The sequence below is a fragment of the Mizuhopecten yessoensis genome, unplaced genomic scaffold (assembly GCF_002113885.1).
Source record: "Mizuhopecten yessoensis strain PY_sf001 unplaced genomic scaffold, ASM211388v2 scaffold905, whole genome shotgun sequence".
Classification (NCBI taxonomy): Eukaryota; Metazoa; Mollusca; class Bivalvia; order Pectinida; family Pectinidae; genus Mizuhopecten; species Mizuhopecten yessoensis.
Window position 1 is genome coordinate 12,595 of NW_018403780.1, and position 61,769 is coordinate 74,363.

The window sequence follows — 61,769 nt, forward strand, 5'->3', positions numbered from 1 at the left end:
CACACTTTCCATGGCTCCTTTGTAAGAAAGCTAACACGCTGTCCATTGCTCCTTTGTAAGAAAGCTAACACGCTTTCCATGGCTCCTTTGTAAGAAAGCTAACACGCTTTCCATTGTTACTTTTCAATACTCCTTTTGCCTTTAGGAAAATTAACGGAGGTTCATACCATAGAATTGAAAGTTTACGGTCATTTGTCAGCCACAGGTCATTAAGGTACTTTAACATGAGACAGTATTACAAACACCACTTTTACTTTTAGGACGTACTTATATAATTACTCTTTACACACATCATATCACTTACCGGACGTCGTGCTTCGGTGTCGTGATTTCCTTTATTAATCGTAACCATTACTTCGAATAAGAATTTTGCATTTACCAAGCTAATATTGTACGTATCATCACATTATAAAAACAAACCGAAAACTTAATATTGAGTGTTATATGCTACATGTAAATAGATTTATAGACAACTCGGACACATTTTGAATATCAAAATACTGTTTTCCAGCCTTCTAACATATTGCTGTATTGCTAACATCTGAGCCAACAAGAGGGATGGATATACGTTGAAATCACCTGTTTCATAACTGTTGTAACATAAATGAATTTTATATTATATTGATGTTATTATATTGATGTTATTATATTTTATTATATTGATGTTATTATATTGATGTTATGATATTGGTGTTATTATATTGATGTTATTATATTGATGTAATTATATTGATGTTAGTTATTATATTGATGTTATTATATTGATGTTAGTTATTATATTGATGCTATTATATTGATGTTATAATATTGATGTTATAATATTGATGTTATTATATTGATGTTATAATATTGATGTTATTATATTGATTTTATCATATTGATGTTATTATATTTTATTATATTGATGTTATTATATTGATGTTATAATATTGATGTTATTATATTGATGTTATAATATTGATGTTATAATATTGATGTTATGATATTGATGTTATTATATTGATGTTATGATAGTGATGTTATTATATTGATGTTATTATATTTAACCATGTATAGTGTTTACTGTTCGTGTGTGATATCCTGTTACACACCTACAGGTGTATAAGCAAAATGAAAACTTCGAAACACATTTATTTTCTCTTCTAAAGTAAAACGTTAGTGTGTGCAAATAAACAAAAATAATATGCTGCTTACGCAATTTGATGATCATTAAAAGTAATAAATAAACATGAAATTTTCAAACCTTTTAATATGCACGATGACAATCTAATAATCGATAAAACAGGTAGGTAATGAAAAGGTATGTACAACATAAAGAATATCAAATATAACCGTCATTTCCAAGGCTCTCCGGAACAAAGTATCTTCGATTTCAATTATCGTACGACGCGATGGCTACTTGGTGAAGAATACTCCTATGTTAGCTTATAGGGAAGCGGATACACGTGCGATTTAATAGTTATCTGTTATAGAGCGATTTGTGTATTAAATATAACATCACAAGTATACGTCTGACTGGACGTTTATAATCCCTGTCGCGCCCTCCTTATCAGCTGTAGCGTGAAGTTAGGTTTAGTTATCTTCTATATCCATACAGAAACCTAACCATGCTTGTTTTGCTGAGACCGGAGATATAAATATTTGGTTGTTGCTAGCATACCGTTTTCCCCGAGACCGAATAGAGCGTAAAATAGCAAAAGTGCATTGTGACTAGGAAGGGAGCTAACTCCTCGATATCAATAATCAATTTGAACTTCCAGGTCAGCGCATATAGCTTTGGTAGGGCTAGTGGGCTGTTGGCAATTTAAAACCCGAGGATTAACCAGGGTGTTTATCCGGGATTAAGGATTAATATCCGGACTGCTTGTAGGTAAGTACAGTATGTATCTGTTTATAAAACTTTTTTTCTACATTTAATGTAGGGAACGAGCGACTCGCTAGTTTTATAATTATAAATAATCTGTGTTTGTAAGCATGTGTACCTGGGTAACTTACCTCTATATAACGAGAGGTAAGTTGTTCAATCCAGAATGAAAATGAACATTTCTGCCATCAAGGTTACACTTTAATGTCTAAAGTCGTATCTGACCCGTATGACCATCTGAATATATCATGTCAGATGCGACCTTAAGATGTTTCTCCAATTTTATTAACTTGTGTCAAAAATAAACATATGGCGCTATGGTAAGCGAAGTTATTTCTCTTGCAAAATCTCTTATGACTTTTGTAAAACATTTTTCCTGCGTATATGCTTGGCTAGGGCAGACTTAGAAGAAGTTATGCTATTTGAATAGCAAAGCTGATACAAAGCTCATGAAACGAAATGTCTTATAAACAACCTCGCGTTATTAAGTTATACACAAATTCAGTTCGGATCCTCAATCGTTACAATGCCTTAACGGCATCATACCAATAGAAACTTCATCATATGGAGTTATGTAAATCTATTGAAAAAACAAAATCTGAAACAACAACATGTGTTATGAAGTAACGCATGACAAGAAAAGGTGAAACGCAATAAAAGAACACACAGTGTAACACAGTGTAACATCATTATGGAATATCAAGATTAAAAGGAAGTTTGAAAGAGAAGAGTTTTCAAAGACGTCCTTTAAAATGCTTAGTATCCCGAACACAATGCCGGAGGGGTTGTAGCTATTCCATCGGTTTACGTGAGTCAATGTGCGTGTCCAGAATATAAAAAAAGCCCATTGACAGTGATCCGAGAGGCCTTGTTGAAATGAAAGGGAGATCAAGTATCTTGGGGTACTCTGGACAATATCCATGTATAGCATTGACTAATCTGTTCTGGGGACGTAAGGAAAAGAACCTGTATTTTGCACTCCCTTTTGCCGCATAAATAAGGTAATAGCAATTAAATACAGTTATGTATTTCCCTTGTGTAATTTATCCAAATGTCGCCAATACAGTGATCATTGTCTTGTCGGGTATGTTGGCGGAACCGAGCAATGCAACCAATATGTATTACCTGGAAGTGTAATGGTTTATTACCAGATGTCATTTGGCTCATTTTGGCAGACAGGAAACTGTATCAGAAGATTCCTATATTCCTCATAAATGGCACGGCCTTCACGCAACCGGTACTACTGTTCAGCTGATAGCAGCTTAAACGTTTATAATCTAAACATGGTCACTTCCTCACCTTCACTTCTCAGTAACCTTATATAAAGTATCCGTTTGTCATTCACATTCCATTCTGATACTATGGCGATAAATAATTTTAATCCTAAACCAAATAAGATATCGTTTTTAAAATATATAATGTTGAATATATTCATATGGCAACATTTCATTAACTTGTATTGATAGTTCATTTATAACACAACATTAAATTGATAAAGATATCTGCTGTGTAATTATCTAATGCACACAACTTCATGCTTTATATTAAACAACAGAAATACAAAAACCCAGTAAATTTGAAAACAACATTAAAAAATGTATCAATGAACAATCGAATCGCTAAATTGCAATACAATTTTGTATATATATATTATCGTGATGCTACATTGACGATAGGATAAACATTGTTTCCCAAGTAACGTTATATTCAGCAGCATGAGCCCATTAATATCTAAAACCTCATTAACTTGACATAATCTCGGGATCGGGTTGTTCAAATTCTGATTAGCTTATGGTATCGTTAACGCAAACTTTCGAAATATGATTTAAGGGTGCAATCTAAAGCATTTCCAATATAGTTATTGTTTTCGCCATTAAATGGCGATTTTGCGTCTTAACACATACAATTTTATTTTGAAATGTTTGTCTTATTCAAAATATGATGGTTTAAAAATTACGTGAAATTGTCGTTAAGCTTAACAGACCTTTTGTTCAACAAACAATGATAAGGCCGCACTAAACCGGTCATCTTTTAAAGATCCAATGCTCAACCTGAAGTTTCCCATTAAAGGCATAGTATCCATACATCGACAGACGCTAGAGGTTTACGGTGATTTAAACTACAGCGAAAGATACGGTCACTGAGACAGCGAAAGATTATTCATGTTCAATGTAATACAACCTTCTATTTATTACCGTATAAGCACACTGCAAAATGGAGGGGTTTCGTGTGTGTCCCTCGCAGAGGACCATTTGGAAAGTTTTGAAATCATTACCGAGTTCTTTCGCGTTATTATGTTACAAAGGCTAGAAATCATAAACAATCATACCATGACAGGCCTGATCTATTGATAACGATATAAATTACTCTGCTGGACGGTCGATTAATTAAACATATACTTTGCCTGTTAGTTGTTATATCGATATTATCGTGCTATTTATTTTGCAAAGTAAAGAACGTGAAGCCGACTTGATAAATGGACTAATATAATACAATGTCTCTGTGTCCAAATTTCTGGTACAACACAGTTATTTTATGTCTTCAAGTGTTTAAGTATATATATAATCGATTGATTGCTGATAAAGTTTGTTAACATTACGGACAAAGAGTTTGACAAACTTTAAAATTCCGCAAAGGTCTTGAAATGTTATGGGTCATTTTCAGCCTCATAAAATCTCAACATGAATTTATTGACCATTTTCTTTGATAAACATCTTAAGCAACGTTTAAGCATGCCAAATACTGATGGGTGACGCACGCGGAAGCTTTAAAAAAAATAAGGTGTTTAGTTGATTTGCTTCAAAATGGCAAATTTCGTAAACAAGAGTATAATTCATACCACAGCCATGCGCGTGCCAATTAACGTCTCTAATGGGTTATATATTCCATTAACGGTTGATCATGCACGTTGTACCTGGATCTGTTGATGTCAATTTACACTTATATCTTGTTTATCATCTATTCACACATGTATCATGGTAATCATTTATTATGTATATCAGTTAAGTCCCTGAAGAGATTCGTGACGTATATTGGATACTACGAACTATGGCTAAATTCAATCATGCATAGCGTGTACCATAAATTCTAACCGATTGAATATAGGTATCTGTGAATAAGAACAAGTGTTGGTTTTGATTTTCACTTCAATAAGTAACAGTTTAATGGAATTGGTGGTGTGTATTGGTGACATGTCTATCTAAACGTCTAGATTGTTAGTACCGAGTTGTCTTCCTTCATTACACGTGTGTTAACATGTGAATCTGAGATCTGTTCCTAAACAGGAATTATTATGTGCCGGAGTGTGTAACCAGATTCTCTCTTCAAGGGTGAATATTGTTATCATTTGTTACCTGTTGTCGTAATATACAGTAATCGATTTTGACCTCGCATTACAGTTTTGTTTACAACTCGGTTTTTTTGTTTCCTTTTCATTACAGCTTTAAGATTAAGGTAGAAGGCCCAAACACTTTTTACTGTATACCTTAGAAGGTTATTTAACTGCTAAATGTGTGATATTTCCTCTATATTAACATCATGGCATTGCATCAGTGTACAAATGTACAACTTTAACATATGCACATTATAGAGAGTAATGGGGAAATGTTATTACAGAACCCTATATAACGTTACAACCTTAACATATGTACGTTATAGAGAGTAAGGGGGAAATGTTATTACAGAACCCTATATAACGTTACAACTTTAACATATGTACATTATCGAGAGTAAGGGGAAATGTTATTACAGAACCCTATATAACGTTACAACCTTAACTTATGTACATTATAGAGAGTAACGGGAAATATTATTACAGAACCCTATATAACGTTACAACCTTAACATATGTACATTATAGAGAGTAAGGGGAAATGTTTTTTACAGAACCCTATATAACGTTACAACCTTAACATATGTACATTATAGAGAGTAAGGGGAAAATGTTATTACAGAACCCTGTATAACGTTACAACCTTAACTTATGTACATTATAGAGAGTAAGGGGAAATGTTATTACAGAACCCTGTATAACGTTACAACCTTAACATATGTACATTATAGAGAGTAAGGGGAAATGTTATTACAGAACCCTATATAACGTTACAACTTTAACATATGTACATTATCGAGAGTAAGGGGAAATGTTATTACAGAACCCTATATAACGTTACAACCTTAACATTTGTACATTATAGAGAGTAAGGGGAAATGTTATTTCAGAACCCTATATAACGTTACAACCTTAACATGTGATTAATGAACAATTCAAATTGTTGTCAGTAAAAACAAAGACTTCTAAAGCAAAACATGATAATCAAAACACATCAATGTTATCTATCGAAACCTATCTATAGTACTGAAATGATATCAGATGTTCGTGATTTTGTTGTATTCGTATTTTCAAATATCCCATATCCAACATTTGAGCGACCGGGGCCTGGATGATATAAGTAATATTAACGTATAGCGTGCCAGAACAAATTCCAGATACAAGGCTACGGCCAACCTTGGTGACGGCTAGTCTACATGTAGACTCAAGTACTTTGTATGATGTAAAGTTTTGATGTTTTTGTTCTAAAATCGAATTTCAACGTTATAATCCAGAATGCATTATTCCCGAAGTAGGTAGATAAGTGCAATATACTGTTGGTCACCTTTGTGATGTCAAGATTACGAATTTCATATTACGGCAAACATATGTAATCCTTTATCAGTGATTTACATGAATTTATTGATGTATGTTGATGTATGTTCAGCTTAATCGTAATCTAATATGACATTTGTCGACATTAAGAAGTGTGTTCCGACAACAATATGTTTAGTTAACTTGTCGTTTACAATACTTTATTATCTGCTAAACACCAAGTTATCACCAATAGTTGTTTTGCGCTCTGGTTAAGCATAGTGCATACTATTTTTTCAAACCTCTATCTACTTCCTAGGCTTTCACGTCAAAAACACTTTGTTCCGTAAGTATGTCTGAAAGTCGATACGAATGTTTGAAATAAGGGTGAATAAGTTACAGCAAAAACAATGTAATACCGAAGTATCAACAGGACTTTAATTCGAACTTAATGCCAGGTTGTCGAAGTGAGAACCGGTGTAATGCCAATGAAATAACAAGCCATTTTGTATTCATATCACGTAAGGAAGTGTTATTTTCCCCGATGATTATCAGTATGTCGATCATAAAGCTTTTAAAAAGTGTGTATAATGGCGAATAAATTAACATTGGCTGCTTCAGATATATTGCAAAGAACAAAAGCAATTATCAACAGCGCATAACATCAACATGTTTATTTCTTTGTGAAACTAAGGCACACTTTTCCCAATGAGAAACAGGGACTGCAGATTACTCATCCTTTGTTCTTCTGTCCAACTGAGCTATAGACAAAATCCTTATAGCACGTACAGTAACAAGTGAGTATTCACCGCTGTGACCTACCCATTCTGTGAAAAGTATTCACCACTGTGACCTGCCCACTCTGTGGAAAGTATTCACCACTGTAACCTGCCCACTCTGTGGAAAGTATTCCCCACTGTGACCTGCCCACTCTGTGGAAAGTATTCCCCACTGTGACCTGCCCACTCTGTGGAAAGTATTCCCCACTGTGACCTGCCCACTCTGTGGAAAGTATACACCACTGTGACCTGCCCACTCTGTGGTAAGTATTCACCACTGTGAATAGACAAAATCCTTATAGCACGTACAGTAACAAGTGAGTATTCACCGCTGTGACCTACCCATTCTGTGAAAAGTATTCACCACTGTGCCCTGCCCACTCTGTGGAAAGTATTCACCACTGTGACCTCCCCACTCTGTGGAAAGTATTCACCACTGTGAACTGCCCACTCTGTGGAAAGTATTCACCACTGTGAACTGCCCACTCTGTGGAAAGTATTCACCACTGTGACCTCCCCACTCTGTGGAAAGTATTCACCACTGTGACCTCCCCACTCTGTGGAAAGTATTCACCACTGTGACCTCCCCACTCTGTGGAAAGTATTCACCACTGTGACCTCCCCACTCTGTGGAAAGTATTCACCACTGTGACCTCCCCACTCTGTGGAAAGTATTCACCACTGTGACATGCCCACTCTGTGGTAAGTATTCACCACTGTGGCCTGCCCACTCTGTGGTAAGTATTCACCACTGTGAATAGACAAAATCCTTATAGCACGTACAGTAACAAGTGAGTATTCACCGCTGTGACCTACCCATTCTGTGAAAAGTATTCACCACTGTGCCCTGCCCACTCTGTGGAAAGTATTCACCACCGTGACCTGCCCCCTCTGTGGAAAGTATTCACCACCGTGACCTGCCCGCTCTGTTGAAAGTATTCACCACTGTAACCTGCCCACTCTGTGGAAAGTATTCACCACCGTGACCTGCCCGCTCTGTTGAAAGTAGTCACCACTGTAACCTGCCCTCTCTGTGGAAAGTATTCACCACCGTGACCTGCCCATTCTGTGGAAAGTATTCACCACTGTAACCTGCCCACTCTGTGGAAAGTATTCACCACCGTGACCTGCCCGCTCTGTTGAAAGTAGTCACCACTGTAACCTGCCCTCTCTGTGGAAAGTATTCACCACCGTGACCTGCCCCCTCTGTGGAAAGTATTCACCACTGTGACCTGCTCATTCTGTGGAAAGTATTCACCACTGTGACCTGCCCCCTCTGTGGAAAGTATTCACCACTGTGACCTGCTCATTCTGTGGAAAGTATTCACCACTGTGACCTGCTCATTCTGTGGAAAGTATTCACCACTGTGACCTGCCCATTCTGTGGAAAGTATTCACCAGTGTGACCTGCCCACTCTGTGGAAAGTATTCACCCCTGTGACCTGCCCAGTTTGTGGAAAGTATTCACCACTGTGTCCTGCCCACTCTGTGGAAAGTATTCACCACTGAGACCTGCCCACTCTGTGGTAAGTATTCACCACTGTGGCCTGCCCACTCTGTGGTAAGTATTCACCACTGTGGCCTGCCCACTCTGTGGTAAGTATTCACCACTTTGACCTGCCCACTCTGTGGAAAGTATTCACCCCTGTGACCTGCCCAGTTTGTGGAAAGTATTCACCACTGTGTCCTGCCCACTCTGTGGAAAGTATTCACCACTTCTGTGAAAAGTATTCACCACTGTGACCTGCCCACTCTGTGGAAAGGCCGCGTGTTCGTGTCCTCCGGATTACATTTATGTCTGTGAAAACATAGTAAAGGAGATTATTGTACAAACCGTCCTGCTCGTGCGTGTGCGTCATTTTAACCGAGGTCAATTGCAAACGACTACATGTACATTACTCCTCGCTGTGTCGTAACGAACGTTGAATAACGTGGGGTTTTATTGATGACACATACTACTGTTATTGAGATTCAAATATTCAACAACTTGTTTGATCATTGATTTGTATTTCCAATGTTTGCTTTGATTCTGCTCATCAAAACATTCTGTTGAAAATAATAGATATTATATGCAATACTGTAGTGGTGTGTGCAATTGTCAGGCCAATGTAATAGTGAAAATTACATTCGAAAAAAACAATCAATTTTACAACGACCTCTGAACACTGGAAGATGGAATTTATTCTGGAATGATTTGCATGCAATACTAGTTAAATTTGTATTTCTGTTGAAGCCAAAACTTGTTAAGGATGGCCGTTAAGTGTTTTACTGATACCTTCCTAATTTTACTGTTTTTCTACCTGTTCGTTGACGTTTATTGCCACTAAGTAATCCTAAACGGACTAGATGGCAGTAATTTATTCTTTGGTTGGCTCTTTGTATTGCCTTAAGTATTTTTTTATATTTTTGCATCTCTACTTCGTATTGGTAGTGACAATTTCGTTATATCATTATTTCCTCTATCTGGCCAATCCGGTTTACTAAAAGTAATATGGCAAAGAGTGGTCTGGTGGTGAAGCACTCACCTTTCACCAAGCTGGCAGAGGCTCGATTCCTTGATTGGACGTGAATGGTATGTGATCTCTTGCCCAATCACGTGGGATTGTTATCGGTGGTCCGCCGTCCGCTCAAATAATAGACCTATATAAACGCTATTTTCCGGGTCAACAAGAATTAAAATATAAGTTAAACTTGAATTAACTATTTCAAATAGATAAATATCATCAACATTGTATACTTTGATGTTTATCTCTACAAGGGAGCAAGGAAACTTGAAAACTGAAAATGAAATGATGATGAGAGTGCTTTGTGGTATTGATGAGAACATGTGGATGATGGTTTAAAAGGTCTATCTATCGAACACGCCAAAATAGTCATTTAACTAATTCTTATTTTGTCACATATGATATGAGCATATTTCATATATTCTCTAACTGATTTTATTAGTAATACTTCAATTTTACTGTCGATACATAAGAAAAAGCTACAATTTTCTAACTTAACATCCCTGCGGTTATAAAGAATAAAGGAGCTAGAGTCAGTGGGTCTGTAGAGTACACTACGTATACACAACGATCCTATTGTAGGGTTTACATGGTGTTTAATCACCCACATTTATAATACAAAGGGAATAACACCACGCACTCGTGTAAATATATTTAGTGTTGAAGGTGACTTGGTTCTTTGGATCAATATTTACATACCTTGGATTAAAGACCTACTTGTGAAGTTAACAGTGGTATTTAGTGGATTTTCGACGTGCTTCAAAGATGTTATTTTTATTTTATTTATACCAAACAAACTATGGACTTAGCAGGTTGTTGTGTGGTTGTATTTATCTAACTATTCAAGATGTAGTTTTCATTGTACTCGTTATATTCCTACTTACGTGTCTTCATGAGAAACAAAAAAGAATCATGATGTTTTTTCCTTTATGTAAATGTATTTAAATGTCAAAACTCTAGCCCATAAAGCGCAACAAAATGGTATTCTGCTTTTATCGACATCAACATAATTCCTTCATCTTTTGTAGTTTACATTACAAAGCCTCAAATACATAATAACTAGGTGTGATATTTAGGGTATGTTATTAACAAATGGCTGTGAAAAGGACGTAAATCCTTCACCTTAAGACTCGCGGTTCATATCTGATGCAATGCCATGTTATATGGCGACGGTTTCCCCATCGAATTACTGTATAAAAGTTGCATAAACTATTTGAAGCATCTCCAGGTTTCTCCATAGAAACAATTTAGAGTAAAATGAAACCAATTACACAACAGCATCGAAATAGGAATGCAACAAGTTAAACGAACATGTAAATTAAAGGAAATGCTTTATATTATTGAGAAATATGTCACCGCACATAACAAATATAATGCTTAATTCATCACAACATGTTATAAGATATGTAATTTAAAATACTAGATACGTCATCAAAATATCAAATAAAAATATAAGCAATGAATTTTATTTCCAGTTTTCCGAAATCAATATCGATGTTTTACGATACAACGAGTTAGACTCTGCTTGTCGATTTCTAACTCCAAAATCTTTACCACCACCCTCATAGCCACTGTGATCTCTTTTGAGGAGCGGCACGTTTCATAATATGTTCGCTTTACTCGTTAATAATTTTTAATAAACCAGTACCCCTTTGATTTTTAAAACTCATAAAATTAAATCCATCTCCCCTTTTGTTTTAAGAGTTGGTAAGACCAGTTCGGAATCCTATGTTGTTGGCCCCAAGTATCACCGCTGACTCATAGAAGGACGAAACAGCTGTATGATGCAGTGTTATTCCTTTTAGCATACTGTATCTAACAATCACTCGTGTGTGACCTACGCTCATTATCTATATTTCTCATCATATATGATGGGAAATAATGTTATAAATACCTTAACTATCTTTATAGACAGAGGGTAAAATCAAGACTTTACGATACGAGAAAATAGGGAATCTAAATATTAGGTCTGCGGTATTTAGAAATATAAAAATAAAATAAAATTGACGATGGTACTTGATTACATGAACAGGGTTGTCACGACTATTAACCTGTGCTCTATAAACGGACGTTTAACAGTGACATAACGTCCTTTGTCCTGTTTATAATGCACTCAGCACGTGGGCGTTAAGAACGACTGTCCATTTCACTTTGTGTGTATTACACTCAGCATTAGACGATGTTAAACAGGGACACTAACTGTCTTGCACTCTACATGTAATGAAATATTGATAGGACGTCAAATTGGAAATACTTAGGCACAATATATGTAAAGCATTTATTTTTGTAAGTAGTAGAGAAAGATAATTAATCGCTATAATTCGAGGTTCTTATATACCGCTTCATCACAACATAGTTCGTAGGTCGTCTCAAAACGGTTCACAAATTATTATCCGTGGCCTTTGCAACCAGCCAATATCTTTCTCAACTACCTGTGGAGCATAAACCCGGGGCGGCTGCTATTTCGGCGCACACAGCTAGCATTCAACCATTCTAGCACTGCCCAACAAAGTACCTCATTTACAGCTGAGTAGACTGGAACAAGCTGAGTAAAGTATCTTGCTCAAAGATATAACACAGTGCTGTGACGTGACTCGAACCCGCAACACTTCGGTGATGAGCCCTGCCTCTTACCACTAGACTACCGTTCCTCCTAATGCAGCCAGAGAAACGTTAGTCGTTAAGCAACATTTCTAGCTGATCTGAATTTGTATTTTCTTAATGCTGTATTCATACATTGACTGTTAGAAAATGGGGAACAGACATTTTCTAACGTGTGAATGACATAATATGCCTCAAAACGACACGTATGAAAATGGCGTCCTAATCAAAACATACGTTTTATTCATAGTACATTATATGACACACACAAAATAAAATGTGGTTGTAGATTCTGATGCGTATTACCTCTATTCAAATTCTCTGAGGAAATTATTCAAGAGGGTAACGTTTTATTTTTAAGAATTTAGCGTAAATGTATGCAAGCATAGATCTGGAATTCACGAAGCACGTGAATGATTATCTATATATAGCGTAATTAGAACCGTCTGAGTGCAACGCGAATCTAGTCCACACGAACCAGGTCGGAATGCATGTTTCCTAAGTTATGGGTACTTGAAATATACATTATCTACGGGAGTGTCAAACATACGACAGTTCTGTGGCTGTACTACTGGATGTAAACGCGTTATGAACTTCGATGTTTATTTATTTAGGAAACAAAACAATAAGAGGATACCGAGGTGTCAACAAATGTATACTTAGAAATCAAAATCGGAAAAAGGGCAAAATTTTAAGAAAGGAACAATTTATATAGGGACCCTTGAAAATAAGAAATCAGACCATTCGTTCCGGAAAGAAAAACGTCTGCTGGTTCATAGACGAGACTCGCTATGTAAATCAAAGTTACATTTAAGTATCTCAAAGCGAGGACGATGATTGTGAAAACTAAACAACACGACACCATGATGAAAGTAACCACAAATATCGACCATCATATCACACAACGAAAGCACAATAATTCAATTCGAATGTATATGGTCTAATTCGACGGAATAAAAGTTGATTTTCTAAACACTAAACAAAAACATGAAAGCAATAATGGAGGTAATGTATTACAGCATTGATTTATTAATTACTTAATTACGTCATTTAAACCGTTCTTAAAAGCCTACTTTGGAATATAATACTCCATATTGATCTATAAATTTTACCTGGACATTTAATATTTTGCATATAATAAACATAATAGACGTTTCTGTTCTATAATTGTATTCCATCGACTGATATGAGCTATACTAATCTTGTACAACGTAGGTATTGAATACCTGTGTTTTGTCAACAGTAAATGTCGGCTACCCATCTATAGGGAATGCTGCCAGCACACGAAGTGTTATTGTTGATGTGGTCGCCTTCGTGATAAATGGATTGTTTATGAAGGTGCTTATTTCAAATAGAATTTAGAAGATCTACATTGATTATAATGGTTGTGTTTACATCGTTTGAGTAGGGCATGTTCAAAAAGCATTTAAATTACTTGATCGTGTCGGCGGTCGTTTTATCGAACATGATTAGAAATAGGAGTGATTCTAGCATACGTCATCTACGGCAGAAAGTAGCCTCAGCTCCGTCTAGTTATGCAACTTTACCAATACCAATATATACTAACTTTACTTACAGGGAGTCAGTTTGACCTTACGTCGCTCTCTTTGGCCCTGTAACAACCATACCACAACACTGAGTGTTCACATGTTAAGGATAGAACAACAATTATGAGAGGTTCTTTTTACACAACCAATAAGCTTTTCTATGTGACGTTTCGATGACTAGTACGATACGTACACTGTCACCTACATCAGACAAAAAAATATCAGTTTTATTTAAAATCAGCTGTTGTATATAGTTAGACACAGTTAGACACAACTGTATACACAATTGTGTATATGTCTAACATTTCATAGTTGCAATTACTTTACAACAGTGTGGTTTGACTTATTATAGCATTTTTCTTACTTTAATAAAAACGAAAATTAAATATATAGAGACCGTTCATAGGATTTTCATACAAGAATCTCGAACGAATTCCATAAAAAGGGAGGAAATAGGAAAGGCTATGAAAATCCTTTTTTAATCTGTATAAGGACATTTATCTTGTGTTGCACATGTCATTTAATAAGAACATTATTACTAAATTATTACACTCTTACAACATTTCACGATTAATACAAAATGTTACATAATGGCGTTACATAATTACATATGAAACTGCTTTTGTTAACATAAATTGTATTGTAATGTCACGTTATACTTCAGTAGGTGATAATTACCAACTCTGGTTATCGGTGATACTTAATGGAACACACACTCACGTGAGCGGTTCACCGACTTAAACTATTGTTCGATTCCTGTGACCTTCGTACAGAACCGTCTCGTGCTTTTTAAGCTATCTACTGCTACCAAGAATACAAATATTGAGATGTGCGTATTTATATACGATCAAAAGGCTTGGAACTATTCAGATGTGGACCCACACTAGAGTCCCATGTTTGACTATGATGATATCTTGTTCACAGAAAACGTTTACTCAAATGACACCCGACCTTCCTATAGCTTGTCTACAGAGCGAGGAAGGTTCACTCATACCATCTGAAAGGGAGAGAAATCTTTAACGTTACGGATTTTAAAGATTCAATGGTATATGGGTTTTTATTAATAATAATTATAATCATGATACGGTTTGAACAAATAATTTCGAGATATCTTTGAGATATCTTCGAGATATGTTTCTCGTTTTTGTTTTGCAAAAATGTTGATTTTGGAAAATTTCGGCAAAAGAATGCCAAAAGGAAATGGGAAATCTTGTTTCCTCAAGATCCCCAGGTCAAAGGCCAAGACCACAGTATCGATAAATAGGCAGTATTATAGGGAAATGATGGTTTTCATATGCAATCATTAGATCTAAACCAAAGTTTATAAAAAATTGTATCCAATTTTTGGAAAATGAAAATAGTTATTGATATTGGGATTTCTATGTCACAGATTGTGCTCACGTCGGCTATAAAAGGCATTGTTGTTTTAAGAATATATTCGTTTGTGAAATCTAAGCAGGTGTTTCCAGCACTTTTATTAGTCGTATGCCCCCAAACGGGTAGTAAATGTCAGTTAGACATTAGTTCCCTTTTTTTGGTGTCAAAGAAGACTTTGTTATCACTTCCTGGTTGAATAAGCTACTTGAAGTAAAATGCCCTGTGGAGACATACAAAATAATCCACAGATAGTAGAGATAACCTTGCGGATTTGTCTAAGCAAGTTTTCTACAACTAGGTTAAGCTTATAACACCGACGCTATCTTTACTTTGATTTTTAAATTTTCAAAATTGATTCTTCTAAATAGTCAATAAGATTATACATAAAGATGATTGATTTATGTGTGACCATGTCTATAAGATTTTCCAAGGAATTTTACCACAGAGGTGTACCTCTACGCATGACGTATGTAACAGTCGTCAATGTTAACAAGAAATCATAGATTGGGACTTTATAACCTGTTTACCCAGGTTGTAAATCTGTTATGTTACGAGGAATTTTCTAAACAACTTTCGCCTTTAACTGTATATCAACATATGTTTTGAAATACACTCGCAATTTCATCTTTTTGTTTTACCTTCAGTACCTTACTTGGTACTTCTAGTATTTACTTTTGCCATGATTAAAGCCAAGTTTATACCAATGATGCCCGATACAGCTTGATAAACTTGACATTAATTACTGCAGTGGGTGCCACAAGCGGTATACAGGAAACGATTTAATCGCGGATGTCCGGAGTTAACTATTCAAATATCTATGTTTGTGTGTGGTTCGTGATTACGTTTCTGTCATCTTAGTTCCCTCTGTTGCGTTTCGTAAATATTTTGAATGCCAATTCTTATTGAAGTTGTGGTGCATTGCATATTTTTGTACTTTTTACTTTGTATACTGCCTTAAATGCATAAATAACCCTTCAAATTTTGAAATATCTTTCATTAAATGACTGAATATTGTCCTCTGCGATGAAATTAGGCTTGCTATGTATACCACTTGCACTTGGTGTGTTCTTTGAAGGAGTAACACAGTAAATACATTATAAATATTATGATTAGATATCATAACATAAATATCATAGGAATATCCAATAAACTGTAAACAGAATAAACATTAAAATGCCGTAATAAACATATATTTTAGTACACACGATTACAGACAATACTGTAAAATTAATATCAGGTGTTTGTCAGTTGCATATACATTAAATAATACATCAATCAATACAATTTTGAGGAATTTGCAGGAGCTGCCTTATTAGGCGCTTACTACTAGTCCTATGCCACCTGGCTAAAATCTGCCTATGTGTGTATGCTTGCGAATGTGCTGGAGATGTATTTTGTTCTGTTTGTAGTGGGACAGTCATTCCAACGGCATCTTTTATAGTGTCACCTCACTTAAATGCTACAGCACATATATCGCAATACTCACACCAAACCTTTCTATATTTCACCTGGGTTGTTGGAGAGTTTGAAACACGCAGTCAATAAGGTAAACCAATAAAATCTTTAAAATACACCTGATAATCAGATAAGCATTTAAAAGGTTAACAAACACGTTTTATTGGTGAGAATCTAGTTCCTTGAGGTCGATGTTGGGCAGGATGTGTCTGTGTGGATATATGTTTGTGTTGGATACAGTATTGGCACGACTGTATACCGGGGATTACAGATCAATACCTGGCACCACTAATGAGCTTTACAGTACCTGTAAACAGTGTATGAGAGGTATGTGACGTGTATGACGTACCCGTGTCCGTGATGTTTACCTGATAAGAAATCTTACGTGATGCGTGTCAGCAAATGATGGAAAGTTTTCTTTAGTACTCCTGTGTTTTTACTTAAATGTTATATTCTTCCTCAAATTTAATTTTACTTTTGATTCCAACATTGATTTTATTAACTTTCAACGATCTCTGAATTCTCTCATGTCATGTGGCATACTGGGTGTTAAATATTATCCTGACCTATTTCAAAACGTTAACTGCAAAATGTTTATTTCAATGCGGGCAAAAACTGAAGATTCCATTGCATATGGCATTAGACCATTGTTGAGTTTAATTAAAGTTTGAGCTGGAATGCGCCAGTTCGTGACGGTTCGTGATGTTTTTACTCAGTGAAGGTTTATTGGCACCTACTTCCCATCACTGTGGTACACATTCAGCTAAATATGAATGTATTTCATGCAATAGTATCAATTCCATAAATATTTTTCTTAAATAAGCATTATTCACTGTAATGTTCTATTACAAGTTGATATTTTTAACACGTGGTTCTATGAATAGATCGTAAAATACTATAAGGATCACATATACATTTGAACAGATGAAGCTCAATCCTGAAAAGAATACTTTGGTATTTTGACTAATATTGTCGAATGCACGATCAATAGAAGTAGAGCAATATGATATTACCATCTGATGATCATATGCATATTGATATGTTATTCATTCCTGGTTTCCACTGCATACCAATCCATTACCCCCTCCCCTATTGCCGTAATTGTTCTGTTGTACATATTACTTCATTCTTGTAGCTAGTGTTGAAAAGCTGATTACTAAGCAGGTAACAAATTTACATAAGTGTCACGACACTTGTTTTTGTTTCCTTTTCTGTTTTATAAAACATGTATTTCGATGTATTGTCTAACACAAATTTGAATAAAACAATGTGTAAACCAATAGAAGTAGAAAAGTACACATAATTCAAATATTTTAGACTCAAAGGAGAAATTTCTTTTCCAAACTAACGTTACTTTTTTTTAAAAAGTTGCTGAATGCACGTAAATTAAGAAAGTTATTTCTAACTTTAAACTTTAAAAAGTTATTTCTAACTTTAAACTGTCTGTGTGACCGTAATCAACAGTCTATAAAGCTGATTTACAATTAAACTTACATTAAAATATCATATAGTGAAAATTCAATGCATAAAACACTTCATTGATTTACATATTAGTTCCCTGGTCCGTCTTTCCGTGCAAATCCCGTTTTGGTTACAGTACCGATTCGAGTATACTGACGTTAAACACAGTATACAATTGAATACCGTACATCGTTGTATCACTCGCTATTTAACTTAATCCGTTGCTGTTGTTTAAGCCGATTCCGAGGTGACAAGCACGGTTCTTTATATAATTCATAAATGTGCTCATTCGTCCTGTTCCCTTTCTCTACGATTAAATGATTACAAGATTACCGGATCGCGTGATTACATGGTGTGTTCACAATCACGTGAATTCCTGCCTTATTACATAGTTCTGATTAGGATTACACATGTACTTCAGATTTGAATGGTAGTTAAGGGGAAATCTTTACTTCAACAAAACTATATAATATTTACTTTGAAAATGTTTTCGGACTCCTACATTAATTGAGCCAAATCGGAAAAAAAATGTCTGGATTGTTAAATAATGTTCGTTGATAATGACTGCATTACACGTTCATTTTTATGCAGTTATTCAAAATGGACATTACATACAAGTATATACTCTATGGAATCTCTTTACTGTATGATTGTACACATATTTAAATCATTATTTACAACTGGCGGCCAGGAACCAGATGTATCGACACTTTTATTAATGTTACAAGCTTGTACACAGTGTAAGGGTTACCCCTGGGGGAAGTTAAAGCCAGCAACTGCTATTCATATCCTATTTACCATACCAACATGTTAAGTTTGAAATTATCGTCAGCTTCATAAAAATGTTTGTAATAATAGGGCCGACCAAGATTATAAATGACCCTGACTGATAGTCCTACTCCTGAGGCTGGTTATTTACATTCATGTCAAACTCGTTCGGATTGTTCCATTTGTTTTCAGTTTAACGATAATTGACGGGTTTCACATGCAGTACATGAACCTCAACGTTTAGAGTTAGGGTATCGTGTCACTCATACATTAATGTTGAATGTATTATTTATTTGATATCTAATCGGTTCCCGTTGCAGCCTTTAGTATTACTTAAAATATGTTCAAAATTATAAAAATGTATATTTAACGCAGTGTGTAACGAGTCATAATGATTACAGTGTTAATGGAAACACAACGAGTTAGAGATTTGTTAAGTTGACAATACTTAAAGCAGTCTATGTGTGAACTATTAAATTAGTATGAATGAAAGTGTAGATGTATGTGTCAGTATACCTGTCTAATTCTACCTTGTTGTCAATACAGTAGACATGGCAAGATTTGTTAGCTTAAAACACATAATCGTATACTTTTGTGCAATTATAGGAACTTAAACTGATATAGACTACTTGGGTTAGAAATATATGATCAATTTTCGACCAAAAAAAGAAGAAAAAGTCGTGATATTTTTTGAAAGTTGGCCTTGATATGTTGAGAACCTATTGCCGCTTGATAAAGCTGCGATATTGTTCTTAGCCTGGTTAGCTTTACGAGTCAATAAACCCAAATTTTAAGATTTTTTCAATATATTCAATTTCAGAAATATTTTCCAAATTATAGTTAACAGTTGAAGATATATAATTGTATTGGTTATTGATCGTTAATGATGAATTTAATTATTTTTGAAAGAACATATCGTAGACATTTAAGCTAACTTGTTTTTAAGTGAAACACGCCCTTCACAATCCTATACAAATTAATATGAATAAATGATAACACTGCACATGATAATACACCCAGTTCAAAACATATTGAAATATATTATGAAATAGTTCTACGAAAACTTGGATTGCTTTCAAATATACAATGTGCATACAATTCATCTATAATAAGGTACCCTCTGAAATACGTCTATACTTACCAACAAAGATTAAACCACCTGTGGTCATAGCTATAATACTTCCATGCGCCTGTCGACAAGGACAGACCAAACCTACGGATTAGCCATGGAAGGGATCAACTTAATAATATGCCAGTTCAAAGGGATTAATCTCTAACTGTGTTTCCAATGCTTATATATAACGGCTGAAATTCAAAATGGTGGCAAAGTTTATATGACAATATTTGATCTCTATAACAATCGATTTAAGTGATATGAAGATGTAATTTCTGAACTAAGATATATGATTGTCGTACTCTAAGGAAATATTTACCAAACTGAAATAACAAGTTGTTGTGTGGAGTCGACTCTAACGATCAGCCATGGTTAAGATCAAGCATGTAAGTATTTATGTTGATTGTTACAATGTTTATAGAAACCATTACAAGTACAATGGAGACGTGCAATATAAATAGTTCGCTAAATCAAACAAGGACATTTTGACGGATTGTAATAATTTTACATTAAGCTACTTTGCTGTAAACTTGTTTCTCTTTATATTCCACGACATTTAACGAGGAAATTGTCTTCATTTAAAGTATTGTATGACCTCCATATATAATAGGTTTGTGTGGAAACCTATGGTGATGCTCCTGTTGAAACCAATTAGTATTTATTTGATTAATTGTATGGATGTTATGCTGTAATATTTGCACCGAGATGGGGACTTACATTTAAGTCCAAACTCAACAATATAAATCAAGTAAATTGCCTTTATATGATGTTCATCTGTCTTTCTTACAATATATGATTTCATATATCACATATTGACAACGTGTAAAAATATTTAACGTTCATAAGCCAGTATAAATTAAACACTAAATTAGCAATTTACTGTGTTTTATTAAATACATGTGTACCTATTCAAAGTTTCGCAGCAGCATTCTTCGTTTAAGTATATTTACTTACTTGATTCTGCATCCAAGCACATGTTCCGTCTTTGCGTATTGCAGAGTTATCTTCTCTTGGGAGCAGGTATTGATTGTTACGTCACTTGTTTGTGAGAGTAAAGTCATCAACTTTTGAGAAAACGACGTAATTTTCTCACCCAAACCAATGACGTAACAATCAATACCTGCTCCAAAGAGAAGATAACTCTGCAATACGCAAAGACGGAATTAGGCGACTATAGTGCAATACCTGTAGAACATTTTGGTACGTCATCTGTGTAATGGACACCTAGAAACTATAATTCCATTTGAATAATTTCCATTTTCTTTCCTTTATCTCCCTTTTTCGACACCAACGCTTAATTAAAACGTGTTTTGTTAAACAAAAAATATAACATTTAAGATAAGACAAGAAGCTTGAGGTCTTTTTTTGAATAGATGATATAGCGACCAGTGGAACTCTTCAAATAGGAAGGGGTTAAACTGTACTCGCTGGGGCAACGGACAACATGGCAGCGCCAAAACATTCAGATACGAATTTCCACGAACTTCCATGTAATGAATTGGGTGATATTTTAAAGTCAAAAGGTATCACCTACTCCAAATAAGACAATTGGGGAGCTAGTACACCTATGGTAGCAAGCAGACATGTTAAATTGGCCAGATATTGAAAAACGGGCCAAAGCTAAAGCGTCACAGCTGTGACGGACCGTCAGCGGCGTACAGAGTATCGTGTGTTACCTTTGAGTAAATGAAACGTCAGAAGGCTTGTTTTGGACAAACAATTTGATTGGAATGTCATCACTAAATGCATTTGATATGACCTCTATTCTTGTGAATTATTTTTATTGGTTCAATACAGTGAGGTGGGGCATATTGTTTACACATGGCAGGGGTCTCACTAATTTGCGCCATAGGAGATTTAGCGCCATAGGTGCGCCATAGGAGTTTTTGCACGCCATAGCAAAATTTAAGTGTTTTATCCACGAAATATTTCGATTTTTCCATTGGTATACTCATTAAACATGTTTTGGTAAAGTATCATTTAACAAAAAATGTGTACTTTGTTAGAAAATCGATCTTGATTACGAAGCACTTTACACTAATTTGCGCCATACGTGTTTTTTAACGCCATAGCTAAATATAAGAATTATTTTCAGCAAATAACTGTGTTTTTCCTTTGGTGTATGCAATGAACAGGTTGTGGTAAAGTTTCATTCTTAAAAAATGTTTATTTTGTTAGGAAATCGACAAAATATTTCATCGCGATTCAGAAGTCAATTTCAAGGGAAGTAACTCGTACATTTGCAAAATACGCCATATGTCTAGTGAATAAGACATGACTAGTACTTGAGAGGAAAAAAGAGAATTTATTTATGCATGTAAACATGGAATAAATTACAATTTAAAATAGTTAGACATGAACAAATTTTATATTAATTTTAGAATTTATTTAGAAAAGTTTATTTATTACATCTACTTAAATATCAATCACAGAAACATTAAAGAGAATAACACATTTTTAAATATTATTAATATACATTAATGTTATTTAATGAACAGATTGATTAATAACATATGTACAACACAATTATAATCTTTATTGAATTCACCAATTATACATCTAAATCTACACAGAACATTGGAATACAGAACACATCCACAGTCTATCTAATAGTCACACACTTAAAGTACACAGGTTTGAAAACATTGTCTCTATTACCACTGGCTGCAATGTTCCCATCGTCAAGGCGGTACAGTTTCATCCCAGCTCGTAGGTACTTCGGTACATCTAGGGTAATGATGTCCTAGTACTTGTCTCTAAATACTATTTGGGTTAGGCACTCTCTTCGTTTGTGGGTTTTTAACTCTACTGTATTTTTAAATCTTAAATCTATATCTCCATTTTCTTCAATATAGAATCTCAAATAAAAAAAAACTCCAATTGATAGCTGCAATTCCTTCATTATAATCTTTTCATACATTTCATAACTTTCTTATTTATAATTGATTAATGATGACCAACTGATGATGTTTTACCCCCGTATCCTCGCATTCTCTCGCGAGACTTGTGCATTTTCCAGCAAGAACTCTTCGAAGGGGAGTAACTCGTGGATGGTCGCGATAACACCTATTCTCTTCCATTATTGACACCAATCGCCAAAATTAGATTTTAGCGTGTTAAAACCCCGCCATACAGACCCAAAAATTGTGTTTGTGGGGCTACCGTGTTTTGCTTATATACTACGATATTAAATAAACAAACAGCGCTTGTTGCCCTACTTCCTACCGAACAGTTGATGCTGTTAAACATTTTGCTATGAGGAAGTGAAATCACTTTACTTTGACCTAGATTTAACAGACATGTGTCGTCGATGACGCCGAAGACGCTTAATCCATATTTTGCGTTAGTTGCTTGACGCTGATGTCGAATAGGGCTTTGCTAATACATCAGTATCCTTCGGGATACTTTCATGAATGCAGTACACTGTAACAGAAACAACCTCGTTATATCGATATGATAAACACACCTCGTGTATACGACACCAGGTAAAGCCATCAGCACCTCACAATGGTAAGGATCGGTAAATATAGGTTTTAAGTGATTGAGTTTGTGTCGGACACGCAATGTATTAAATCATCATTGGGTCTCAAAGGTGATGCAGATGTCTAAATCAATGAATGACATCATTGCTAGCTTGATGAAATAATTGCATAGTTTCGTTATAAAATCCTACTTTGTATGGTGACTTGCTGTTAATATATTTCCTCCATGCTCAACGAAATCGAACAAGGAAATTGTCTTAATTTGATACATTGTATGGCCTCCGTATACTATTTTTTGTGTGAAATCGTGTTCTAAACATATTTAACTTCATTTTCAATGTAAATTGAGGAAAGTATCTTGCATACGACACCAGGTAAATGCCATCCACCAACAGATCCCAGTGATTAGGAGCGTTACACGTATACGGTCCTTAATTGATTGCTTCTGTGTCGGGCATTCAGTGTAATCAAACAGCATTGGGTGGAAACGGTGCTGCGTATGTATACAACCAACTACCTACATCATTGCTAGCTAGATCAAACAAAATAGAAAAAGTCCATTGCACAGTTTCGTAATAGAACAAATTGGTAACCTGTCATTACGCAATTTTCTATATTTTTATTTTAAATATCTCTGATGCTTTATCTTTGGTATATTGATAACGATAGGTTAGAAATGATACTGGCTATTTATGTATTTAAATAAAGAGTTCATTATCGGTGAGCTTGATACGAGCCTTTTTTTTATATTTTTGTCAAAAACGACAAGTCATAAGAAATCTTTAAGCGATATTTTGAAACAACACAACTTAAAGTGTATTTTTTAATTGCCTGAATAGATATTCGGAAGAACCGAATATTAAAGTCTACATGCGATCATTATCATGGGGCCAGGTTCGCCCTGTGCTAACTCAGGAAGCCACGTCCTCTTGGCGAGACCTATATCTCCGCATGACTTCCAATACGCTATAAAACTAAAGCAGATACAGAAAAGAAAGGAAATGAAAAGAAACTAGAGGCGTGTCGAAGCTGTATGAAGGCAATGTAGTAAGTTGGTCGTAAACGATATAGCGCCCTTATACCTGTGGTTAAATGTTTTCTGACCAGCGATAACCACCAAACATTCTCGTTGAGGGTTGACTGTTAAACATTCTCGTACGGATTTCATACCTTCTCTTTTATGGGGGCGATAATAAGTATCCGCATCGTATAAAGCTAGCGAATACACAATTGCTAAGTACGATCTAACCTGAATCCAATTTACATGCAAATGTTATAATCAATCTCCTTCGTATAGATTCTGTTTGTTACCTTACAGCCATATATCAGATTGTGTATACTAACTATACTATATTCATCATATGGGTGATATTCCCACACGCTGAGTATCATAAATATTTCTGAAATAAGCTACAAATGCCTACATCCTTAATCGACTCTAGTCTTTCCAAAGAAATAAGCAGTAAAATACAAATTTTTTTCATAGAAAGAAAATATAATATGTCAATCAAACCGAATTTCAATACATGTTTTTTCTATCGTATTATTATTATAAACCATTACGAAAACAAAATATTTTCATTTATTGTAGTTCCTAAGCAACATCATGCCGACTAACTACAGAGGTCAAAAGTATTCGTCGATCCGGAGCGAGCACGTTAAAGCCGGAACGCTGTTTGAGGACCCGGAATTCAAAATCAACAACAAATCACTATTCTTTAGTAAGATTGATCAAGATATCGAGTGGAAAAGACCCAGGGTAAGTCACGTGAAATTGTGTCATAAAAACAAGAGATAGCGTTCTAAAAACAACACGGATTATTGTGTGATATAACTAGAATAAAACCTCAAAAATGTCGAAGTTTTCGGGACAAATAAAACTATTCGACTTATCCGACGGTTCGACTCTACCGGGTTGTAAAGTGTAGCGCACTCGTAAGACCCGAGATGTATTCCGTTAACTGTTATAGTACTGAATACTTTCAGTAAATAAACGTGTAATCGTCAGGTTTCCTGCAGTAAAATAAAACCAAAGATTTTATAGCAGTTTAATGAATTACAATATTCTCTACTTGCAAATACCGCACAAAATATAAATGCAAAGTTCATGTCTCAGTAGATAGATTGAATTATTTCAAATGCTACAAACTGACAACAGCTAATGGGAATTGATCAAATACCAAATTATCAGGAGAGGGTAGAGAACAGACCTGCAGTATACAACTGCATAATCGTAAGAGCGACCTATAAGGGATCATCTTCTGTGTTGACTGAGTTAGGGTCATTGTACACCACATATTGTATCTGCTGCACTACTGCAACACTGTGTGTCTTTTTTCTATGTCGTCTCTACTCTTCATCCAAATGTGTCTCATTCGGCATCCGTCTTCATTTGACCCGGGTTGTTTGAGGGCGTTAGGTCCCTAAAACTATATACATGATAAGAAAACAATAATACATAATGACACTCTCAGATTTATTTTTGCTGTTCCAGGAGCTGTGTAAGGTACCTAAGCTGGTGGTCGAGGGGGTCAGTTGTGATGACCTCAACCAAGGGGAGTTGGGGAACTCCTGGTTTGTCACCGCATGCGCCAGCCTCACTCTGGAAAAGAAACTGTTTGAACGGGTAACTGCTTAATTCGTGTTCGTTTGCTTTGTGCAATAATGAATCTCTTCTATTTTCGTTATTGCTGTCATTATATTTTCAGATATAACTTTAATTTGATTACCATGTTTACAATTATATTATAATTACTTTTATATCTTATGCACTTTCCTGATCATCAAAATAACCAGTAGCAATACTTATAAATTTTATGTAAGGGGAATATGTTAATTTCATTAGTATCGCAAAGTATTTTTGTACATTATGTTACTTAGAAACTATTTGTTACGACTAGATCATAGACTATTATACTATATAGTATGAAATTAACTCATTTTAAGTAACATGTTGTCCATGAGCTACTACTATTAAAACAAATGCTTTAAGCTTCCTATGCTTCCTCGAAAACAACGATTAAAATTATACTCTTTATATGTGAAAGGTATGTAATAGTCAAATAACGTTATTACATAATACCATATCAGAAGGAAGGATAAACAATATCAGAGTTATCCTTAATGTACCTAAGTGTACACATTTCGCTGCTTAATTAGGAATTATTGATATTCCGAGTACAATGGTATGAATAATCAAAACCCTGACCTTACTTCTGTACATCTATCAAACAATACGTTTCTCCTTTATACAAAATAATGTATACGTAACACACACAGTCGTTATTTTGGATATCTAATATATATTTTTTCTCAAGACATCATGTCTAATATAAGAATTAAGGACTTTTGTAACGGTTAAAACGGTGTTATATGGACCTGATGGAGTAATATTGACCTCGCACTGCCTTCTCGGTCGATATCGCTCCATCAGGTCTATATAACAACGTATTGACCTCGACAAAAGTCCATAATTTAGAAGTATTATACAGCTTGTATACCGTCTATACCTCTATGAAATTGATTGCTCTAGTGACAAATAGATAGTCCCTATGGATTGAATGAGTCTGATTCAAAGTCATTAATCATAAATTAATTCACTGGATTTATATATTTGTATGGAAAATATATAGTTTAACTCATCAGCATTTCCATATCCAGTTCCTTAAATACTTTTTTCAAAGTGCTGGTTTAATAAAAATAAGCTTTCGTTGTATAGCTGCTTCTAAAGAACAATTACAAAACTGTCACTGTTGATCTGCAATTACTATATTTTTGCAATGGGCCCTCATAAACATCAGCAAAGCACTTAAGTGTCATTACAGGGTGGTTTCTGTCATCTGTTAGGTTTATTCACCAGACTTCCTGTAGTCTAACTTGGTCAAAATTAATTGAGGCTGTTAATGTTCCTGATTACAGCAACAGAGACAAATTACACTCCATCTCTCCCTATAAACCTAGTAACAAAGCTAACATTAAGACTCTGGCTACACCATCTTTACCTAATATAAAAATTGTTTATAACACAAGCTATATAAAACTTTATACACTGGAACATGGCTTTACTCTCAAATTTGACATGTCCTCACAAATATTTTGTTAGAGAAAAATAATGATTTAGCATGGCATGGTTATTTGGCGAGTGGTGTATGTAGGTCACTTAATAAACAGGCACACGAAGGTATGGGACATCAATGAGAGAGCTGCAGATCACGGGACATATTAAACAGCAGCTTATTCCCAGCACGTCTGCTATATCATATAATATCATATAATATAAAACAAATCTTTTATTTATTATAGTATATAATATGAAGGCAGGGGCTGTCCCAAGCGCCTGCTCTCAGGATTGGAACCTGTGATAGTTTGTTTTAATTTATTGATATATTACGTATTATAACTGTCTTAACAAACTTATGATATAATGTCTGTATATTTTTACAGTTAGATGATCGATCCCTGCTTTTAACTATATGTTTTATAGTGTGTAACTACATACGTGTACGATGTAATTGTGATATAATTATGACACTTTTATAAACAAAATTGACTTGACTTAACTATATATCATCTTATATGCATTTAATCTTCATTATTTCTACATAATATTTAGATTTTTTTTTTTTTTTTTATTTCATTTTTTATTCGAAGTAAGAACGTTGACATTGTATCAAAGATTTATTAACATGATAGCGTGTTAATATTAAGTTAGATGAAGCGATTAGGTACGGGATATCATTATTCAGATATCGTAGAATGCGCAAAAACGTACAGGCTACATTAATATATGCAATACTATTAAATACATCCCAGATGACCTGACATTATATGCTATGAGATGCCACACTGATACACTGACGTGTGGGCTCCCGTAGATATATCCTTCCTATCACACGTTTGTTATAAAGGTTCAAACCCTGAATGACTTTTATTTAAAGGTCTCCATGCCGGATTAGTCGGCCGTGTATTGCTTACAATCGATAACAGTACCTGTGGTATGGACATTGTGTATTTGACAGGTTGTATATTGAACAGGTGAAAACTCATTAACGTGTCCGCGTTAACATTCCTGTATTGGACCTTTCCGTATGGTTTAAATGTTTACCGATTTACCTGTGTCATTGGTGAAGTATTGCTTACTATAATGTTAGTCCATTCTATATAGATTGTATACGATCAGATAACACCAACGATTTATTTACACGTCAATAAATCTTACATTTAAAAATATGTAAACATTTTGAGGAAAATAATGTTAAATGTTAATACTGAAAAGGTCAGATATAAAGTGCCAGCTTTATAATATAGTAAGAGTTACATGTGTTGAATGGAATATCTTATTTTTATTAGCACTTACATCCAACCCTGTTATCTATTCAGATATGCGATATAGGCTGAGAACATACTGAGGTATTTATTTCAACGATTATATTATGAATAAACGTAAGACTAGAATAAAGGTAAATATTCCTGTACCTGTGTGTAATTTAGTACAAAGAAAAAATAACTGCAAATGGATATAATATATACGATATGTACTTTAAAATGTCTCACTTGGGTTCTGGGGTTGGTTTTGCGGGCAGGTTTTCTTGTTTTTTATACATATCTAGCTGGATGACTAAGCCAAGCAGCTGATGCTACCGTGAATGGGGAAAAGGCTTGTGTACAAGATAACTGATAGAAAAGAGCTTGATCTGGATTTGTAAATCTTTTCACATGGGGTTCACGAATTTTGAGGGTTTAGACTGTTGATCTTCAATTAATACATTTTTGCAATGAGCCCACATAAACATCAGCAAAGCACTTAAGTGTCATTACAAGGTGGTTTCTGTCATCTGTTAGGTATATTCACCAGACTTCCTGTAGCATAACCTGGTCCTGTTAATGTTCCTGATTACACCAACAAATACAAATTCCACTCCATCTCTCCCTATAAACCTAGTGACAAAGTTAGCAGTGAGACTCTGGCTACACCTTCTGTTAGCCCACAGGTATGTGACCGTTGGCCTCTTGTTTATATTGTTTTAAAGTTACAAGAAGGAGAAATGATAAAGGAGAGCAAAATTTTACATAATTGGTTTTTTCTGTTTAATCACGTGTTTTCGGTGTTCGCCGCCAGGTGGTGCCTAATACGAAGGAGCAGGACTGGAATGAGCGGGAGGAGAAGAACACGTATGGTGGTGTGTTCCACTTCGTGTTATGGCGGTACGGGGAGTGGATTGACGTCGTAGTGGACGATAGGCTGCCAACCAAGAACGGCAAGCTGGTGTTCTGTCACTCCAAGTCCCGCAACGAGTTCTGGTCCGCTCTACTGGAAAAGGCGTACGCCAAGTGAGTAGCAAAAACTGTCAAAAGAAATACATCCGTTTTAATAATGACTTAGTGCTTCTTATATATACAATCATAAATTATGCACCAGTTTTTGATAGAATTTTTCTCACCAAATTTTTAGTGTATATTCTTTATCTGATAATCCAGCGTTACGTAAACGCTATCACTACAGTGACATTTCAAGTACATAGATACTTATTGACAAAATACAATATAGCTACTGTTAACACAAAATTGTGACATGTTGCTTTTTTGATGATGTAAAGAAAATACATTTTAATACCAAAAACAATATTTGAAGATGAAATATATACAAAAATCAACTCTCTGTATAAATATATCAGAACTCAGGTGACCGTGACTGTAATATCTGTTATTTTGCTTCACATAATGAGACAAATTTAATACACGTAACCTTTAATCTAGACGATGTGCAATGTAAACAATCAGATGACATATTTTTAAAATCAAATAAATGCTGATCGTTTAGTCTGGTGCAACAGTATACAACAATGAAATGAAAAAATCCAAGAAAACCCCAATTATATTTTTAAACAATAAAATTACAGAGAAAGATCAACCGGTGTTAGTTTAAAATTAACCCCTTGTATTTTATATGTATCTTCCATTACGATTCCAGGTTATATGGGGATTACGAGTCCCTCAACACCGGACGGACGGCTGACGCACTGGTAGACTTTACCGGTGGGGTGGCGGAGAAGCTTGCAATGGCGAGAATTAACATTGACGACAAGAACATAAAAAAGCAGTTGTTTCTCAAGCTGAAGGACGCAAGCGACAACAGAGCACTCATGAACTGCAATATAGATGTAATTATCTATCATGTTCGTTCATTGTGACCATTATAAAAGTTCGTTAGTGATTTCATTTTCATCTCTTTCAAAGTTTTACATTTCATATTGTACAACATAGCTTTACACATTCATGAAAACATTGAAAAGACCAAACTTACACTCATTCATATCTACACGCATACACAGGTGCATACCTATAATACTAGTACAAGAACAGTTCCACATTGACGTACATGAATAATAACCATACACATAACATTACAAATAAAAACTTAAAGCCAATGAGAAACACATAACTATAGACAGGAAGTGTATTGTCAGTGAGGGTTTTAGTGTATATATTATTAAAATATTTACATTAGTCAAAAACATGAAGTGATCAAAATCTATGGTATCCATGATTTATAAAGAGATGTAAGGTAGAGAGAACGTTTCATCATAATCTGCATTGTAATAGGTTTAATAAGCGTGACAGACAATCAGTATTTTCCATGATACAGGTAAAAATCAAGTATTATCAATTTTGCACAATTGCACAATGTATGGCTTAGTATGTAACTAAACATGTTATTATCAGTGTTGGCAGTGATATATTGAAGGGGATATGTTTGGCTGAATTGCCAAGTATCATATATCGTGAGAGTTTTGCCGCGTAAGGATCTGTGTCGCAATAATATCTCGTGAGTTAATATTTGTGCGAAGCTAAAAAAACTTTCTTGTAGCATTATCACATTTTCATTCACGATAATTTAAGGGAATAGATAGAGATAAGGATCATGAGAGTTTATAAAAGGTTGTTTGGGTGCGTGCGGCACTCTATTGACCTGTATGACCTACATTTCTTTCCTCAGTGTCAGAGGACGGAGGTTGGCAAGGAGACCCCCCAGGGTTTGGTTCTGGGTCACGGTTACAACATCACAAAGGTGGCTGAGATTGTTATAGATAAGAAACTGCAGGGCGCGGTGGGGAGTCCTGTTCTCAATATGGTCCGAATGGCCAACCCCTGGGGAACCATGGAGTGGACAGGCGCCTGGTCTGACGAGTAAGTCACAATAGTGTCTTTGATTTGGTCAACAAATTAGAGAATACCAAAGCGTCAGCAAACTTGTAATTCGAACTGAATATTAATAATAGTAGGACAAAAGTTAACAAAGGAAAGATTAATATGGAGAGTCATGACTTTTTTCGAAAAAGTACAAGAAATATAAGACCAGGTGTTTCGGAAGAGTAGGTGTTTCCATACATTCAAAATCACTTTTTTAAAGCTACCTCATGCATATATATCTACCATGTGTGTGTTTATATAGATGTTGACAACTCGAATCACATTTCCAACACACATGCTTAACGTTTTATTGTATATACTTGTCTAGAATAAATATGGACATTCACTGTAGTTCCAGGCTTTCTATCATAACCCTTTACCAGAGAGATATCGGTTAACAGTTATCGCTCTTATGTCACGTCCATATTTATTGTAGGAACATAGCAGATAGACATTTTATAGGATATGTTCAACTATAGCAATACAAGTCATTATGACAATTCCTATCTCATCCCTTAAGGGAGGTAATCTTTACATACATATTCTAACATATTGTCATGGTGTTATGAACATGTTAATTATTTTTTGCAGCGCTCCAGAATGGAACAAAATCAACCGATCTGAATGGCACAAACTTGGTTTGAAGTTTGAACAGGAAGGCGAATTTTGGTAAGGATTATGATTAATGTTATGATTATGATATATATTTTTTTTCAAAAAAATATGGAAAGGCAAAGTCTTAAAAGAGCGTAGCTTTTGTTGATCTCTGATATTTACTGATTCAGAATACTGCTTTAAGAATGAGATAAGATAAACTTTATTTAAAGTCGGCTAGTCGAGGAAGAACAATAAAACACAAGCTCTAATGAGATTAAGACCGACATAACAATAGAGGAGATAGGGGCAAGTCCGTTCTGGGAAGTATGGCAGCACGTCCGTTTTTTAACCGAACGAGCCCCGCCATGGGTAAGTTTAGACAGGCATTCGGGTAAGTTCGACCCCCATTGGAATCATCTTAATTATGACGTCATAAAGCATGCAACGTCAGATTTAACCGCCAATTTTACGACTGTTTATGTGTTGCATGGGCCGAACTTGCCACGGTATCATTGGCCAAACCTGTCCGGGCCCAAATTGATATTTCGATAAATTCTTATCGTACAGCAATATGGAAGTGAGTGCTTGGCTTGGCTTTCCTGTATAGCATTTGAAGCTGTCAGTGTGTTACACGTTTGACCGTAAAAAAAGTAGAAATTCCGAATATAGAAAGTTCGCATAACTAGAAGCGAGATTATGATTTTCTTTTTAACCCCTCAAATGTAATTTTCTTATGTTTAGTAATTTTACATTAGAGTTTTTCTCGCCATTTTTTCGTGTAAATGTCCAGCCAACTAAGCTGCTAAGATCCTTAAAGTTAGAAATATAAGCTCATAAACAAAAATATCAGGGGTGGCCGAACTTGCCCGGTCTCTCGTATGTAATTGTTTCGTATCATTGATGATTGGTAAAAATGTATTCACAATATAATTTTTGCATCAATGACGCCATTTTCTTCAAGTCAAAGCTAAAGTAGAATTTGTTCTTGTGCGTAGAGTATATGATGGGTCGGGTGGCGCAGTGGATAGCGCGCTCGTCATCACCAAGATAGCCGGATTCAATCCCGGTCACTTGCCCGACCACGCGGGTTTTCTCCGGATACTCCAGCTTCCTCCCACATTAAGAACTGAATCCTCTGCGTGCTTCGGTCAGGGCAAAAAAAGAATTAATTAATATATTGTTAAAAAAACTGTTTGGTAATTGCTATAGAAAAAGTGCATATTTTATATTTGACGATAAGTCTAAGTAAATGTATAGAGATGTTAGTTAAAAAAGAAAAAAGAAAAAAAAGAAAACATTGTAATACTTTAATGTAACTGAGATTGTCTTTATAACGATATGTAGTCTCAATTCCTGTTCTATTCTGAAACACCGGATTGAATTTCAAATTTTGTAACTGGTACTGAGGTGTGACAGGTAGTGATGCCAAATAAAATTAAACAGTTTCTGTCTGTAACTAGTTATAAATCGGCACGCGTTGTGTAATACGTTGCTGAAAAAAGGGCGATGAACTCGGGTTGGTTGTCTGGAAAATTATTGTTGATTGGGCATAAATGCATTATCAATTGTTTCTTTTATGATGCATAAATAATCAAGCAATAAAACATGAGAATTGTTTTCACTATATGTAGATGTTCAGTGCATCTAGACACAATTGTCTTTGTTTCAAGGATACACTTCCAGTTTCCCCACTGGACGTCTACTTCTGGACGAAAAAAAATAAAAGCAATGTGTAGCAAGGGGAAGCAACTCTGTTTACGCACGCATATGTTACCATTGAAGAGCTTCGCTCTTATTAAAGACACCCGTTTCGTCTCGTAGAAGATCTATTATGATATAGCAAGTCAATTTAAAACACTATTTGCTTATCGATTAATGTTTTTCTATTGCAGGATGAACTTTGACGACTTTGTTGTAAATTTTACAAATGTTGACATATGTCACTTTGTAAACACTGCCATATTCAGCCTAAAGAAATCCTGGAATGAATGTGTGTTTCACAGCGAATGGACATATTCCGGTAGAAACGGTGGGAACGACTACAATAGCCCCACCTTCCTTAGTAACCCACAGGTATCGGCATAGTTACATACACGTCGTTCGACATTTATTGACACTTTTACCAATAGCAGGTGTACTTAACCGGTTAAAAAACAATACTGTTGGGTGGGTAGCAGATGTCACAAAAATGTTGCCGTATTAATTATTGTTTTTGACTGTTTACGTCATTATTATTTTATTTTACGAAACAATTAAAGTTGCTACAATCAGTACACAGTGTTATAAGATCAAAAAACGCCTGAACAGCCAGTTACAATTTTAAGTAAGTATTTTTTTAAATGTTTGATTCCTAAAGCAACATCTTTATTTTATCTGTCTACAGTACGTATTTGATGTTGCCGGTATGAGTGACAACGTTATGTTCTCACTAGAACAACAGGACATCGTTCATGGTCAAGAATCCGGCCGCAAACTCAACCACATCGGCTTCCAGGTGATGAAGGTAAGATTCTCTTGAATGGTATTGAAGTAAAGGGTCGTAAAATATCAGCAACAACGTCACAATATCTCACTTCCCGCGTTATACAATTATTAACATTTTCATAACCTCTTGTAAATACACGTGACAGCAATAGACAATGATATATCAAAGTGGACATTTTGAAGACAATTTCGATTGTTTTGTTTTCAGTTTTATCATGCTGCATGTCCACGCTAAATGTTTTTGAATACCAAATTTCCATTTTGACCTCCCCACCTTATGTGTTAAATACATGAGTTATCATGAAATGAAGCACCTATTTGAAAATGTTTTTTATATTTATAATTTTATATAATTTATAATGTAATGGTATATTTTTAATTTCATATAATTTATAATGTAATGGTATATTTATAATTTTATATAACTTATAACGTGTATTTTTAATTTTATATAATTGATAATGTAATGGTATATTTTTAATTTTATATAATTTATAATGTAATGGTATATTTTTAATTTTATATAATTTATAATGTAATGGCATATTTATAATTTTATATAATTTATAATGTAATGGTATATTTTTAATTTTATATAATTTATAATGTAATGGTATATTTTTAATTTTATATAATTTATAATGTAATGGTATATTTTTTTATTTGTCTCAATTGAATGCTAAAACATTTATATCGGAATACACAAATATATCATAAATGACAGCTGAATGTCTGTGTTAGATATATCATAAATAATCGCTGCATGTCTGTGTTAGATATATCAGAAGAAATTTATATTTCTTTAAAAGTTCTATTCAGAAAACCGGTGTATTGACACGATATCTAGATTTCCTGCAAAAGAAAAGTGTGCAAACAAATTGAAATGTGTCTTTCTAATATGAAACATAATGTGTTCTTTATTGTTGTTGATTTTGTTTTGATTTTATTATTACAGGTAGAAGAAAATCGAAAATTCAGAGTCCATATACCTGGAGAAAAAATGTACTGTTCGGAATACATCGCCGATCGTAGTATATATGGCATAATAAACTTAAAGAAAGGGCGATACGTTGTGTTACCCACGACCACAGACTCTAAAGAGTTAGGTCCATTTATGCTGCGGATGTACACTGGCAGCAAAGCCTCAGGAAGGTAGGTTATGTCCCTTTTCAAAATGTATCTTAATTTCTTAATATTTAGGCTGTTTAACGACATATCAAATTAAGCAACTGGCTGAAACTGGCTAATACAAAACACCTCTGATATGAAAAGCACCAAAAAAATACTATGCAAGTTTACTTAGTTTACTAATATTAACTGTTTGGTAAAAATGCCTCGCTTTTATTGCGTATTTAGATTTTGATATATTGCTTCTTATAGAAAGCTTACCTTTCATAATGCTTACAGCATCTCGTCAACATTTTGGTTGAAGTATATTGCGCATAATCACTACATTCAATTCTTCGTGGAGGAGTCCCATTATATGAAATAAAATGTAAATTATACCGTATATCAGAATTGTATTCGCAAGCACAAGTATTTTCGCTTTATTCAATAAATGATTAATTGGCACAATAATAGAACGCGAATGTTTGGCCACATTCGACAATCGACGCAAAAAAGTCCAAAGCTGAAAATTTAATCTTGAACAAGTTTGCGAATTTGGTGTCACACATAAAACCCCTGATATATGGTGTTCTATAAACGGTACCTACGCATTGATATGATACCCTCTGCCATTTTCTACTAACATCACATTTGATTAAATGCATTCGTGTAGTGGCAAGTTTGCATCACCAAGGTATGTATACTAACATAACATCAGTATGATTCATTGTATTGCCATTGTATTGATATTGTATTGACATAGTATTGACATTGTATTGATATTGTATTGATATTGTATTGCATGTTAGCATCTCTCGTGCTGTTTAGTAAGAGTGGCTTGTTTATGTTGCTATATGTTGTGTTGTTTGAAGTAGTTTGAAGTGCCTATTATCGTGATATTTTTTTTATATTTTGATAAATTTAGCCACAGGAAAACATACTGTATACCGGGATATTTTCGTTATAAAAGCGTCTTCTTCTTAAACAACGTAAACCTAGATAAAATGTCACGTTCTCACATGGAAAATTTGGGAAGTGACAACAATACCATAAGGCGCTCTAATGAGCCTAATCAGAACATCGACTTTCATCTCACATAAAGAAATAGCATATTTCCCTGCGAAATCCTGATGGGGACCATAAAACGTGTCCATAATCTTCATCAACTTTGTGTGTTTATCTTCGTCTGTTAGTGGTCGACATATATCACGGAAGTCAGACGATGATATTAATTGAATTGTTCAACATTTCAATTCTCCTTTAAATTCTATAATTTCCACCTTTAAATAAAGACGAGGTCCATGGGCCTTAACGGTCACCTGAGTCCTACAGTATTTATTTTTGTTGTTGAAATATGAAGATAATGATGTCAATTTCAGTTAAATAGGCCAATGAGAACTGTTTAAAGTTTGAAATAGCATTTTTTTCAAAATGGCGGCCGTTGCAGCCATACTGGATTTCTGATTGATCCGCAAAATAACAACACTTTATCAGGAGCATGAGTCGATAAATCCTACAAAATTTTAGTAAAATCGGCACAGTAGAACTTGATTTTAAGTTTTAAATGGTTTTTCGAAATGGCGGCCGTGGCGGCCATATTGGATTTCTGGTTGACTCGATCAATAACAACACATTGTCAGAGAGATGTCAGTCACATTCGCATGAAATATCAATGAAACACCTTCGACAGTATTTCAGCATAAGTTAAAAATGTAAAATGTTAACGGACGACGCACGATGACGGACGAAGACGGATAGCAATAGGTCACTTGAGCTAAAGCTCAGGTGACCTCAAAACTTAAATTGGTAGTCATTTACTTCATTATATTTCGATTGAACACCCGAATTTCAAATTATAACTTAATAACGTATTACTGTCTCACATTCAAATTCAGAGATACTTCCAGTATATATATATATATGTATATATAACACCAGGAATATGGTTCTTTTATTTAGTATATGTAATACCAGATAAACATTAGATAATCATCTAATAAAGGAATTATTATCAGACGAACCCAAATATTGCTGTACCCTGCGGCTTTGGCTTGTTGTTATCCCACTGCATGTTAATGTAAAAAGCGACCTATCTGCGATTTTCTTCTGTGTCGTCTGCCAAGGGGGCATGGAGGACATCAAAACTGTTCTTCTGGCCTGACGTTACTCTCACAAACAAATGACGTAACAATCAATACCTGCTCAGAAGAGCAGATAACTCTGCAATACGCAAAGACGTCGATTCTTTTTTTCCTTAGTGTCGCCTTTGTGTCACCCGTCCACCTTAGCTGATTGGAGGACTTTTAACGCCATACAAACAAACAACCGAACAAACACATAATGCTCCGATTCCTTTTTTTATACATGTGTATTGATGATTTTCATTCTTCAGAGTATGTAAACAAGTATCCGTACACCTAACTATGCAAATTTATAGATCCATATATTCATGTTCGTGACATATTAGAGACGTACAAAGTGAAAACACCATATGTTGTCCTTCTCGATCCTATAAAGTTATAAAGGCAGCTTTCCCCATACGCTGTATTTCTATTTATTTCCAAATACTTAAGACATGGATTTGCATTCTATTGACATGTCATTCACTTGATGAGTCATAATTGATGAATCATCAATGGACGAAATTGTCTTATTGTTCAATCATTTACATTATAAGGTTTTCTCCATTGAAACGCTATTTTGGTAAGTGAGCATACTTTGTATTTCTAGTGACAATTGTACAGAACTGTTATGCGAGTGAGTGAGTGAGTGAGTACTAGATCAGAAACCTTGCACAGAAATAATACTTAGTTCGTTTTGAACACAAAAAGGAATTGAATACTTATTTTGCGAACTTTTGAAAAGGTCAATATCCTTTTGCAAGCAAAGAGTGTCAAATCACACAGACTTCTTGACTTTTATCACAATGCTTTAAGTATTTTTGTCTTTTCCGACACAGGGAGCTTGACAAGGAGTGCCCGTCTGCCGGCTGTCCTTGTACGGCCAACGCTAAACTCGTCACCACCCTTCATGTGACGGGCGCAGAAGGACTGGAGCTCCCTACCGGTTCAAAGGTCAAAAGTAAGTTTAAAGATTGTGAGATTGAGGGTTTAACTCTGATTGATAAAACAATAAGTTGGTTGGTTAAAAGAAACTGCCTTTGGATATGGAATAAACTGCCTATATGTTTGCATGATTCATCCACTGTGGTGAACAAGGTGCCGTAAACCTGGCTGAGCCGGTAAGCCCCCTGATCTCTGTTCATAACGGGCCCCTGTTTTCTGATCTGGATGGCTTCCACCACAGTGGTAAACAAGGGGGAGTAACTCCCATATCACTAACGTCACCAGTGACCAAGCTGGCAGAATGTCAGCGAAACTGTCTGGGTAAAAGCATCGTTTTACATAGCAGTGACTCGATGAACCTTGCAAATATACATTACATTCCTGCTAAATGAATCTTTTCAGTTAACAGCCTACAGTAAACGTTAATTATGGAGTCTTGTGTCTGTATTCTCACGTTACTTTTGTTGAGTTTATTTCAAATCAAATTTTATTTTTCTACGTTCCAGCAATTGACACATTCGTCATTATTAAATGTGAAGGCGAGAAAGTGACGTCACAGACCTGTGCTAACACAGCCAAACCGAGCTGGGAAATCAAGACTACCTTCTATAGGAAAAAGCCCGAGGAACCCATCCTGGTGGAGGTATGCAGGGGCGTTTCTAGGATATTTGAAAGAGGGGGGTTAGAATAAAACATTTTATTTGGACTTTTTTTTGCTAAAAGACAAAATAATTGTGGAATGCACTAATGTAACGGTTCCTGACTTGGAGCATGTATATTTTATAGTTTAAGTGTCAGGGTGTTTATGTGTTTAATTAATGAATATGATAAATTGCCATATTTAATACAATATTAGCAGATTACGATAGGTTTTTTGGGTTTCTTTTTTTTCACCTGGACCCTGGTTTGGCATTCGTGATCCTTGGATATTTTCTAATATAACAGTATTCGTAGTGAAATATCCTTGCCTCATCTTAGAACTTTGACCCCAGCCATAACTATTGAATGACGTCATGTCAACAGCGCGTTGACTTCATAACGTGAACATTTAAAGACATGGCCAAAACTTAAAAAGAAATATTTCCCCTTTGGGTTAAGAGAATCGTGATTTTCAAATAGTAGCTGCTTACCGTCGTGCATGTTTCTGCTTGATTGTGACACATGTTTATGTAAAAAGTGTGTGTGGTGCAAACACAGTGGCGTGTATATACCACGCTTTGTTATATAAGCTTTAAGTCCAATATTAGGTGAGATGCTTCACAATATAGTAATAATTCAACCCGAATTCGTGAAAGCGTCCTTGTGCTCAAGCATGAATTCTGCACTCAAACCATCTATCCTTTAACTCGTTTAAATCAGGTCACTCGGCCTAAAGTCAAACGTAAACATAGAAACCCGTATTAGGTATCTCCTAAAAGTCTTCCGAATCATTCCCAAAATGTGGATGTTTCTTATTTCATCATCGGAACAAGAAATCGGGCATGATCACAGAATCTGAGTTTGAGCATGAGAACGGTTTCATGAATACGGCCCCAGGAAATAAATAATTGAGAAACACCAATGTCTATTTGCCTTTTAAATCTAACTATAATCCCATATCATTTTAAATAGTTTTGATATACTTTTTGCATGGGATTGTTCACATTTTTACAGGTGTGGAACGACAACGTGCTCATAGACGACTGCCTGGGGGAGGCTCGCGTGTCGGAGGAAGGATCTGAGGAAGGGGACATAACAACTGTTGACATCATGGGCAGAAAGAAAGAAAAGGAAATCCATAAAGGCAAACTCCACATTTTTATACGTTCAAGTCACGATCTACAGTATTTGTGAAGATTGGATGGATGTTGTTATATCTATATTTATTATCAATCTGAGGATTGGGACTATCTGTTAAATATTAGGTCTTTTCACAATCAAGTCAGTTCTGTTGTGGAGCAGTCAGGAGATAGACATGTTTGAAAATCATCCAATACGTCTGTTTTAGAAGACAATTTTGGCGTGCTAAATCCTCTCCGTCAAAGCCACATAAACTATAACCATGCAGGGTACGTACGATTCTTATAGTATCTTATATATATCACTAGTTTATATAAGAAGCATAGTTCCACCAGGTGTTTACACTTAACAAATGGTTGTAATATGTGATCTTGATATAGATATAATCTTCACCGCAAGCACGGATTACATTATCATCTTTATCATATGAGAGGTCTGTTTCTAAAAGTGCACCTTGTGAACAATTTCAGTGTAAAGGAAAGCTCCTTTACATCAGAAAACCTTCAGCCTTAATACTTTCCAAAAATTGTTTAGTACTTATGAAATCTGAAAAGTATTTTGATGAGAACCGGATCATGTTCTTTACTCTTCCCACGTTGCCATTAATGCTATATTCAGACTGAGCCAAAACACCAAAATGATTTGCTGACCCAAGCAGATTCAAGAAGATCTTTATCTTTCATTTTTTATTGTATTTTCCTTTTAACGATAGCGAGACCTGGCGAAAGGCTTTAAATTAATAGAGAGTGTATATTTTAAAGTGTCTGGGCGTGCTACCAGGTGTTTTATCAATTGAACGGCATAATCCCATAGAAAAGTATGAATTTATTATTTTTGTAGGAAAACCACCATAACCTAACATAGGCTTAGATACTAATTGAAAATAACTTCAGAATTTAAAAATTTATCAGATGAATGAATTACATGTGTTTATGTGGCACTCAATAATTAGACAAAAGTCGTTTAACCCTTTCACACATATGGAACTTTAATAGACTCTTCCATACATTTAAATGGATGAGTCCAATATGGAATACAGTGGTGAAGGACACTGAATAATATCTATATCTTCAGTAGACATTCTCTGATGCATATACACTTACTAATGAACAATAGAATGCTGAATTCAGTTACATAGTATATTAAATACTGTAGCCTATGTGATAACACTGTATATGAATGCGTTTCTGTAGATACTGATGTATGTGTATATAATAGCATATACAATACCTAAAGAATTCATCACTTTATCATATGTGATAGTAGTGTATGGTTGCGTCTCTGTAGATAATTAACTGATACACACAATGTATACAACTTAAGTCCCTATCACTGGTCATTGTGTGATGGGGTGTTATGTAAAGGTATTTGTACTGTATTGCTTTGTTTCTGTAAATAACACATTCATACATATGCTCACTAGTTTAAATGGAAAAACAAACTTATTTTATTGGTTGTTTTATAAATAGTTCTGTTGTGTTGACCTATCAAATCTTCATTTTTCATATTACTTTGATTGCAGATTCCGTCCAATAATATATTGAAAAATATTGAAAATATATTTATAGTAACTGTTTACACATAATTATGTTATTTTTTTCTACAAGGTAACTTATCAGAAAATCGTGAGAGATATTGCAATTTTACAATATTTGATATAAACTTTCCATTTCATATGTACTATTGTATTGATACAGTAACATTCTTAACTCTTTCTCGATTATAAAGCTATTTCTGTGATAAATCTTGGATAATTCTCATTGTAAACTTTACAAATATTATATTTTTTTATTACTTAGACACGAGTGTATATATAGTATGTGTCTATTGTTTAAGTCCACCTGACCACCTGACCACCTGACCACCTGACCACTTGACCACTTGACCACCTCTATTATGCGACCGTTCATGTTTAGAGACCACTTTTACCACTCCCCATTGTAGAGATATCATTGTGAACCGAACTTGCATCAAGAGGCCACTTTGAATTCTCCGGAGATAGGTGAAGGTGGTCTCTTAATATTGGTATGACTATAGTATTTAATTCACGAGGGTTTGTTTGCCTTTTGAAAAAAAATGCGAGTTTTAAACTGAACTCATTTTCAACCCGCTTTACTAGAATAAGGATTAAAGGAAAGTTTTCAACATCCATGCCAGGATGATCGCGAATCGGCTACGACAATATTTCATATAGTCCGAGGATTTTATATTAAATATTGATGTAGAGTATTTGCATTCATGCCGTCATGAATATTAAGGGAACTCCGTACATTAAGTGTATTTACTTGTATAGGATTATTAGATATATTAATATAACTTCTTTCATAGTTTTGTTCTTTAAGTTTCTGTAACGTCAGTCAAAACGACAATCTGGGAAAATCCTAACGTAAAATTGAAAACTGAACTGACTTGCATTATTCGAGGCAGAAGGGTCAAAGTGATACCTCTATGATTACACTCTCTTCTCTGGCAGTCGTTACACGGACTCGCTGTGAAAATGCAAATTTTCATGTGTGTTGTACATTATTTTGTTAGAATCTGTAGTTTGTATTTAAATGCAAATTTCTTTAAAAAGACATATACAACATACGTACTTAAATTGAGAGGCCGTTATTCCCTTATGTAACAATGTATCACTGTGCATCTGGGAAATTCGAGTAGTATTTTATGTGAATCTATGGGGAGGTGATTGCGCTTGACTGGAATGAAGATTTGCAGTCGGATCATGTTCAAAGCACGCCAACACGCATAGATTCGCATAACTCATTAGTAATTTGAATATATGCAAATTGGAAAGGATCCATGTTTACCAGATTTCAGGAGCTTTTTCAAGTAATCTGATAGAAGCAATAATTATAATGTTGTGTGCATTATGTCAATGCGATAATTTTAAATCCCAAAACTTATTTTTGTTGTCGTTAAATTATCAAATACTACAAAAGTGTGATTTTACCTGATGTAACTTCAATCTAACGTACAAGGTGTGTTATGTCTGTAATGATTTGTATATAATATAACTTTGATGATAATGTTGTAAGTAAAATGTGATATAGCTGTTTTATTGAATTTTGTATGTCTATTCAAATCATAGACATTTATCTATGCCAATGTGGTTGACACTTGTTAATACAAGCTATGGAAGCACAGACAAGTGTTTAAACAAAGGTAATGTCTTGATATTGTTTCCGTGAAATCATCAGACATGCTGTTTATATCGATTTCCTGTTTCAATGATGACATCGAGGTATCAAGGATTCGATTATTCAGAACTTTATGTCAAACAGGTCTAGTAAATATGAAAAGGAAAGGAATAAGAAACAGTGCATATTTTTTTCAATTATTACGTTTATAAAAATGGCCATGTATATCATACAATACTTCTTTTCTACCTTATCTTACAATTGTCATGTGATTTCTTACTGTGATAACGCGGTTTTTTATCGTTAATTTATATTTATTTACATAGTATAAGTTATATTACCAGGACGTGTGTCTCTTGACAACAAATGTATATTGTTACAAAAACAGATTTCAAAATATCATGCATCATTTGAGAACTATTTTGAATAAAATAAAACTTGTAGAAGTGTTACTGAAACGTGTTTGTTTTGTTTGTTTATCTTTGCAGAGACTTCTAATATACGTGTAGTGTAACAAAGCAGCCCGAGTTATTTGTGTGCAAAGACATTATTGCGCAGAACGTGTGAGGGGAATCTGTATAAAATTTCGACTGGGCTCACGTTTTGATGAAATATTTTCATTGAATGCCTCTTTCATACAATAATTTACCAAATCTTGACAACTCTTCTGACAGTTTTACCTTTTTTTATTATTAAATTGCAAAACGACTTGTTTCAAAACAATGGCATTTCTTAAAACCATGACCGGAACAAGAAACATATGTTTATATTTTAGACTGACTTTCATTCTGTATACCTTGTAACATATTACAACATTACTCTTCACAGCCATGGGAGAATAACTCGTACCCACAATTTCTCAAGGCGGACATATCACACACTCAGGTAAATATTACTCCGCGGCTTACAACAATTACACTTTGTCATGTAACCAAATTGGTACACTGTGTTCATACTAAACTTACAAAAGTAATGAAATGACCCTTTGGTTTTGCAAATGTCTGGGAAAAAAACATTTGTTTTGATATATACATTGTTTCATTTTTACAAGAAAAGTAAAAACAACTAGCCTGTTGTACGCGGGAGTTTTCATCAAACTATATGATAGTCAACGCTGCGTCCATACTAGCAAATCCACACCAACTTGCATTCACTCCAGTTAAGCACTTCGACACTAAGAAATTTGTGCATGCTCAACTAGAGTTAACACCGCGTCACCAGTCGAAATAAAACATATGCATTAAATAAGGAGCATTACCATGTGGACAAAGGCATCATATATATCATGATTGTGGTATATTTAGATGACATCATGACAACTAACAAATACCTAAAGTGAAAAAGAATCTATTTTCATATTATTTTAATGACATTTGATTTCATGGCTTTGTCGACATCATTTAATTATTCATACGATGTTGTTGTCATAGATCACCGCAAAAAGCACTCGCGATTGTTTCTAGTGTTCCGGTAAAAAGAACATGCCACACATATAAACAACAAAAGGTCTGTTTGAATTACAATTTGTAACATTTTACCCAGATGAATAATTCAAAAGATACTGTTTGATAGATTTTATACAGACATTCATTAAATTATCCCATTCGGAAATTGTTCACGTCGTACATTTTTAACTACCGTCAAAATGGTATGATTTCTGTTGGATATTTATAAATACATCTAAAATTGCAATCCGTGTAATAAAGAGTCATCGAAATATAGCGATCCGAAATAAATAATCTTAGGCTTAAAAAGCATCATTGTTCTATGATGAATGGAATCCATAGCGAGTTTTCAAATGTAGCAATAAATATAGCACATGTTTTGGATTCCGTACAAATTTCCAAGACCATGATTGGAAAAAGCAGGAAGATGGTATAACGGAGGTAAATGACAAAATTCCAAATGTTCGGAAAAGCTTCCCAGTAAGTTTGTTCATAGTTTGAGTATTTCTGCAATGCAACTTAAGATGCCGACGGTATCGGTTTATATTATTCCGCCGACCAAAATCGCAATTTAATTACGTCACATTGAACGGATGTCACGTTTCAAAACATCGGCGGATATGATACCGAACATTTTGAACGCAAACACGTTTAATGCACGTTGGTGTCTGCTCACGTTTTGTTGCATTATTGACCATATTGTAGATCCATTGAGATGTATTCCTGTACAGATATTATTTAAAACTACAGGTCCTGGTATCAACAAAGGTAAGTCATACTTAACGGTTCATTGTGATTTATTCCCGTATATTTATTAATTACCGAACAACTACTACTACAGATATTGATATCTAGGACACACTTTACCGTTAACATTCAAGTGAATAGGTTCATCAGGTAAATTTTCAAACTTGGGGTTCCACGTTTTTAATAATAAACCTGAATTGTTAAACTTTCCCAATTTACCAGTCTCGCTCCATTTTACGGTAAGTCCGACATTCCCTGGTAGGTTGGGATAGAGTGTCCTTTCCTTAAACCTCCAGGCGTGGTATATATGCCATATTGACCAGAAATGTTCGGTGGTTCCCTGTTTAATACTTTGTTTATATTTCTTTGTTGGCAATATACCAGGAACTATGGGTAGGAACGCGGGGGTTTTAGTGGTACGTTCATACCAATGTATGTATTTTATCCATCTTTTCTGATTTGGAGAAAATCCTGAAGTACCCAGAACAGGATACACGAAGACAATGTTTTCCTCTGGAGCTCGCAGTTGCCCTGGTGTGCCTCCATGTTTGATGCTGTTTCCCTGGAGCGAGTAACCGTTGATATACGGTAACGAATCGTACTTCGCGTGAACATTTTTTAACCATTTATAGAAATATTTCGACACTGTCAAATCATCCTCTAATATTACGGCGATTTCGTTGTTCTCCGGGGACGGAATCCATGTCTTCATCCACTGACCGATATTTCCCACGGGCATGGTCTGGTTATAAACGCTTATAGCGCCGTGTTTGAATTTGAATTTCGTTGTCGTTACATAGGTCTCCTCGTGAATAACACCATCCTTAGAACGATCAATCCAAACGTCAATAGCGACCTTGTCACCTAAATAATCGGCCTCGTTTAATGATTCCAACAATCTCAACACAGAAATAGCATGGTTATATGTAATAACAATTACGCGAAGGTCAAGGTCAAATGGTGTGTTCCATTGCATATCGTCGAACTTAATACGTTTTTCATATCTCATGTATCTTTTAATCTCTGGATCATTCCTCTTTTCGAATCCCATTGCCTGACTTTTGTTGACACCTGGAGATATTACATCTTCTGCCTTATTGACAATTACTTCTTGTAATGGCTGGGAATAGAACAAAGTACAAAATCATTTCTACATGATGTTAATTGCACATTTTCAATTACATTGACGTCACCAGTATGTTAAAATTACTGTTACTCGAACGGTTGTTCTCATTTTGTTTTCAATAAATAGGTTACAACACAAGGTTTCCAGACGTGCATGTTGGTAAAGACTATGGACAAGTCGCATTACGCGTCTGAGAGCGTAAGGATATGTCATATGTATATCGCACGCAGTTTGCCTCTGACTGCCAAATAGCAGCATTTTGTTTTTACTTTAAACATGAAACATATATTTCCTAAATAAAAAATTGTTAACCGGTGCTTCGACAAAAATTTAACTGAAACTAAACTCAATGAATATGATGCTTTTCACCGTGTTTGTCATTAAAACACGGTGAGGTCATATCTAAACCAGCATGCGCTGTGACCTACTTATATTTTAATGACCAATATCTTTAAATATCTTCTACTTATCCTACATAATTTAAATCTCCAATCCGAACAAATAACAGTTTTTACACAAACGGTTTTCTGAAAGAAGATGTCAAACAAAACATTACATCCTACCCTCTCTTACTTTAAATCCCGCCTCGGTATGACGGATTAGGATATGTTTTGATAGAATATGTTGTACTTGTAACTGTTATATTGTAGTTTGAACCTTGTTAGGCACGGTATTACTGAACAACTTGCTTAATGTATAATTAAATCCTTTTGTGGTTAAAACCTATACATTTACAACGTGATAAACGACATTATAGGGGTTCTCCCCATGCTGTATTTCTACATATGGTGTGGAACATTTATCTGGTTACTCCGGGTTAAAACTTAATTGCAGAAATTATAACATCAAGTGCAATAATAGCTGTGTGAATTTGTGCTATTTGCTACATCATTAATACATAATTACTATTTGATACATGACGAGTTATCAAAATCATATTCTAAATGGGAGCATTCTTTTACAACGGGTAAAAGCAATATAAAACTGGTTTAATTGTTCACAAAGGTTCTTTAAGCCATATTTAAGTGATACATTTAAACTTATGATTAGATTTAAAAAAATAAAAAGATTTACAACATTTTTAAATCTGTTGACAGAATTAATTCGACTATACTTATTAAGTAGTTCGATATCAAATATATAGGTAGTACATATTACAAAGTAGATTCATCTGCCACACTTATTATTATATCCTGGGGTATAACACATTAAATTGTAAATTGGATTTTTATTCTTTGACCTAAGCTACCACTGCAGATTACCGATGAGATGGTCACGTGGTGCAGTGAATGTTTGGTTTAGTTCATGAAATTTCTCATTTATTAATGGAATCGTTTTTTGGAGCGTTTTTTTGTAGTGATCATTAATTTTCATTCTAGTGAGTTAATATTTCTAACTCACTGTAATATATAATGTTAAAGGTACACAGCATAGCATTCTGTTGACAGATTTATGAGTCAAATTGATCAATTGTATTGATTAATGTATTAGTTCATGTATGCGTTAATCATATTGATTGTATATCTATGTACTGTAAACACGCTTTAGAGTAGCTTATTCTAGCTAGATAGGGCGCAGTATCAAATGTTGTATATTTATTTATTTGTATTTATTCTTTATTATCTTCAGGTATATTCCTGAAAATGTTTTTAGGGGTTGTGGAACAGTCCAATTCAGCACAGCACCTTATATTTAGTTTTATTCAAATGGTTTTACATTTACTTTCGTAGTTCTTGACCTCTAATGAAATAAGTTTGCTAAGTCATAATCAAAACGCCTATGTTACTAAGTCAGCCGTGATGAAGTAATTGACACGTGATATCTGATGAAACAATTTCACATGAGTCGTAACTATCTATCACAAGTAATACATCGGTTAGTTACAAATTATCATAAGTCCGTAGTAAGCATGGTACATGTATATTGCAAGCATATATTGCATTTACTTACATAGAGAATGAATATCTAATGAAACCATATTGATGAAACATTTACCGTAACCATATATCATCAATTCTATATTGTTAGTTACACGTTATCATTAGTCCTTAATGAGCATTTAACATTCATATTACATGTTAAAGGACATTTATTTACATATGTAATGAACATCTTATGAAACAATTTTACACTAGCCCTTACTATATGTCGCAAGTAATATATTACTAATTTCATGTTGTCATTAGTCCTTAATGAGCTTTTTACATTCATATTACACGTATAATGCGATAACTAAAATAGCTAATAAATATGTAATGAAACCATGTAACTATAAGTAGAGTTCTCACAATGGGGTCCCCTGACCACTGATTTAAGTCAATTTAAGGGTGCTGATTGAAATGAGCTGGGATGAACCTCGTGAAAATGTGGGCTAACTCGGCCAGACGCAAAAATTCAAAATGGCCGCCACCCGTCGTCTTGTATATAAAAAAATACACATCTTTGCTTCTAAAAAAATCTTTTTTAAATTTCAGTGCCTGACGTTGGCTCGGAGTATCTCATTGATGTGTCGTAATTCATAAAAAGACAAGGAAGATCAATATTCATGTCAATAACACTCGTAAAATTGAATGTTTAGCTAGAACAAACACGGTACTGAGTGATCATAAAAAATTCTACCGAAAATCAATAATTCATCGACATTTTATAAGGAGCGATATATATCGTTCACGTTCCTTGGTTATGTGGGTCACCATTGCTTTGTATACGTGTCTAGTTCTGTTTATAATGTATAAAAACGAAACCTCAATTGGTTCAATCAGGATGTGTTTATAATGAGGAAAGGCGAGTTCTACAGCACTGTAACACCGAGTCAATCAGTTAATTGATTCGCATTCGCATTAAAGCTGCATTGCAACTACCTAAACCTACAAAAGTCAGGTGTTAGTAAGGAGACAAACATTATAGCATCTTTGATACTGTGACGTCATATCATGTCCAATGCCTAGTTTTTCATGCAAAGTCGAAGATAGTTTATCAGATTACGCTTTTACACATACACAAAAAGTGTTCCTTATATATAAATGAAATATAAATAAAAACATTAAAGGTCATTGTAGAATTGAAAACGTACATAGTTAAGCGGTAGTTTTATTTTAGTATCTTTAAATATTGCGCTACATAATGAATGTGCTAATTGAAATTCTTGTTCATTTTTCTTTATCGGATATTTCATGGATGCGCTAATTCATCCATGCGCTAATTCATTAAAATTTGATAGAGCGCTATACTTTGCGTGCGCTAAAATGAGAACGTTTTAAGTATATAATCGTTATCAAATTCGAAACAAAATTGTCTGTTTTTTTTACAAATAAAATAAAACAATATGGTGGATAATAATGAAACATACCTGGGAGGAGAGTCCAGTTGACGATTTCCTGTTGAACTGTAAAATCTGCCAGTCTAGGAACTGTAATATCAGCATGACGGCTACAGCGCAGGCAGAACACTTGATCTTAATACCCCGTGTGCGTCTCATGGTTCCGAAAATTTGCATTTCAGTCAGTTTCAAAATATGGTCTGGAAAATCAAAATACATGAAATAATTGTCAAGTTTGGAAACAAATGCGTACAATAAAAAAAGGAAAATGTATTCAATGTTGTCATGACACGACAACAACTTAAACTAAAAAGACACCAGAAAATAAATTAAAACCAAGTGAACCAGACTATCGACAATTAAAGTATGGTATGGATATGTTCTATATTGAGAAATGGCGGGGTCCATAATATACACACTTATCTCATTATAAATTTGAATTTAACTAGTACTCCTCTGTTTTTTAATTCATATAGCAAAGGGATTTTGTGCACCTCCCTTCCTGTTTCTACAAAACATTCGACCTTTTAAGATTTCACCTTTTCTGTCCCTAACATCACCGATGATTCCTAGAAGGACGAGAGAGCTGTATGGTACAGTGCCATTCGTTGTTTGCTTACTGTATCAATTACCCAATTATATAGGTGGAGTCCCATATGCGTGTGGTACGTTCATCAATATAGACTATGTTGTAATCAATACATGATTAAACCCACCTTATAATTGTCAAAAACAATTTATCATTATTCCCAATGAACTGTATTCGTTTTTATATCAATGTATTATTACCGACCTCTCTACCATGACATGTATTATGCTAGTAACAAAACATCAAACTAGACCAATCAAATACAGTAAAAATCGATATATTAGGATAATTGGATATGTCAAACACTATTAACTTGATCACCGTTTCTAATTAGGGAAGGTCTCTACCCTATAAAATACTCATACTTCACCTTCCGACCGAACTCTAAAAGGCCTGTACCTGTTCAGTATGGCGTATGGATTGCGTCCGTGTTCTATACGCACTTTAGCAAGTACAATGCCACACACAAATACATCACTGGTTGTAAATTTAAAAATTAAAAGATACTTGATTTAACATCTTTCTGACCTAGTCTTGTCCTTTGTCTTTTGTGTGCATTTGATTTTTGTCTGTATACCTAATGTCACGAATACCATTTATTTATTAATCATTTATTTGTATATTAATTTGTGTGGGTGTGTAACTGTAAGTGTAAATGTGTCTGTGTATGTTTGTGTGTGTATTCTTTTTTGTCTCTGTATATAGGTACATGTTTGATAAGAATTTATCCATAGTGAATAAGAAAAACTATTAGCAACAACTCTTAAGCTTTAGGAGCTTTAACGACAATCATGTACCATATGTGTTGTATCATGTCATGTAAAAAAAATTGGAAATGAATAAAAAAAAAATATATAAAAAAACAATGCCACATTGTAACAATCGTCTTCGCCTAAACCTTCCTGCCAATACCATGTGCCACATTGCCTGAATATCCACACATCTACACTACCATTTTCTGAAAAATTATTGATTTGCGTTTCTGACCCTTAGTGGATGTTTTCACAATTTGTTTCATTGGTTAACTCCCCATTTGCTCCAAACTCTAATTCATGTGTCTGTTTGGTGGACTCCTTTTTCAAAACATTTAATACGGTATGTCCCATGTGTTGACTTTTCTCCTAAACATTAAATACATTGTGTCTGACTGTTGACCGTACCTTCCAAACTCTGAAGTTTCAGTGGTTGCTCCGAACATTTAATTCAGTGTGTTTCACTTGGTTGACAACTCCTTCCACAAATCTGACACAAATACGTCAGTTTGGTTGAATCTTTTCCCCAAACTCTGATGACAGTGTGTCTTATGTGTTAACTCATCTTTCCAAACACTTGTTACCACTGATCTCATTGGATGATTCCTCTTTCCGAATATTTTTTTCAATTTGTGTCACTGGTGGACAATTTCTTCCAAAGCCTGACAGAAATGTGTCATATTGGTTGTTTCTCTTCCCCAACACTGAATACAATGTGTCAGTTTGGTTGAATAATGCTTCCAAACTCTGATAACAGTATGTCTTATGTGTTAGCTCATCTTTTATGTTTCACTGGTTGACTATTCCTTCCAAAGTCTCACTGGTTGAATCTTTTACCCAAACACCCAATAGAATGTGTCTCATTTGTTGACTTTTCTTCCAAACATTGAATACATTACGTCCCTTTAGTTGTCTCGGACTTCCAACTTTTCGTTTACAGAACCGTTCTCCAGGACTTTACAAACCTTACTAGAGGTACAGTTTAATGGCGTACCTCGAGCAGACCGCACGTCAGTACCACACATACCTGGCTGATCAGTCTCGATATCGACACTCCATATCCAGCGGTAACGCTCCACGCCAGAGGTAACATGTCGATAAATTGTACATAGAATGTGTTTTATCACATAAACGGTTTGTGTGAAGCAGAAAACAAAATCCGTGCTTAAGTGACAATTGATTTTAAAGTAACTCAATAGCTATTTTAGATATAAAACTCCCGCTTAGACAACGAAACAGTATAGCTACTTTTAGTGGTAAATTAAATATCATTAACAAATTACATTGCATATTACTTCATAAACTATTCCGATGATCTAAAGATTTGTTCTGATATTTTATTGCTGCTGAAGGTGACGTTATAAGTTAAAATTTGTCACGCCCTGAAGTTATCAAAATGAAATTGAAATGAAACTGTTAAGCTAACAATGAATTTGATTATGCAGACCGTTACTAGTGATTGAATTATGACATACCAGCTTCAACATGACCCGCTGTGTGCTTCACAATGATTGATATAACCATCATCGTGATCAATACCTTTCGTATTGGGAGATTGATTGAACTTAAAATCGTTATTATTTTCCCTTTAATTGATTTTACTCCAAAAATGCATTTATATATTCCTGGACACATATTGTACAGCATCATAATGTTATTAAGATCGTTTAAAAGGAAATAACATAAAATCAATAAGTAAAGTAAATGCTGTATACCGAGAATATTTCGCCCAGTCAAACTTTCGCCCTTTGTCAAAATAATCCATAGTCACCCAGTGTCAGTTTCGCGATTCATGGAATATGTCCAGAAAGCCAATGTTGTTTTGACCTCATGAATGTTGAACAAATAAATTTCATTGGGAGTATTTATGTTAGTGTTATACAAATATATATTCACATTAACATACATGCACATGTATATTTTCATCAGCATCATACAGGAATTTTTACATTATCTTTTAACATGTAGCTTTACCTTTGATTGAAATTGCTGATGTAAAACTTAACCAACTAGCAATGTAAAATTTAACTATTTACAATTTCATTGTTTTATTTTTTCTGTTACGCTTGTTGATTAGCACAGATCAGACCACGCGTAGTGTCATTAGTCTTATATTTTGGTATTTACATGTATATCTAAATTAGCATTATACATATATATTAATAATAGCGTTACACATGTATATAATTACATTAGCGTTATGCTTATATGTTTACATTAGCGTAATGCGTGTATATTTACATTAGCATTATGCGTGTATATCTACATTAGCGATATGCTTATATGTTTACATTAGCGTTATTCATGTATATTTACATTAGCGTTATTCATGTATATTTACATAAGCGTTATTCATGTATATTTACATTAGCGTTATTCATGTTTATTCCATGAGCGTTATTCATGTTTATTACATTAGCGTTATTCATTTATAGTTACATAAGCTTTATTCATGGATATTTACATTAGCGTTATTCATGTATATTTACATTAGCGTTATTCATGTTTATTTACATGAGCTTTATTCATGGATACTTACATTAGCGTTATTCTTGTATATTTACATTAGCGTTGATAACGCTTGGAAATGACACTTGAAAATATAACTACATGTATTTACAATATCATTGTTTGATTTTTGACGTCAACCTTGTTATGGCATCACAATGGTGGCGTTGGGTTCAACTGAAACATGCTATTCCCTTTTCTTGAAAATCTAACACGATATTGCTATTCGGGCGGAATTTCGAAGTTCATTTTCTATATGTCAATGAAGGTCAAATTATGATATTTGAGTCTTAAGCTACTTTAATATGGCTAATTATGCAATCCGTATTGCTTATAATTACCATCTGAAAGCAGTTTTACGTTTTAAAACATGTGACTAGTTTATATAGTAATCGACTCAATTCCACAACACTTACATTATTCAGTGCATATTTTCTTATTTACAAACTACAAAAGCACTTATTTCTGTCATTGATTATGAGCTCACCAGAACCAAAGGTTGAAATAAGCTTATTCGTCTCAAAATCTCAATAATTGCCAGTTTCTGAACATGTTTGGCTTAGACTATAGCGCTTTTCATTTGGGGTACAAATGTATAGCATTGTCTGTATCCTTGTTATAGCTTGCTTCTTTCACATATGGCCAACAGGGTTTTGTATATACCTGGTAATTCTTACCTAATAATAACCATGTTCTAACATTTATCTCTATTGAACGTCCAAAGCTACGTCATTCCTTCTACTTGTTAATTTGAATTATTACAAATTGTATTTCAACCTAAATGTGAGTCTCAAGACATGCAACCTAAGTTAAAAATTTGAATATTGAAATTTTTAAAACTTAGTGTGTGTAATCTGTTATTGGTAAAATAATGACGTTTTGTCATCTGGTTTGCATTGCTAAAACCTTAAACGATATTTTCTAAAACTTGTTTTCCGTATAACAACATTGCATTATTAAGATAGAAAATTCCTGTCAGAATCAGCTTAGACACATTTATGCACTGAGATCACCAACATTCCATTTCTTGATTGTAACATCCAAATCTTTAATGCTGCAGTTAATTTGGTATTCGCCAGTGTCTTATTTATCCTACTGCAAGTTTTGGGAAATAGCAAATCTGCTGGAAATCACTGTATAGACTAAGTTTATGTAATTTGCCCCCTGCAGATTCCGGGAGGAGGTTACTTATACATTGTTTGCCGTTGTTTCATTGAAGAAACCAAAATTTGCCACGAGTCCTTATTGCAACACTTACGACCTTTGTCTGTTCCTTTAATCCTTTTTCTACTTTCTGTGATGTCTCCCTCGGTCCGTTCTCCATACTTTGGTAGTGCGGGGACATGGGACCAGATACAATGATAAAAGACAATAAACATTAGTCACTGTGTGTTAGCAGAAAGCACCTTATTTTTCGCGTCCTTTGATAATGTATCTGATGCGACCCCTTGTAATGCTATCTTTTTATCACTTTTGTATAGTTGTGATAGCGCGGATCTGTTGCCGAATCTATAGTGTTATCTCAACGAAATACCATGCCGAAATTAAAATATATAAAATGTACCACTGTGCAGTACTAACGCAGACTGACACCAAGTCAGCAAAATAATTAGAAATCAAAAACAAAAGACGTAACGGAAGGTTTGGTATTTCTTTGCCACCCGTTAAGGTAATTGAAGTTGTGCAGTAAATGTATAGACATTAACGAATGTGAGGATTTTACATATGTTTCTTCCAATCCAGATGTATGTGCTGTTACTGCAAGGAAATCTATGTAACACCATTCTAAAGTAAGAGATGAACTTAATCTCCTTTTTTACAATAATCAATATACTTACATGTTCTGCCGGTTCAAATACACGAACAAGGCTTATATTCTGCAATCATCTTCGAGAGATGTTAGTTAGATAAATATACGTATACAGACAAAGAAGATTCGTATCTGTGTTGTTGTAAGCATCGGTATATGCTATGTGTGCGCAACTGTCATATATGGTTCTTTTTATATAAAACATGCATCAGTTAATGGTTCATGGATTCAAGTGGTTTCTGCCTCAGTACGTATTGAATTCCCAGCAGTGTCTGGTTGATCTTGGTGGTTTGCCCAAACATTAAATGCGACTCACACGTCGACTCAACCTGTATAAAAAAATAATTATAGATTGCGGTCTTTTTTAACTCCATCACGGAAGGGGTTTGTTTGATGTTTACATTTCCTGTTTTTTAACTGTTAGGTGGGGGGTTTTAAGACGTTGTTCACGGGTAATTAAACCACTTCAAAGGTTCATTATAGGGAAATGTCATTACCTGGATACTGTAGTAATGACACTCCAACAGGTCACTGTAATGTCATAACATGGACACTGTAGTATGACACTCCAACAGGTCACTGTAATGCCATAACATGGATACTGTAGTATGACACTCCAGCAGGTCACTGTAATGTCATAACCTGGATAATGTAGTATGACACTCCAACATGTCACTGTAATGTCATAACCTGGATACTGTAGTATGACACTCCAACATGTCACTGTAATGTCATAACCTGGGCACTGTAGTATGACACTCCAACAGGTCACTGTAATGTCATAACAACCTGGATACTGTAGTAATGACACTCCAACAGATCACTGTAATGTCATAACCTGGACACTGTAGTATGACACTCCACTAGGTCACTGTAATGTCATAACCTGGATACTGTAGTATGACACTCCATCAGGTCACTGTAATGTCATAACCTGGGCACTGTAGTATGACACTCCAACGGGTCACTGTAATGTCATTACAACCTGGATACTGTAGTAATGACACTCCAACAGATCACTGTAATGTCATAACTTGGGCACTGTAGTAATGACACTCCAACAGGTCACTGTAATGTCATAACCTGGACACTGTAGTATGACACTCCAACAGGTCACTGTAATGTCATAACCTGGATACTGTAGTATGACACTCCATCAGGTCACTGTAATGCCATAACATGTATACTGTAGTATGACACTCCAGCAGGTCACTGTAATGTCATAACATGTATACTGTAGTATGACACTCCAGCAGGTCACTGTAATGTCATAACATGGATACTGTAGTATGACACTCCAACAGGTCACTGTAATGTCATAACCTGGATACTGTAGTATGACACTCAAACCGTTCACATTAAACTGGCGCCGGCCTAACCAGGGTAGATCTCCACCATGTTAATAAGTTACGTCAAGCAGGCAGTACTACGTTAATGATTCCAGTATCTATCCGCCAGTCACGGAACAGCTACAACAAACTACTGCCAGGAAAGTCGCTTGAAGATCCCAATTTATTCTAGTCGCTTTCGTGTCTTCATAAAAAAGGACGCAAAAAACCGATTCTTTATAACCGTGTAGTGAATAGATACGAAAAACAATCGCGAACATCAATCTGCCGCCATCAATCTAACGGGTTTTTCATTCTTGACACTTTAGACTGTATTAAATAGTGATTCTTTAAATAGAAAAATCCGGGAATATAATCTTTAAGTTGCTTGGTACCGCTGCATCAGTTTTAATCACAAACAGTTTAGTAATACTACAGAGCTGTTATTTGCTCCAGTAAACATGTATTCATAGAGGATGAAGCAACAAAACCAGGAGATTTCTGGCTTAGAGTAAATAGTGATGGTGTCACGCAACAAGGACTCTGCTGATGCACTCTCAGTCTACGAGATTTGCCATCACGATGTAGCATAATTGCATTTATTCTAGCAAGATTTACATGAAAAACTCTCTTCAGCATAAATTGTCCGTTGCGGCCAGACGTAACTTGTAACGTTATGAGCGGTTTTAAAGGCACCCTTCCCCGTAATGTACGTATGATATAGAACACCACAGACAGGGACTGTTTTCTGTTGACCTGCAGTACCACTGATGAGTTCTAAAAGATCGAAATGGCCATATGGTCAGTAAAGTGGTTACTTTGTTCGGCTGTCTGTATCTACAACACAAATCAAATAATCGTTTCCTTCCCTTGTCTTTGAGATGATTATTTCCTCTGTCAGGGTATTCATCTATCATTATGATGCCGGGAATACTGCTTCCGAGTCTATATTTCATTTGCCAGTTTTTGATTAGGATGTGTGCCTGGTTGACGCTTTCGCGTGCAACACATAGCTCAAAGTTGTTTCCAATGTGTAGTTTCACGTACAGTTTTGGGGTAGTGGTTGTACGGGGATCCTTAAGTGCTAAAATTTCATACAACTATACTTCTGTAAAATTGCACTACGACATGTGACATATACTGAATTCTTCTGTAGAATAGGATTAAGCAACATACATATTTATAGAAAAATGATAGAGAAAATTTTATCTGGATGGAATTCTGATTTTTGTTTTAAGGATAAATAATTTCGCAAAACAACATGCTACTAAAGGATAAATAATCGAGGTTTTACCTTGGACATGTTAAGGTGAAGAATCTGGACAGTACTGTATTCCCGGCCATTATCCCGCCTCTGACAAAAATGTAGCAATTTCATTGGCTGGCGCGAACCTCATACAAACCCGTATTATGCTTCCTGAAGGGGGTATATTTTCCGTATTACCCCTCTGTGGAGCCTCACAATCGTGACGTCATGACGCCAAGTTTTCGTGACGGCAGACGACGTAAACAAACATGGCGACGATGTTTGCTTCAAGAAACGATGATGAAATCAAGAGAATTAGGACGGATCTATCTTCCCGCAACACACAAAAAGCAACAAGAGATCGGCAACAACACTAAAAGATCCAATTTCGAAACGTTCGACAACGTCGCACTAAATGAGACGCTGTCCCACTTTTACATGGACTTGCAATCCCCACCATTCAACAGAAAGTTAGATATTATCAAAGATGATGAGTTTCGCGAGGCAAATTTCAACTTCTGATGAAATAAATAAAAAGTCGTCTGCGGAGCGAAGCGCCTCGCCCAATACAGGTTTTTTCATGGACCCCATATATTTCCGTATACCCCCTGCAAGTGACTATGTCACTAATAATATACTCATTGACATGAAAAATGTCCGTATCAATAAATATTTGTTGTTATCAGAGTGTTTTGGTATCGAACAACCATTAACTATAACTAGCAAGGATATATATATAACACCATCCCGAAGCAAGAGTTTCACAATCATAAATATACTTACATGTGTTCAAAAGTGTTCAAATTCGTGTAAAGGCTATGATCAGCTTAATGTTGGAAAAATAGATTGATAAAGAATTGTGCATCGGTATATTATGTGTCTGAGGAAAGGTAAAAATAGTTCATCTTTTTAAATTATGCATAAGTAAACGAGTATAAGCAGTTTCCACGTCAATGCGTACTGAATCAACAACCATGTCTGGTATATCCTGGTTGTTTTCCCAGCAATAAATGCGCTCCACATGGAGGTTTTGTTCAGTTCAAGCATGGAAGAGTGACAATTTCAGACTTGTGGTGTTGTGAATGTTAGTTAGATGTTTTAGTTTTGTTTTGTGTCATTTTTTCTTTGTTTGTTGTTGGGTGTTTTTTGGAGAGGGGGTTGTTTGTGATTGACCGGATTGACGGGAGAAAAACTACCGACCTGCGGCCAATACCTGGCGACTGCCCCACGTAGACCTAGAATAGGCGACCAAGCGGTGGGAGGCTAATGATCGTATACGGTCAGACGCCATATCGACTCATGTGAAGATGGTTTCCACGTACAATGGAGGGTAGAGATAGTTAAGGCACACACCTCCTGGTAACATTATTCCGACAACAGGCTAATTAACCAGTCATCGCCAACACATTTAAAGTTTTTCGTCAAGGAAAGGGAAGAAAGTACGATATCGATCTCTATGGTTTGTTTTATCAGGAAACAAGCCATTCGGATTGATATGTCTCGCTGTGATCATCAATGTACATATCAGAGAAACTAACTTAAACGCAAAACCTTAATGTTGATGGAGATGCTGACAACCCCAATGGACAATGTCCTTTTCATTATTTATAGAGAGCTATCAGGGTGATTTGGTATGGAACAACCATGAATTATGGATGTCAAAGAGAGAAGAAGTATGTACAAAATCGAAGTATAGTCTGTATTTAAATAAATAACAAGGTATGTGTGGGCATCATTCAAGCGTTATATCGACTACTTTATTACTACATTATATTTCTATGTTGATTGAAAATCGTAGGAGATGTTACTGGACAAATTTCATCACCCTAGGCCTCTCGATTATTCAGGAGAAGTTGTTTAAAGGTTTTTAACATATTTGACCCATGTGACCTTGAATATAAATCAAGGTCATTTATTTGAACAAACTTGGTCGCCATTTATCCCAATATGTTACTGGACAAATTTATGCACCCAATGCCTATTGGTTATTCAGAAGAAGTTGTTTAAATGTTTTTAACATATTTGACCCATGTGACCTTGAATATAAATCAAGGTCATTTATTTGAACAAACTTGGTAGCCATTTATCCCAATATGTTACTGGCCAAATTTATGCACCCAATGCCTATTGGTTATTCAGAAGAAGTTGTTTAAATGTTTTTAACATATTTGACCCCTGTGACCTTGAATATAAACCAAGGTCATTTATTTGAACTTGGTAGCCCTTTATACCAGCATGTTACTGGCAAAATTTAGGCACCCTAGGTCTCTTGGTTATTCAGAAGAAGTTGTTTAAAGGTTTTATACATATTTGACCCCTGTGACCTTGGATATAAATCAAGGTCATTTATTTTAAACAAACTTTGTAGCCCATCATCTCAGCATGTTACTGGCCAAATTTAAGCACCCTAGGCCTATTGGTTATTCAGAGGAAATTAATTAAATACTTTAAACATATTTGACCCCTGTGACCTAGAATATAAGTAAATGTCATTTATTTAAACAAACGTTGTAGCTCATCATCTCAGCATGTTACTGGCCAAATATCATCACCCTATGCCTCTTGGTTATTCAGAAGAAGTTGTTTAAAGGTTTTATACATATTTGACCCCTGTGACCTTGGATATAAATCAAGGTCATTTATTTTAAACAAACTTTGTAGCCCATCATCTCAGCATGTTACTGGCCAAATATCATCACCCTATGCCTCTTGGTTATTCAGAAGAAGTTGTTTAAAGAATTTCACATATTTGACCCATGTGACCTTGAATATAAGTCAAGGTCATTTATTCGAACAAACTTGGTAGCCCTTCATCCCAGCATGCTTCTGACCAAATATCATCACCCTAGGCCTTTTGGTAACTGAGAAGAAGTTGTTTAAAGTAAAATGTTGACGACGGACGGACGGACGACGGACGGACAGACGACGGACGCCGCACCATGCCATAAGCTCACTTAGCCC

The 61,769-nt window shown here is 35.0% G+C and overlaps 1 protein-coding gene across 5 annotated transcripts; it reads left to right on the plus strand.

The window, feature by feature from the left end:
- The first annotated feature begins 1,790 nt into the window (after positions 1-1,790).
- On the plus strand, positions 1,791-44,373 carry LOC110454104 (calpain-5-like). Of its 5 annotated transcripts, XR_002463343.1 has the most exons (15): positions 20,276-20,480; positions 25,168-25,335; positions 26,071-26,202; positions 29,695-29,906; positions 30,547-30,736; positions 31,573-31,763; positions 32,358-32,435; positions 34,256-34,436; positions 34,747-34,866; positions 35,803-35,999; positions 36,628-36,648; positions 38,914-39,035; positions 39,526-39,662; positions 40,673-43,085; positions 43,141-44,373. XR_002463343.1 is itself a non-coding variant. In XM_021503497.1 (14 exons), exons 2-14 carry the CDS (start codon positions 25,183-25,185, stop codon positions 40,850-40,852), a joined length of 1,914 nt encoding a protein of 637 aa, XP_021359172.1. In that variant the 5' UTR covers positions 1,791-1,879; positions 25,168-25,182; the 3' UTR covers positions 40,853-44,373. The 5 variants fall into 5 exon arrangements, 4 of the variants coding, with proteins under 4 accessions (XP_021359172.1, XP_021359164.1, XP_021359144.1 ...); XM_021503497.1 differs by lacking the exon at positions 20,276-20,480 and adding an exon at positions 1,791-1,879 and having other exon boundaries at positions 40,673-44,373; XM_021503489.1 differs by lacking the exon at positions 20,276-20,480 and adding an exon at positions 1,791-1,870 and having other exon boundaries at positions 40,673-44,373.
- The last annotated feature ends 17,396 nt before the right edge of the window (positions 44,374-61,769 follow it).

Coding starts and splice junctions, on each gene's coding strand:
- LOC110454104 (XM_021503469.1), top strand. Junction 25,336..26,070: donor TCGAGTGGAAAAGACCCAGG/GTAAGTCACGTG, acceptor TTGCTGTTCCAG/GAGCTGTGTAAGGTACCTAA. Junction 34,437..34,746: donor CCTTCCTTAGTAACCCACAG/GTATCGGCATAG, acceptor ATCTGTCTACAG/TACGTATTTGATGTTGCCGG.